The sequence below is a fragment of the Triticum aestivum genome, chromosome 5A (genome assembly GCF_018294505.1).
Source record: "Triticum aestivum cultivar Chinese Spring chromosome 5A, IWGSC CS RefSeq v2.1, whole genome shotgun sequence".
Taxonomy (NCBI): Eukaryota; Viridiplantae; Streptophyta; class Magnoliopsida; order Poales; family Poaceae; genus Triticum; species Triticum aestivum.
Window position 1 is genome coordinate 636858946 of NC_057806.1, and position 72089 is coordinate 636931034.

The following is a 72089-nucleotide window of genomic DNA, read 5'->3' on the forward strand; positions in this document are numbered from 1 at the left end:
GATATCTACGAGTCACGGTTCCGAAGGTGTCTCGTTGTGGTATCATGGCAACTCAACTCCTCGCTACGTTGACAACCGATTACCACCTTCTTAAGTGTGGAATTGTTGTCCACCTAGTGAACCTTCGTCATCCGTTTCTTTCCACCCCTCTTGATGTGTATCTCGTGTCTCAACCCGAGAGATGGTCCTATGTCTCATTCCGTGAGTTGTTCGATCTTCAAGAAGATCGACCCTTCTAGAGTCTCCTTCTTCCCTCCATGTCATGTTGGCAGGATTCTCAGAGCAAGACATCAAGACAAGATGGTGATCGAATCAACGTTCATATGAAGTGCAACCTGGATCGTGAAGATTATACTAGTTGCGTTTCCCTTCACCTTACCCTACGCTTGAATCTCGAGACGAGATTCTTGTTTAGTGGGGGTGAGTTGTCACATCCCTAGCTTCTGGCATTGCACTAGTACTAGCCTTTGGTGATGCATCATGTTTACTTTTACAGAAAGTTGAAATGGGGATTGTCCAAACCCTAGCATTTTAAGAATTCACCAGGTTCACCTAAAATATTTTCAGTCAATCCAAGTGGCTTTCAAAAATGTTCTTCATCTTTGGAAAAATGCTGGAAACAGTAACCAGAGATGATGCACATTTTTCCATGTCATTTTGGATCTTTGAACTAATATATATTGTATTTGAGTTGGAGCAAATATATGTTATATATATTTTTAATGCTTCAATAATTCTGATATTTTGTGAGGGGCTCTAGAATATTACTTTCAGTCCCTGCAAAAATTATTGGAAGAAATAAAAATGATTTAGTGTTTGAACTAAATCAAAACAGATTGAAACAAATAGAAAACAATGATTAAAAAATAAAACAGAGCAAAAATAAAAAGGGAGACGGCCACCTGGGCCACTTACCTGCTTACCTGCCCGGCCCAGCTCCTCCCGCTGGCCCAGCCCACCACCACAGCCTCCCTGTCGTCTTCCTCCCTGGACAGGAGGACGAGGGCGTGTGCCCGACGCTCGCCGGCACGCGCGCGCGCCACCTCCCCCCCTGCTGGCCACCTCCTGCTTCCCCCGGACTCCCTCGATGCCCCGGACGAAGCCACGCAGCTGCCCCGCACCGCTCTCACTCTCCCTCGCCCTCCCCTTCTTCCCCTGCTCTCTCTCCCTCTCACCCGAGAACCACCGCCGCCACCGACGCCGATTGCCGCAGCCACCGTGCTCCTCTCGCCTCCCCGACGCCTCCCAGAGCTCCGCAAGTCCTCCCTCGTCCTCCTCGTCGTCTCACGCGACCAGAAGAGCCCCGGAACGCCGCCCCCGACGTTTTCCCCCTCGCCGGCCGCCGAGGATCTTCTCCGTCGAATTCGGCCACTCCGGCGCGCCCCCGAGCTCGCTGACCCTCCCTGCGCGATCCCTGTGAGCTCCACTCCGTTTCCCCTCCTCCATTTTGTTCGTTTCCGTGCCGTAGCACCCCGGCCACATTCCCGAGCGCCGCCGTCCGCCATGGACGCCGGGCATGGCACTGACGTGCTGCTGCGGCCAGTCCGACGAGCCTAGCGTGCTCCTAGCTGCCCCAGGAGTCCGCATAGCCCCTCAGCCAGCCCCCTAGCGCCCCGTAACCTCGCTCCGCCCAAACCCGAGCTCCGGCAGCCGCTGCGGCCCCCACTCCGGCGAGCTCCGGCCACCCCCGCACCTCCCGATGGCCCCCCTAGATGCGCACGGGCACGGGCTACCCTCTGGTGCCCTTGGCTTGGCCCAAAACCCCTCGCAGCGCCACTCCGGCGAGCTCCCGCCGCAGTTTTGGTCGTCGCCGGCCGAACTCCGGCGAAGTCGACGTGGCTTAGTTAATTAGTCACTAACCCCCCCCCACCTACTGACGCTGACAAGTGGGCCCCAGGGCTTAGTCAAAGCTAACCAGCCCGGGTCAACGCGGGATTAGTCCCTGTGTCACTGACGTGTGGACCCCACACGTCAGGTTTGACCTGGGGCGCTCGGTTGACCCTGCTGACGTCACTATTACGTCATGCTGACGCAGTATTTGTTCTGGAATTTAAATAAATCCTAAATGATTTATAAATTTCAGAAAATGACTAAAACTTCCAAAATTCATAGAAAATTAACCGTAACTCCAAATTTAATAAATTATATATGAAAAATTATCAGAAAAATTCAAGGAATCCATCTGTACCATTTTCATGCATGTTAGAACAACTTATCACTACTGTTTAGGCAAATGAAGTGAATGGCATTTAAATAATCCACATATGGAGTTTGAATTTGAATCTTGTATTCAAACCAACTTCATTTAATCTGGTTGCTAGTTGCATTAGCCCAAAACACATTCATATTGCCATGTCATGAGCATGCATCATATTGTGCATTGCATTGATTGTGTCTTTTCTGTTGTTGCCGGTATTTGTCCCCTCTCGATAGACGTGTACCGATGATGTGATCGTTGACACTGATGAAGACTCAATGTTATCTTCAGAAGTGCCAGGCAAGCAAAACCCCCTTGTTCATTCCGATACAATCCCACTCTCTCGCTCCTGCTCTCTTTTACTGCATTAGGACAACACGATTCATCTGTTACCTGCTGCGGTAGCTGAACCCCTTTATCCTTTGCATGACCTGTCATTCCACAGTAAATAGATGAAACCCACTAGCATGAGTAGGAGTTGTTTGAGCCCTGATGTGCCTACTCATTCATGTTTGTTTGTCATGCCTGCTACTGCTTAGAGTTGAGTCAGGTCTGATTCATCGGGGATGAATCAGAGGCGTGTGAACATGTCCTACTGTGTGTGAGCTAAGTGTGTGAACACGATTTGGTAAAGGTAGCGGTGAGAGGCCATGTAGGAGTACATGGTGGGTTGTCTCATTGCAGCCGTCCTCAGGAACTGAGTTCTGTGTTTGTGATCCATGATTCAGCTACTACCACGCATTGGGCCCGAAACCAATGGACCCTCTCGGCTTCTTGATCACCCTTGTCCTCTGTCCAGGAGTTGCAAGTAGTTTCTGGTGTTTGTAGTATGCTGGAGGCCGTGCGCAGCGCTGACCGTAGGGGTGGGCTGTGATGCGGTAGGCACGTGGCACGGTGTAACCGGGCGCCCGTTTGGTGTCTCGGGAACCCTGTTCACATCGTTTGGGGCTGTGAGCGAAACTCCGGCCGGATCTCCTCATGGATGGAACCCGAATAGGCGATAAACCTGGACTAGAGACTTGAGTGTTTAGGTAGGACGTGGCCGACACCCACGTTGGGCTTCCGCTTGAAGGTTGCCGAGTACATGTCGTGTAAACGGCGGTAAGTGGTGAGAGCGTGTGTGAAGAAGTACACCCCTGCAGGGTTAACCTAATCTATTCGAATAGCCGTGTCCACGGAAAAGGACCTCTGGGTTGCTTATATCAGTTCATAGACAAGTGAAAGTGGATACTCTAAAATACGCAAGATAAGCGTGAGTGCTATGGATGGCGTTCTCGTAGGGAGACGGGAGCGGATCCATAGTGGTGTATTGCACATATCGAGCATATTGTGTGTATGTTATTGAAATGCTTGGTATGTGTGGGATCTGACCATCTAGTTGTTTATCTTTAGTAGCCTCTCTTACCGGGAAATGTCTCCTAGTGTTTCCACTGAGCCATGGTAGCTTGCTACTGCTCCGGAACACTTAGGCTGGCCGGCATGTGTCCTTCTTCGTTCTGTGTCTGTCCCTTCGGGGAAATGTCACGCGATGAATACCGGAGTCCTGTTAGCCGCTACAGCCCGGTTCACCGGAGTCCTGCTAGCCCAGTGCTACAGCCTGGATTCACTCGCTGATGACCGACACGTTCGATGCTGGGTCATGGATGCCTGTCCCTGTAAGTTTGTGCCACTTTGGGTTTACGACTAGCCATGTCAGCCCGGGCTCCTTATCATATGGATGCTAGCGACACTGTCATATACGTGTGCCAAAAGGCGCAAATGGTCCCGGGCAAAGGTAAGGCGACACCCGTGGGAATACCGTGCGTGAGGCCGCAAAGTGATATGAGGTGTTACATGCTAGATCGATGTGGCATTGAGTCGGGGTCCTGACAGCGTTGGTATCAGAGATTGACTGCCTGTAGGATTACCAAGCCAAACTGGTCGAAGTTGAGTTTAGAAATTCTTTAGTTATATAAGGGAATTGATTGTGGGATGGAACGTAAGGCTCTTTTTACTCCTTATACCTCATGCCCTTCTGATCTGAGTCATCTTATCTTTCCTGCGGGGATTAAGAACTAGGCTATCTCTTCTTTCTATTAGGATCATGTGTTACTAATCAGTAGACTTATAAGATTGTTGGATTTAAGTCTCAGTTCAGTTCCTACTACTTCCGTATGTTAATTGTTGATCTCGGAACCTTGATATTGTGCTTCTGAGTGGTTATGCCACCATTTTTGTGATTGTCTCAAATCTTTTGAGCAATTATAGCCGTTATGCTGTCCGAGTCATCCCAGGTTTCTAAATAGTCCGATGCATTTGCAAATCCCTTCCTTCTGTTTCCGATGTTCCCATGGGCCAGATTAACCACACTAATCGGTGTGTTGAGGTAATTATTGCCTCGACATATATGTTGGAATTATTATTATGACCCTAAGTGCTTAGGGGATCATCTAGTGGTCTAGCCATGATTTGTGTCCTAGTGTGAAGATTCTGGCCTTTATTCTCGGAAGCATCCCGTGATGCTACTTAGTTGTAGGTATTCTACTCCTGGGTTCTGAACCCGAGATTCACTCTACCTACTTCATGTTGATAGTAATTGCTAGTGCCTTTAGGATATTAGTAACCTTTGCGATAGTCCTTGAAGTCCGTGGTATCTTCTTCTTCCAAATACCATGAACTACTTATGGCAGATGTTTATTGGATCAAAAAAAAATCACAATTAGAGTACTCTTGAGGAGTTCTCCATTCATAAATCGTGACTCTGCCAGTTCTACCTTTCTGCATGGGTTATCCGGAAGAAATATGTTGAACTTGGTTCGACATACTAATCTATGCATCCACAACTCAGAAAGTTATATGTTCCTTTGAGTTGTTCTCTTTAGTTGCATTCTGACCCTCGTCTATCAATTGATAGTCAAGAGTATGCGTGCGTTCGTTCATCGATGCCTATGACTCTTGTGGTCTGTCAAGCCATTTTATTCCGGAATGACTAGGAGAAACAAACTCCAGTACCTCTTCCATATCTAGGATTGGGTCAAAGTAGTTGTATTCCGCAGATCAAATGCCAATCCAGCTTTTGGTTCTGCTCTACCTTGGAGTATTACATATTTTATATCGAGATTGTTATAGGAATTGCACACCATCCCATGAACTCTTGGTACAGTGATACTTCTTGCCATCACTGTTCATTCCTCGGCCCTCGTGTTGATGCAACCGGAATACCGACAAATGAATTGTGATGTGTGAAATCAATACTGCTAGCAACTCTGTTGCTTGGTAGTTAAAGGATAATAATTTCATTCTTAGTATGTTGGTTTTCGAATCATCCTTCTAAGACTGATCGTGCTACCTAGTCCTTATTTCGGTGCACCCTTCGATTGATGAGTTAGGATCTTGTCAAGTCCTCACTCATTTGATCATATCGTCTTGCCCTCAAAAGCAAGATTGTTCTAGAGCTTAGTAACATACCGGTGGTTCGTGACTTTCCAAATATCTTCTTGGAGGTGTTACTGGGTTGTCACCTGACCGCTATGTTGAGTTCGTGATCAAGTTGGTTTCTTGTGAACCACCTTCTCTCCAAGAATCGGTGTTAGATATCCCTGAGCTAGTTGGTTAAGCTAGACAACAACTTGGAGAGTTGGAAGATAAAAGCTTGTCTGACTTAGTTCGTTCCAAAGGGATATTCTTGTGTAGTGTGTGTTGAAGAAAGATGATATCTTCATCGATTGGTCCTTGTGATCAGTTGCTGGACCTATTGTCTTATCAATCCTTTGATTTGAGTGTGGGCTATCGTCAAATCAAATCAGTACCAACGATGCTCGTAATGTTGTCTTATTCGTGGTTGATCCCTCGAGCATACACCATTATATCTTTTAGGTCTGACCAATGCTATCACTTGTTCACTTAACTATGGAATTCCTTTTAAAAGGAAACCCAGATGAATTGTTGTTGTGCCCATTGACAACATCCTTGTCTTCTCCATAATTTTGCTGAACATTAAGCTAGTGTTGGAAACTTTTGAAAGCATTTGTTCATGCTAGCTCATGAAGCATATGTTTGGATGAAGGTAGTGACTTCCTTTAATTCATGTGCATCTGATGCAAGTTGCCGCCGTGGATTCGAGAAAGTCAATGTTGCTTTCTTTGGAATCATTCCAAATCAGTCATGCACACGTGCGAAGAATGCTGTGGTTTGAAGACTTGCAACCTTCAATCTATATGTATCCCTAGCACACCAAGCCACTGATTGATTTGTTCAAGGAGAAGGAGTTCCTTCATAAGAGCTAATCCGGACTTATGAAAGAACTTCGATACCCTCGTTGATGGTTCCCCCTCCTGAACTCGGTAGTGTTTTATTATAAGACTACCACGTGGTCATGCTTGTCTGGGACAACGTGTTCACATGTTTGTAGCAGAACCAGCTCATGTTTTGGAGCTTGCTATCGTAGTTCATCTCCCGAGAATCCCGCAACGTCATCTCGTCGATTTGTGTTGCAAACTTTCATTTTTCTTCCTAGACTCGATGAGTCTGGAATATCCTGACACCAACCAGATCTGAATCTCAGGCAGATGTGATGGTTGGAACATTTCCCAAGAACTATAATATTGGTCTCTCGATAACCGGTAAGGTGGGTGTCGTGGCCAACACACCCATCCGGTAGACCTATTATTATAGTATCTTATTTGATGGAATTGGCCACCTCCCCATAGGGATTTCGTAGGATTTACTCCCTAGTTGCCCCTATGGATCTTTGTGTTCCCGAAGTCCGACCTTTACTTGATGTTCTAGATACCAAACCATTTCAATGAATGGGATACACTAGCACATCAAGGAGAACATTAGAAGCGGAGTGCTAAATGTCTCTCGGTCGATCATCCAGATTCTATCTCCTTGGCCCCGTCAAGGGTGAAATCTGAGATGATGTCATCTTCCTTTGCATCTGCATCATCCATCATCATTCATCATGGTAGCAAGTTGTGTTGCCAGGATCCTTGACACGGATGTTGGTAAAACCTTGATGATTGTGGAAATGCTCAAGTTCTTGAAAGCACGTACAAGCGCTACGTGTTACCATCGGCTCTAACTAGGATTCCTCTCAGTTTCCTCGGCAATGTTATGACCTTTTCAACCAGTGAATTCACTCTTTATTGTTGGGTTCTTCCCCAGTTACCAGAATCATTCCCAGCATTTGCATTTTGTTCCCAGCTTGCACCGCCAATGTGCCATTCTACCATGGGTCTCTTCCATTTCCGGTGATAAGCAAAATTCATCCATTACGTTGTCTTCAACAAGGTAATCCACATCATCCAAGTTTGAGTATGCCATTCTACCGAACCCCTCTAAATGATCGATTATGATTTGCCTTAAGCTGGTATAAAGAGTTTCAATGATCTCTGAATCAAAGGTAATTCTTTTGCCACTTAAGGGGAGATATCTACGAGTCACGGTTCCGAAGGTGTCTCGTTGTGGTATCATGGCAACTCAACTCCTCGCTACGTTGACAACCGATTACCACCTTCTTAAGTGTGGAATTGTTGTCCACCTAGTGAACCTTCGTCATCCGTTTCTTTCCACCCCTCTTGATGTGTATCTCGTGTCTCAACCCGAGAGATGGTCCTATGTCTCATTCCGTGAGTTGTTCGATCTTCAAGAAGATCGACCCTTCTAGAGTCTCCTTCTTCCCTCCATGTCATGTTGGCAGGATTTCTCAGAACAAGACATCAAGACAATGATGGTGAATGAATCAACGTTCAAATGAAGTGCAACCTGGATCATGAAGATTATACTAGTTGCGTTTCCCCTTCATCCTACCCTGCGCTTGAATCTCGAGACGAGATTCTTGTTTAGTGGGGGTGAGTTGTCACATCCCTAGCTTCTGGCATTGCACTAGTACTAGCCTTTGGTGATGCATCATGTTTACTTTTACAGAAAGTTGAAATGGGGATTGTCCAAACCCTAGCATTTTAAGAATTCACCAGGTTCACCTAAAATATTTTCAGTCAATCCAAGTGGCTTTCAAAAATGTTCTTCATCTTTGGAAAAATGCTGGAAACAGTAACCAGAGATGATGCACATTTTTCCATGTCATTTTGGATCTTTGAACTAATATATATTGTATTTGAGTTGGAGCAAATATATGTTATATATATTTTTAATGCTTCAATAATTCTGATATTTTGTGAGGGGCTCTAGAATATTACTTTCAGTCCCTGCAAAAATTATTGGAAGAAATAAAAATGATTTAGTGTTTGAACTAAATCAAAACAGATTGAAACAAATAGAAAACAATGATTAAAAAAATAAAACAGAGCAAAAATAAAAAGGGAGACGGCCACCTGGGCCACTTACCTGCTTACCTGCCCGGCCCAGCTCCTCCCCTTGGACCAGCCCACCACCACAGCCTCCCTGTCGTCTTCCTCCTTGGACAGGAGGACAAGGGCGTGTGCCCGACGCTCGCCGGCACGCGCGCGCGCCACCTCCCCCCCTGCTGGCCACCTCCTGCTTCCCCGGACTCCCTCGATGCCCCGGACGAAGCCACGCAGCTGCCCCGCACCGCTCTCACTCTCCCTCGCCCTCCCCTTCTTCCCCTGCTCTCTCTCCCTCTCACCCGAGAACCACCGCCGCCACCGACGCCGATTGTCGCAGCCACCGTGCTCCTCTCGCCTCCCCGACGCCTCCCAGAGCTCCGCAAGTCCTCCCTCGTCCTCCTCGTCGTCTCACGCGACCAGAAGAGCCCCGGAACGCCGCCCCCGACGTTTTCCCCCTCGCCGGCCGCCGAGGATCTTCTCCGTCGAATTCGGCCACTCCGGCGCGCCCCCGAGCTCGCTGACCCTCCCTGCGCGATCCCTGTGAGCTCCACTCCGTTTCCCCTCCTCCATTTTGTTCGTTTCCGTGCCGTAGCACCCCGGCCACATTCCCGAGCGCCGCCGTCCGCCATGGACGCCGGGCATGGCACTGACGTGCTGCTGCGGCCAGTCCGACGAACCTAGCGTGCTCCTAGCTGCCCTAGGAGTCCGCATAGCCCCTCAGCCAGCCCCCTAGCGCCCCGTAACCTCGCTCCGCCCAAACCCGAGCTCCGGCAGCCGCTGCGGCCCCCACTCCGGCGAGCTCCGGCCACCCCCGCACCTCCCGATGCCCCCCTAGATGCGCACGGGCACGGGCTACCCTCTGGTGCCCTTGGCTTGGCCCAAAACCCCTCGCAGCGCCACTCCGGCGAGCTCCCGCCGCAGTTTTGGTCGTCGCCGGCCGAACTCCGGCGAAGTCGACGTGGCTTAGTTAATTAGTCACTAACCCCCCCCCACCTACTGACGCTGACAAGTGGGCCCCAGGGCTTAGTCAAAGCTAACCAGCCCGGGTCAACGCGGGATTAGTCCCTGTGTCACTGACGTGTGGACCCCACACGTCAGGTTTGACCTGGGGCGCTCGGTTGACCCTGCTGACGTCACTATTACGTCATGCTGATGCAGTATTTGTTCTGGAATTTAAATAAATCCTAAATGATTTATAAATTTCAGAAAATGACTAAAACTTCCAAAATTCATAGAAAATTAACCGTAACTCCAAATTTAATAAATTATATATGAAAAATTATCAGAAAAATTCAAGGAATCCATCTGTACCATTTTCATGCATGTTAGAACAACTTATCACTACTGTTTAGGGCAAATGAAGTGAATGACATTTAAATAACCACATACGGAGTTTGAATTTGAATCTTGTATTCAAACCAACTTCATTTAATCTGGTTTTAGGTGCATTAGCCCAAAACACATTCATATTGCCATGTCATAGCATGCATCATATTGTGCATTGCATTGATCGTGTCTTTTCTGTATTTGCCGGTATTTGTCCCCTCTCGATAGACGTGTACCGATGATGTGATCGTTGACACTGATGAAGACTCAATGTTATCTTCAGAAGTGCCAGGCAAGCAAAACCCCCTTGTTCATTCCGATACAATCCCACTCTCTCGCTCCTGCTCTCTTTTACTGCATTAGGACAACAACGATTCATCTGTTACCTGCTGCGGTAGCTGAACCCCTTTATCCTTTGCATGACCTGTCATTCCACAGTAAATAGATGAAACCCACTAGTATGAGTAGGAGTTGTTTGAGCCCTGATGTGCCTACTCATTCATGTTTGTTTGTCATGCCTGCTACTGCTTAGAGTTGAGTCAGGTCTGATTCATCGGGGATGAATCAGAGGCGTGTGAACATGTCCTACTGTGTGTGAGCTAAGTGTGTGAACACGATTTGGTAAAGGTAGCGGTGAGAGGCCATGTAGGAGTACATGGTGGGTTGTCTCATTGCAGCCATCCTCAGGAACTGAGTTCTGTGTTTGTGATCCATGATTCAGCTACTACCACGCATTGGGCCCGAAACCAATGGACCCTCTCGGCTTCTTGATCACCCTTGTCCTCTGTCCAGGAGTTGCAAGTAGTTTCTGGTGTTTGTAGTATGCTGGAGGCCGTGCGCAGCGCTGACCGTAGGGGTGGGCTGTGATGCGGTAGGCACGTGGCACGGTGTACCGGGCGCCCGTTTGGTGTCTCGGGAACCCTGTTCACATCGTTTGGGGCTGTGAGCGAAACTCCGGCCGGATCTCCTCATGGATGGAACCCGAATAGGCGATAAACCTGGACTAGAGACTTGAGTGTTTAGGTAGGACGTGGCCGACACCCACGTTGGGCTTCCGCTTGAAGGTTGCCGAGTACATGTCGTGTAAACGGCGGTAAGTGGTGAGAGCGTGTGTGAAGAAGTACACCCCTGCAGGGTTAACCTAATCTATTCGAATAGCCGTGTCCACGGAAAAGGACCTCTGGGTTGCTTATATCAGTTCATAGACAAGTGAAAGTGGATACTCTAAAATACGCAAGATAAGCGTGAGTGCTATGGATGGCGTTCTCGTAGGGAGACGGGAGCGGATCCATAGTGGTGTATTGATATGGTGAATATGTGGACTCGTGTGCGCCACCTCAAAAAAGTTACTCGCAGTCGTAGTTCAGGATAGCCACCGAGTCAAAGCTGGCTTGCTGCAGTTAAACCCCACCATCCCTTTGTTGATAATGATGCATATGTAGATAGTTCTGATGTAAGTCTTGCTGGGTACATTTGTACTCACGTTTGCCTATTTTATGTTTTTGCAGAGAGACTTCAGTCTCATTAGTAGTTCCGCTTGGACTTCGACGTTTAGCTTGTTACCTCAGCTACGATCTTGTGCCCTCGACAGGATCTGATAGATAGTCAGGCTTCTCAGCCTTTTTCATTTATAGATGTCTGTACTCAGACATGATAGCTTCCGCTTGTGCTTTGACTTGTATGCTCTGAGTGTTGGGTCATGAGACCCATGTTTGTAATATCTCGCTCCTCGGAGCCTATTGAATAAACTACTTGAGTCGTAGAGTCATTTTGTGATGCCATGTTGTATTGCACATATCGAGCATATTGTGTGTATGTTATTGAAATGCTTGGTATGTGTGGGATCTGACCATCTAGTTGTTTATCTTTAGTAGCCTCTCTTACCGGGAAATGTCTCCTAGTGTTTCCACTGAGCCATGGTAGCTTGCTACTGCTCCGGAACACTTAGGCTGGCCGGCATGTGTCCTTCTTCATTCCTGTGTCTGTCCCTTCGGGGAAATGTCACGCGATGAATACCGGAGTCCTGTTAGCCGCTACAGCCCGGTTCACCGGAGTCCTGCTAGCCCAGTGCTACAGCCTGGATTCACTCGCTGATGACCGACACGTTCGATGCTGGGTCATGGATGCCTGTCCCTGTAAGTTTGTGCCACTTTGGGTTTACGACTAGCCATGTCAGCCCGGGCTCCTTATCATATGGATGCTAGCGACACTGTCATATACGTGTGCCAAAAGGCGCAAACGGTCCCGGGCAAAGGTAAGGCGACACCCGTGGGAATACCGTGCGTGAGGCCGCAAAGTGATATGAGGTGTTACATGCTAGATCGATGTGGCATTGAGTCGGGGTCCTGACACACACCTGGAAACTTAATATCTGCAGAAAGGTATTTAGTAGCAAAGGAATATGATAGTAGTGGTAACGGTGGCAAAAAAGTAATAGTGGCAAAAAGTAACGGTAGCAAAAGTAATACTTTTGGGTTTTATAGTGATGGTAAAAGTAGCAACGGAAAAGTAAATAAGCAAAGAACAATATATGCAAAGCTCGTAGGCAATGGATCGGTGATGGAGAATTATGTCGGATGCTATCGTACATGCAATAGTCATAACCTAGGGTGACACAGAACTAGCTCCAGTTCATCAATGTAATGTAGGCATGTATTCCGAATATAGTCATACATGCTTATGGAAAAGAACTTGCATGACATATTTTGTCCAACCCTCCCGTGGCAGCGGGGTCCTATTGGAAACTAAGGGATATTAAGGCCTCCTTTTAATAGAGTACCAAACCAAAGCATTAACATATAGTGAATACATCAACTCCTCAGACTACGGTCATCACCGGGAGTGGTCCTGATTATTGTCACTTCGGGGTTGCCGGATCATAACACATAGTAGGTGACTATAGACTTGCAGTATAGGATCAAGAACTCATATATATTCATGAAAACATAATAGGTTCAGATCTGAAATCATGGCACTCGGGCCCTAGTGACAAGCATTAAGCATAGCAAAATCATAGCAACATCAATCTCAAAACATAGTGGATACTAGGGATCAAACCCTAACAAAACTAACTCGATTACATGATAAATCTCATCCAACCCATCACCGTCCAGGAAGCCTACGATGGAATTACTCACGCACGACGGTGAACATCATGAAATTGGTGATGAAGGAAGGTTGATGATGATGATGGCGATGGTTTCCTCTCTCGGGAGCCCCGGACGGACTCCAGATCAGCCCTCCCGAGAGAGTGAATATATGGAGTCAGGGTTGAGGTCGGTGGAGCATCAAGGGGCCCACGAGGCAGGGGGCGCGCCCCCCACCCTCGTGGACAGGTGGAGGCCCCCCTGACATGGATTCTTCTTCCCGTATTTTTTATATATTCCAAAATAATTCTCCGTTGATTTTCAAGTCATTCTGAGAACTTTTATTTCTGCACAAAAATAACACCATGGCAATTCTGCTGAAAACAACGTCAGTACGGGTTATTTCCATTCAAATCATGCAAGTTAGAGTCCAAAACAAGGGCAAAAGTGTTTGGAAAAGTAGATACGACGGAGACGTATCAAACATATATTGTGAAATAGTATGGCTCCTTCATGGATGTTCTTCCAGGTCGGCTCCAACTCCGATGACCATTTAGAAACTCCATCTTGTTTGTCATGCCAGGCCGCCAAGCCGCCAACCTAATCTCTATTATCCAACTACTACAACTAGTAATGAATTTTACATAGAGTCATAAGTCGACACGCATGTCGTTATACAATATAATGATAGCACTTTGGCTCCTGCCGGCTAACAAACATGACACACAGGCTATGTATAATTTACACACATGCATACACATGAGCCATACTATTCACATCAAACCCTGCAAAATAAAGTTATGCATAGAATCGTATTCTACCAGTTTGAGTGATCATGAACTCCGATCACGCCGAATTCGCTAATCTGACCAATTTTATCGATCATCGCGAGCCTGATTCGGATTTACATTCCACTGTAAACCCCGATGGCGGATACCGACCGGTAGGGGTAGGTTGTGTCACGACCTCATCGACTTCAATCATCAGAAAACATAGCCTCAACTATCCCCATGTGCAGTTGATCACATCAACCGTGCACATAGCCGATCTCATCAACGACAACAGATCTCATCTATCGCCTGCACATATCTAATATGCATACGATCTGAATCCAAATCCTATAGCGGAGGCTCTGATACCACTATTGGGTTCTATGGTAGGGTGCGTCGGAGCGGCGCAAGTGCACCGCCTCTAATGGTATCAGCGCATGCAGCAGGAATGTCGTGCGGCGGACTGCTAGGTCCGATCACACAACCGGCGGCGAGTGGAGGTGTCTATTAGCAACACATGCAAACCCTAGTAACAGCGCCGAAGCAATCATCTGCATGAGTTTGCTGCACCCCACATTATATAGCTGTCCGTCACGGGCCCAATACTTGGGCCTTGCATGGACTCTAAAGCCCATAACTCTACTCGGCCACAATCCGAATACAACTCGAATCACATCCGACTAGTGTTCTCGGATCCGACCTTGTAGGTTCCTTCCGATAAGCGCGTGACCCCTTAGGTTCAAGCTGGCTTGGTCACAGTTTGGATCACATCCGGACTACATGGCTGGTAGCGGCCTCTAGCAAGACGTGCCGACCACCAAGCTGACAATGAAGCTGGTTAGGCGAACCTGTACATCACACTTCCATTCCTTTTGCCACACGATATATGTTGTCGGGCTGAAGGCGAGTCTGTCATCCTTGTGCTAGCCCTACCTCTTTCTCATTCCAGTGATGCCGACCACAAACCAGATTATCTCATAATCCTTGTCACATGGCCATGCTTATCCTGGTCGGACCACACGAGGGGCCCAGAGTATATCTCTCCTTATCGGAGGGGCAAATCCCATCTTGCTCGACCATGTCTCGCAGCATGGGTCTGGACAAGCCCGAAACCTACCTTTGTAACTACCCAGTCACGGAGTAGTGTTTGGTTGGCCCAAAGCAAGTCTGTTACCATCCCGAGTACATACGCCAGCTCAGGTATTAGGACATAAAACGTATGTTGCACTAGAAACTCACAGATGACATATCGCTGTGTCTCATAGTTGAGTCTGTCCGACTCGGACCTTATCTCAACTCGGATCCGACTATGTTGAATCTGACTAGATCCTTCCAACTACATATTATCCGGTTAGCATCTAATGCCCCATGGCTAGTGAGACCAAGCCATCGACAGTGTCATATGCCAATCTAGTTGGTTGCACGTCCACATAGCCCTTTCGACTAGGGACCTTTTAGGACGTTCATCATACAATGCATAGTCCCACAAACAAGTCACGTACTTGCTGATACACATCATTGATAATGTCCAAGGACTATCTTTATTCATAAACACATAGGAAATATCATCATACATGATTGCCTCTAGGGCATATCTCCAACAAGGCCATCGTCAACAGCAAGGGGGGAGACCCACTGCCGGCCACACCGTTATCTCTGGCCAAGCACCGTCGTGGGAGGTCCTCCGATCCATTCATCGTTGCCCTAGTGTGGGTGAATCAGGCCTCTTGCCGCCCACCTATCCACATCCCGACCACCTTCAGGTATATCTTCCTTCAAAACCACCCTAGCTCTACTTCCCCAGCTCGCTATGTAGCTGCATGTGCATCATTTTCTACCTCTCAGCCCCTCTCGATCGTATGGTCCAACGGCACATATTTTTCTTCTTCTATTTTTAGAGGTAAAGCTACTTCATGGAGTCGAATCTTGTACTTGGTTCAAACAAGAAATAAAGTGGGGGTGGGGGGATTTAGTATGTACATCAGACTTGGTACAAACAAGAAGGAAAGAGGGTGAAAGTAGTACAGACTAGTCATCCAACCGGTCTCTTGGTCGAAAATGGAAATGTAGGGGAAACGATGTACAGAGTGGTATGACCAGGACTAGATTTGATATCCACACATAGGAGTAGGTGGCTAGAGTGAACAAAAATGGGACCAACCCAGATATGTTTCTTGAATGTTTGTTTCTCGGGGCAACGAACTCCAAATCGCCACTTTATGCCCTAGTTTAGGTACATGGTGCTGGACTGCTGGTGCACCCACTGTTCCATGCCCTTATACCAAATATTTAACTATTATTAATCTAATGCCCCTGGTAAAATGAAGCCATGCCACTGTTATAAGCCATGACAAGTTTAGCCAATTTTTTTTGCATGTAATTGTTTGAGACTCTGACTGTTTCCTCTGTAGCTTTCTGTGCAAACAGGGATATCCATTTCACCTGGTTGCTGTTGTGACCTTTTGGTGCACTGCACAAAACACTTCTTAAAAGAAGTGACTTTTGTGCTATTTAACTGGAATGTCAGAATGGAATGGTTGGTTCATTTCGGTGGAACTACACAAAGGGAGATCTGTGTTCCAATCATCATCATCCATATTGGCACCATAACCTTCCTTTAGGTAAGAATGTTATTTAATGCATGTGTTCATCTCTATTTTGCGACTGCCATGAGAAAATAATGCTCTTGTTTACTAGTACATTTGTACTCCCTCACTAACAAAACCAATTCTGAAATAGAAGGCCAATCATGTACTTGGTTTCACCAACTAGTGAGGAGGAAGAGAAATAGAGCATGAAGAGGAAGAAGAAGAAGAAGAAGAAGAAGAAGAAGAAGAAGAAGAAGAAGAATAAACAGTGCCAAGGTGATCTTGCTGAAGCCGAGGCCTCTGTCGAGGCCATTCAAGGGATCCAACAGCATCTACCTTACATGTGAGACGATCCTCTAGGGAGCCCTTCCACTTCTGTGTATTGTCCATCATGAATTTGATGCTACTATTAGAGTAATATGCTAATGTCTTTCTATCATTTCTCACTAAGTTAATGAAGGTTTTGCCTTGTTCCTACTTGTGCAAACAGGGATCATGTTGTGCCAATCATACATTAGTGGAACTACACAAGACAATACGATGAACTGTATCGCGGCCAGTGCTTTAACTCTGCTGGAAGTTCTTAATCTTTCGATATAATCTCAGCACTAGTAAACAAGAGTGATTTCAACCATACATTTGAAGAGCACAAAAATATATACTATTGAGTGATTCCAGTGAGTGCTTAATCATCTCTTCTGGGACTACATGAATCAGATTTTTTTTCTCAGGTTGGTACTGGCCTAAGGCCTTCATCCATATTATTGTTATCGTGCTACTGTCATGAGAAACTCCTTTATCTTTGCACGTTAAAGTTTTGCAACCTATGACACATGACAATGCTTTGAGCGTTGAGCTAATTGGCACAGATTAAATAAACTAATACCTCTCTTTAAGCAAGACTATTATGTTGCTAACTTTACCCATTTAGATAATGAGGGTGCTTCTATTTGTTAGTGTATGTTTCATCAACTAGTCCCACTATTACAGTAATCTCACTCTCTCAATATTTGTGCCAATAGGGATGCTCGATTTTGGTGCAATTGCAAAAAAACTTTAGGTGCTTCATTGCCTCGACAGCTTCCTGCCTTTCCTGTCAGTCGCTAATCTCGGCTTGCTTCCTTCCTTTGTTGTCAGTCGCTTTGCTTATCTCGGCTTCCAGTCAAAGGAAATAGTAATTGATATGCTACCTCACACAGGTTGGTACTTGTCTTTATCCTGATTATTGTGCTGGTCATATGTATTGGTAATTTGGTATTGTACTACTGTTTACCGATTTCATAAAGGAGAAACTTGGAGCCTGAACTCGCAGACAAATCATTACATTGGGTGATTTCAGTAGAACTTCACAAAAAGATCAGATGGGCAGATACTTATGATGCCTCTATGTACTCCAAAGTTCACTCAGAAAAGAATCAATGTTGACAAGAAGAAGAGCCTATATTCTTTCGAGTATCAACCAGCGTCAACCAGTTCTCAAACTCCAAGTATTAGGAGAGTGAATGCCAAAAATATTGCTTGGCACATAGCCCAGAAGAATGCAGTCAGTCTTTGGTCCCAACTTGTGCCTTTTGGGTATCGGCACATATGGTAGCGAAATGTATGGCATGGAGTCTAAATATTCCAGACAAGTTGGTTGACGCATATATTCATCTTGCACTTAATCAGTATGCACGCCAGGGATGCTCCATTTCAGTTGAACTACACAAAAAATTTGGGTGGTTCATTTTCTCAGCCGCCTCCTTTCTTGTCTGCAATGTAGAATTTTGGCGAGCTACAAGACCAAGATAAGCTAGTAAACTAGTTGGATGAAAGTAGTGGCCAAGTTGCTCGAACCTCCCTCGGCACGAGGCCACTATTTGAGGATAAACCTCCAAGCAAAGTTCAGATTGTCTGTGCTGCCTCTTATGTACTCGAAAGTTTACTCGTACAAGAATTACTTTTAGCAAGAAGTACCTCCGACTGAACACCACCATTTACCAGTCTGTACCCTAGGTAATTAAAGTTCGTCCATGGATGATATTGGATGGGATATCAATCATTGGGTTGCATAAACATGCTGGACATGTGTATATCTAAATCTTTTTGTGAATTATCTATGAAAATTGTCGTGTGATCTATCAATATTTTGGATGCATAGACATGCTGAACTTGTGTATATATGAATCTTTTGAGTTGTTGATTGTGAATGTTGGCAATGAATATGAACGTCTCATGTGAACCTGAGTTTGATACGAATGTTTACTTGTTCTGTTGTACTTGTGTGTGAACTTGTTAGTATGTCTACTGTGGGATTTGTGACGTGTGGGTGTCACCGACACACCTTCCCGAGAAGAATTGCACCTGCTTTGTTAGGGTAGCAACAGCGCATCAACTCTTTTTAATATTTTTGCTCTGTCTCCCCCCTTCCCCGCTCAACCCCTACTGTAATGTTTTTGGCCTCAAGACAAGCATAGTACTGCATTGTTTTTGGGGCTTGATGAATAATCGAGTGCTAGTTTCTGTAGGTTGGCCCACCCAGCAAATGGGTTGCTGGTCCACCACGGACTGGGAGGCTAAAAATACAAGTTGTATGGTGCAGAGGCAAGTCAAAAAACACCATCGAGAGCCATCCACTGAAGAAAATATCACACATATTATTGCCTCTAGGGCATATTTCCTTCAAAGCGGGCGCGGTCCAGGACAATTTCCTCTTTCATGCTAAGGAGGCAAGGACGTACGCGGGTTCCCAAGGGATCCTGTAAAGGTTTCCATTCTCGTGCAACATGACAAATACCATGAGCTCGGCAGGATGGATGTCATCGCCGATCCCACCTCTGCGTCATGGCCAGAAGCTTTGCAGGAGAAGACCACCTTTCGTCAGGATAAGATGTACTACTATCCCCCTTCAAAATTGGCCGTTGTGGAATCCTTTCCCGCATAAGTTATGAGGGAAGAGTCCCAAGGCCACTATAATTATAAGCTAGTCTCCACCGTAGAGAGGGATCGAACCCTTCGGCAATTGAGCTTTCCTGAGGCAGCTCATCCGCTTGTACTAGTTCATCCCCATCATCCTCGCGAGGCAATCAACCACAAAGCAGTAGTAGGGTCTTACACCTTAAGGTGGCCCAAATCTAGGTAAATATGTGTTCTTCCTTTCCCCCGCTTGCACGAACCCGGTGAGGCCAAGCCATGAGGCGATGAGCCTGAGGTTGTAGCTAGGCAGGGTCTTCGTACACGCCCGAGAGTTCGAACCTTGTTTCAGTCCGCGGAGCCTCGACTATGACAGGTCTCAAGTATATAACCAGAGATGTCCGTTTGATGCACATTCTAAAGCCAAAACATGAAGGATAGGCTGACTAAGGCATGCAATATCATAAGTCCAAAATAAAAAATAGAGACCTACTTGTAAACCTTTATTTTCTAGGAACTCCTTGAAATCGGCCAATTTGAGATCACCCACAATAATTGACATGTGGGCCACTGGAGTTGATGAGGGGGTAGTAAAGTGAGCTTCTCATCCACCTTTCCAACCCCTGAATCTACCCATGCAATTTCATGCTCGCCCAACTATAGAAAATGTTGGTGCCAGAGTTAGTGCTTTCTTTGAACAAACTCAAAGGAAGTAAATGTGGCTGAAGACTGAGACCAGGTGCTTTCCGGTGGTTACTGGCCAAAATTTTGCATGGATAACTCAGGGTTGATGAGAAAATTCAACTTGTTTAACATTATTCTTTTGGCTAGTGACTAGTTAGGAAATGGAATGCATGGGCGCTGGTTGGAAGGAACAACATTTTTCTTTATCCATTTTTTGTTTTTCATTTTGGACAGCAAAAGAAATCCTACCATTTTCATTTTGTTTGTTAATTATTGAGATCTGAATGGGCTATGAGTACTTTAGGAGGTAAAAACATGGATGCCTCCATGTTCCCCTGACTTTATACACTCCTTAAACTTGTACATATAGAGAGGCATAAACATGGACGCCCACAAAAAACGTACTATATAGATCAAAATGAACTACTTCCACTCTATACACAAATACCACCACCTCTTATAAACTCATGTTTGTAAAACATGGATACAAAAACTACTACAACATGGATGATAAAACAAGGTATAAAAACAAAAGATGAAATAAGGATGTGTAGGCTGGAGCAAGATCTTATAATGGAGCTAAAGGAGTAGAATGGATCTCTTTCCTCCTTTGCCGCTTCACTATTTTGGTGGTAGTGTGCCTTGTACCCTGAGTATGCCATGGTACTTATACAGGGGCAACGGGGAGGCATATCCCATGGCCAACGAATCTGCACCTCCTTGACCATGCAAAAATCCTCCACTCTCTGCCCACGTAAATATGGCAAATGAATATGGGGAGATTTTATACACACACATTAATGATGCACATCTTTGGAAATGCAATATTTATGGCGTATGCGACGACAAAGGGATGTGTTGGGTAGCACGAGATAATGGATGTGAGATTAGGAAAGGCTGATGGGACGAAGAGCAACGACGGTGTAGAGGATCATGCGAGAGAGGCACTCAAGGAAGGAGGGAGGGATAAGTAGGTTTATAAATATTTAGAAATGAAAATATATTACAAAATTATTTGTGGAGGTTTATGAACGCAAGGACGTACTTTAGAGTATCATGTTAAAAATCAATGTCTCACGAAATGTTAAAACAATGTCAATTAGCTTTGAGCCTCTCTCCTACAAATTACGCAAAACATACCCTCGATTAAAGTTGGCAAATAAATTATGTAACTATTTCTTTCGAGTATTTGTTTATCAAAGTGATAATGGACAAAACATTGCGCCCTATTTATATTGGTGCCGAACAATAAATATGTCAATGCCTCGGAATCAGGGGTAGCGTCTCATGTTCTTCTTGCTTAGAACGAACGAACTTTAACATTAATCTTTCAAAATGATACAACACAATGAAACTAAACAACACGACAATGCATACATAAGAAAACATAGTTCCAGGAGCAGAAAAACATTTCCTCCATCGCTCAAGGAAGTTGGATTGTGCTAGACCATGGTGTTCTTCTTCTTGTTCATGACTTCCTTAATTATAGACTCGAGATCCTGAACCTTGATTGGTTTGGGCACAAAAACATCAGCACCAGCACTTATGAACACCTCCATGGCATCGTCATCAGCTGACATCCCAACAATCTTCACATCAGTTTCCCCCATAGCACGAATCATTACAACTGCCTGTTAAGCAACACAACAAAAGAATTTTTAGTTTATTTTCAAACTTAAAACAAGGACTCATGTTCAGATCAATACATTTCTAAAAATTGTAAAACATTGAAAATCCAAAGGGGAAGCTAAGCACCTCAGGACTAGTCATGATGGGCATGTCCTTATCATAAAAAATAATGTCAAACTTCTTCCCCTCAAGGAATAGGTCAACTGCTTCTTTTCCATTCACGGCAAGAGTAATCTCACATTGAAAATTACGTAACTTTGCCGAGAGGACCATCCTTTGAACTGTGGTGTCCTCAACAACTAGGGCCTTCATAAAGGAGGATCCTTGGGCCTTGGATGCCATGATCAGCTAAACAAATTTGAAAATATAACAAAGAATTAGTTATTCCCAATAGGATAAGGAAATTAGTTATTCCCTTACACACTCATGCCAAATACACAAAGGAGATTGTTATTCTTGAAAAGAGTCAACACAAAAATATAATATTACTCAGTGACATCATAGTTTCACTAATATAGAAGTCCCAAAACATGATGAAAAGTAACAGAAGAAATCTGGTACCTTCCGTCATATAGATTGATCGATTGTTATATGCATGATTAATTTTGCATGTTCTTTCTATTTATGAAATCATGTTGCTCCAAAAATAGATGCAGCCAAATAAGATCAACATAGAAAATAAACCATCAAATGGCAGCACGTATATATAGAGAGGCATAAACATGGATGTCAACACAAGTGTACTATATAGATCAAATGAACTACTTACACCATACACATATATAACCTCACCTCTTGTAAACTCGTGTATATAATACATGGATACAAAAACTATAAAGGGTGGATAATGGAAAAAGATCGAGAAACAAAGTATGGAATAGGGATATGAAGGCTAAGGCTAGAACATACAGTGGAGGAGATGGAGGACGAGGCATTCGAGGAGGAAGAGAATGGAGATCTTTCCGCTCTTGCTGCTTGACTGCTTGCTGCCAGTGTGCCTTGTACCCCGATTATGTTGTGTTATATATAGCGGGCCGAAGGGGAGAATTAGCTCATGGCTAGCCAATCTCTATTACCTTCATGATGCAAAAATCCGCACCGCTCTCCACTCAAATAAATATGGCAAACCAATATTGGAAGATTTTATTAAATAATGATCCATATTTCTAGATACGCAATATTGCCAGCTTCTATATTTATAGAGGGGTGTGTTGAGTAGCATGAGAGAGGTGATGGAGGGTGAATGGGAAGAAGCAACGGCGAAGTAGAATATCGGGGGAGAGTGATGATCATCGGTGGGTGGGATAAGAAGGATTATAAATGTTCATATATTGAAATATATTGCATAAATGCAAGGAAATGCTTTATAGTAACATGTTAAAAACAATATATCACAAAATATTAGGAAATCTAAAGAGATCCTCACCTTTCTCCTATGAATTATGCAAAAACAATATTAAACTCATTAAATAAATATATCTAACTATTTACTTTTTTGATATTTGTTTATATATGTGTCAATGGGAAATATGCATGCTACTTATTACATTGCATAGTGTCATTTTATATGTCTCCAATGTATCTATAGCACCTTGTTTGGGTGCAGTGAAGTACCACTCTATCCAGATAGACAGCCGCACACGCCACCACAAGAAATCAACTTGGTGTATCCAAGAGTAAAAGGATAGAAAACATTGAACGAAAGAGTGCTTTATTGATCCACAAAACTTTACAACGTCGACTTACAAGGCTCCAAGTATCAACAATGTACTGAGGTCAGAGCAGTCACTACAAAAAAGACACATATGCGACATTATCACCCAAATGAAAACTTGTTCTGTCATGGAAGTGACACTTGCATAATGATAATTGTGACAAAAACACATATCATCGTAAATGTGCTGGGCTCATACTTCTATGGCAAAAAGTTATGACAAAAATGGGTTTTTCGTCCTGGGCGCATTGGAGTCGCACATGCATGACATTCTTTGGGTCGTCCATGATGTAAAAGATCATGGTAGAAGTGAGGCCGAGAATTTTTTGGGTATTTCCTAGTACATAGTGGGAAATCGGTTGGTGGTCAGGCCCGGGGGATGCGGTACCAACACTTCGAGGCCCACATATATGACTTTCTATCGCTCGACCCATTGTTTAGCCCCATGTTTTTTGTGTCCCAGTTTCTCCTTGGGTTAAAGGATGAGTTGCGACTAGTGTCCGCCTCCTGGCCCTAAGTTACATCACACGAGTGATAACCCACAAGTATAGGGGATTGTTTTTAGTATTTTTTTATAAATAAGAGTGTCAAACCCAATGAGGATCTAAAGGTAGAACAAATATTCCCTCAAGTTCTATCGACCACTGATACAATTCTACGCACACTTTAACGTTTGCTTTACCTAGAACAAGTATGAAACTATTTTGTAGGTGTGATTCTAGAACTACTTTGCAAGAATAAAACTACGAGTACTTTGCGAGATAGTAAAAGTTGGTTGTTTAGTAGAAAGTTTTTGTCACACAAGAAAGTTATTTGTCCCTAGGCAATTGATAACTAGACTGGTAATCATTATTGCAATTTTCTATGAGGGAGAGGCATGAGCTAATATACTTTCCATACTTGGATCATTTGCACTTCTGATTGGAACTCTAGTGAACATCTGCAACTACTAAAGATCATTAAGGTAAAACCCAACCATAGCATTATGTATCAATTTCTCTTTACTCCCATACGTAACAACCCACTTACTCGGGTATAAATTTCTGACACTCTCGTTACCCACTATAAGAGAATCATGAATGTATTGCAACACCCTATAGTAGCGATCCCTCATGTTTGCGCGACATGGAGGGCACCATAGGACAACAAAAATAATAATAATATACAACTCAAACCAATCATGATCATCAATCAACCCATAGGACAAAACAGACCTACTCAAACATCATTGGATAACCACATATCATTGGATAATAATATATACTGTTGAGAACCATGTTTAAGTAGAAAATTGCTGCGGGAATACAGAGGTGACACCACTGCATAGAGGGGGAGAAAGTTGGTGTTGACGGTAGCAAGGTTGTTGGTGTAGATCACCGTTACGATCCTTGTCTCGGCGATGCTCCGACGCCACCGGGAGATAGTGGGAGAGATCCTCCCTCCTTCTTCTTCTTCCTTGTCCTCCCCCTAGATGGAAGGAGGGTGTCCCCTCTGGAACATGGCCTCCATGGCGGCGGAGGGGCGAGAGCCCCTCCAAGATTGGATCTCTCTCTCTGTTCTCTTCTGTTTCGCCTTCCTTTTTTATCTCTTCACCGTTTCTTCAATTCACGGAGATACATAACTCCGATTGGGCTAAAGAAGGGCAACAACCGCCTTACGAGGTGCCCACTACCCATCAAGGAGCGCCACCCCCTAGCGCGCCCTGGTGCCCAGTGGGCCCCTCGAGCTATTGAAAATATGCCCTAGAGGCAATAATATTGTATTATTATATTTCCGCTATTCATAATTAAGAGTTTATATTTCATTATATAACTGCTATGATCCTGGAATATGTGATTAAGTGGAAAACTCATATGCATGTCTGAAATGATAAATGGTAAACAATAGATTCCCGGTCTCGCCTCTAAGACCGGCTCAAGTGTTTTCTAGTGATCATGTTTTTCGAATATTAGGATATTGTTAAGTGTAATGATAGTCCTAAAACAACATTGAGGGTATGACATTAGAAGAATGATCATATTGAATCGATCCAAATACTTGTCTATTATACTATGTGACCATATCATTTGAAATCATCTTATATAACACAGAGTGTTAGCATGTGTTTTAGTTCCTCATACCATGAGAGTGTTTCGGTCACCTTCCTACCGGATGGTGGGCTTTGGGGTTTCTCAAACGTCATCTGTAACAAGGTGATCATAACGACAACTTTCAGGCTCATCGAAATGTTTGACAAGTGACCAGATAGCTCGAGAGTGGGATTTGCTCCTCCGGCGATGGAGAGATATTCTTAGGAGCCTCTTGCTGTGATGGCATACATCATCGTCTGGCCGGACGCAGGTGACTACGTCATGGGGATACCAGAATAAGTCAACGAGAAAGAAGAACAAAACCGATAACGGACGCAACAATATAGTGAGCATGGTGATGACTCAAGAGGATACCGATGCACACCGGGTTTTTTAAAGTATTACAAAGCAAAGGGAACATCACATGATAATCAAAGGTTCACTCGAATATCATTCGTATAATCATAGGGACCAATATGGATGTCCACGGTTCCGCTATCGGTCATTGAACGAAAGGGTTTTCGTTCGTGTGTATGGTTACCAAACCTACGGGGTCACAAGCTTAAGGAAATCATGATCTATTGAGTGTTAGCAGGACGGGATTAATAAGAATATATTTGCGAAAATTTTTCATTAATATCCAAAATAGTTCCGAGAGGTTCCGGAAGCGTTCCGGGGTCACCGGAAGGGTTTCGGTAAATACCGGGTATTACCGATTAATATATATATATATGTGGAAAATGTTTCCAGGGATGTTAAATTATATATATTATGCTCTAAAATGGTTAGAACAAAAAAATTAATTTAATATGAATGGGCCAAATAAGGCCAAGAGGTGGAGAAGAAGTTGGGCCACAAGGGCCCAACAAGACAGGCGCCCCCCTTTCCAAAGGGGGGGAGTCCTACTCCCCCTCCCTTGGACGGCACCCCAAGGGGCCTCTTTACCCCTTGGTGGCAGCCCCCTCTTCCCCCCAATCCTATATATACTAGAGGATTTCCACCCTATGTAAACACAAGTTTTGGAGCCTCCTTTAGTTGACCTAGTGCACGTTCTAGTTGGTCCTATTTGACTAATTAAAGAGATCCCTACCACCTATAATCCTCATAATTAGAAGGCCCATGTGGTTCTCATATCCTCCCTCTAATTCTCCAGCAACGATTAGCTCTAGACAACGAAGCATTGCTGGATCATGGAGACCGTACGCTTGCAACCAAGTAGAGAGGCCGTGCTTTCGGTCTTCTGTTTGAGCGATCTTTCGTGGGCGGTTCGTGGGGTCCTCATCATTGTTTGAGGGACTTCAAGTACGATCTACACCGACTCGTCTACTTCCACTTCACTCCTGGAGTCGGTAACGATCATTGATCACAACCCGTTATGCATCTTCATATTGTTCTTGGGTGTTCGTAGGGCGATTTTTTTGTTTTGTACTACATTTCCCAACACGAGCATCATCTTGTGTTGATTCTTCTTCCAAGAATTCACATATATTCCAAAAAAATCTCCGTAAAGTTTTATCATGTTTGGACTTTGTTTGATATGCATATACGGCGAAACAAAAAATGCAACAAACAGGAACTGTCACTGGGCACTGGATCAATATGCTAGTCCAATAAATCATATAAATTGTTGCCAAAACTATGTGAAAGTTGTATAATATTAGCATGGAATTTTCAAAATTTATAGATACGACGGAGACGTATCAGCATCCCCAACCTTAATTCCTGCTCGTCCGCAAGTAGGTAAATGATAAAAAAGATAATTTCTGATGTGGAATGCTACCTAGCATAATCTTAAACATATATCTAATCATGGCATGAATATTAAGACATGGGTGATTCAAAGCAATAGTCTATAATTTGACATAAAGACATCAATACTCAGGCATCCCAACAAACAATCATGTCTTTCAAAATATCAATGTTAAAGAATGTTATCCCTACAAAATCATATAGTCTTGTCATGCTCCATCTTCTTAACACAAAGTATTTATCATGCAAAACCCTGATGAGAAGCCGAGCAATTGGTTCACACTTTGTAATGCGCTTCAGCTTTTTCAACCCCCACGCAATACATCAGTGCAAGCCATGGATATAGCACTATCAGTGGAATAGAGTATGATGATAGGGGTAAACATAGAGATGCCAGAAAAGTAAGAAAGTCTCACATCGATGCGACAAATCAACGGGCTATGGAGATGCCCATCAATTGATATCAATGCTAGGAGTAGGGATTTCCATGCAACAGATGCACTGAGAGCTATATGTATGAAGGCTCAAACTGAAAACTAACTGGGTGTGCATCTAACTCTATAATGAAAACTTCCCACTAGTATTTGAAAGTGACAACATAGGAGACTCTCTATATGAAAAACATGGTGCTACTTTGAAGCACAACTGTAGAATTAGCATGCCCCTTCTCTCTTTTTCTCTCATTTTTTTTCTTTTTTCCTTTTTTTCTTGGGCTCTTTTTGGCCTCACTTTTTTCTCCATTTTCTTTTTCTCCGGATTCTCATCCCGACTTGTGGGGGAATCATAGCCGCCGTCATCCTTTCCTCACTCGGACATGCTCTAATAATGATGATCATTGTCAGTGTCAAAACCGGCGGATCTCGGGTAGGGGGTCCCAAACTGTGCGTCTAGGCCGGATGGTAACAGGAGGCAGGGGAGACGAAGTTTTACCCAGGTTCGGGCCCTCTCGATGGAGTTAAAACTCTACGTCTTGCTTGATTAATATTGATGATATGGGTATTACAAGAGTTGATCTACCACGAGATCAGAGAGGCTAAATCCTAGAAGCTAGCCTATGGTATGATTGTTGATGTGTATGTTGTCCTATGGACTAAAACCCTCCGGTTTATATAGACACCAGAGAGGGTTAGGGTTACATAAAGTCGGTTACAATGGTAGGAGATCTGATCATCCGCATCGCCAAGCTTGCCTTCCACGCCAAGGAAAGTCCCTTCCGGACACGGGACGGAGTCTTCAATCTTATATCTTCATAGTCCAGGAGTCCGGCTGAAGGTATAGTTCGGCTATCCGAACACCCCCTAATCCAGGACTCCCTCAGTAGCCCCCGAACCAGACTTCAATGATGATGAGTCCGGCGCGCAGATTGTCTTCGGCATTGCAAGGCGGGTTCTCCTCCAAATTCCGTGTACCTGTTTGAATAAAGTCCGGTTTCTCGTAGATGTTGCGCTCCTTGGCTTCTACGCCCAATAATGGCCATTTTCCACGTGTTAAACGAATATGAAAAGTCTGAGTGTTTTTATGTTCACACCCCTAGTCGCGTAAATGAGTTGCCCTTTTTAAGGGGACGAGGATTTAGATCCAATCCACACCTTCTCCCCTCCACGAGTGTCCATCAAAGTGCATCCGACAAAGGTCCATTCCACCATGGCCAGCCGCCACAACTCCTCCGCTCGCCCTTCTAGCCCTAAGCCTGGATATTGGGAGAGATGTGTCGGGGAAACTGATCCACGAACACCTATGGGGCCGGCGGACCGGGCCCCTTTCGGTTCGGCGGGGGGCGGAGATCGCACGAAGAGCAGATCGAGGCGAAGCACATGAGCAGTTTACCCAGCTTCGGAGCTCTCCGGAGAGATAACACTCCTACTGCTGCTTGTCTGGTTCTATTATGTTCTTGCTTGCGAGAGCTAAGTGTTTTCTGGCTTACGAATGAGTCGAACGCCCTCTACGTTGTGCATGGGCCTCCTTTTATACGCTAAAGGGGTCACCGACAGGTGGCAACGCAGAGAAGGGTACAAATGTAAAAAAAGCGAGGTGGTTGGTACAGTTACTTGTACAGTGCACCCTACCTAACCCTAACGGCAGGGGACAAGGGCATTAAATGCCCGTCTGAGTCGCCCAAATAGTGCAGAAAAGGACCATTAGGGGCACCACCGTTCGCCACGATGGCGATCTTGTCAGCTTTGGATGCCACTGCGCACTGCTGTCTGCACAGCCTCCCGCCACGCGCGCCTGGAGAGGCCCCCAGAGCGACACGTTGGTGGATGTGCTGGAGCGTGGGCACAGAGTGGCCGCCTGCCGCGGCAAGCGCCTTGCCGCTGCTGTTATCTTGTCGGGTCCGGAAGCTTGTCGCTCACCGGGCCTCGGGGTACCTTGGTTGGTCTTCCCGGCAAGCTCCTCTTGCTGGAGCCTTGTTGCCTTGCCGGAGCGCGCGGCGCGTCGCAACAAGTTCCTTGGAGTGCCTTGGTTGGCCTTCCCGGCAAGCTCCTCTTGCCGGGGCCTTGTCTCCTAAGCTTAGATACTTTGTTCTTGAATGGCTCCAAGGGAACCACGGAGGATTTTGGCGTTCATCCGGCAAGCCTTGCCGCGGGGTGCTGCAACTGCCCGTGCACAAGTTTGGGGTACTAGAGTACCCCTATTCTAGTACACTGACAAGATGTTCTACTCCGCATAGCGAGCTAGTGACGCTTCAGACCAAGGGATTTCTCCCCCCGGCCTATATGGTCCCGGTCCGAGCCGGTCTTGCCGTCTACAATGGCGGAGAGCAAGCAGAGAATGCCCCTAATCCATCCAAAGGAGAGCGGGTGTGCCTTGTCCCTTACTTAATAAGGGGGCTCGGATTTCCCATCCACCTGTTTCTCCGGGGGCTGCTGGAGTTCTACGGCCTCCAGCTACATCATCTCACGTCTGCCTCAGTATTGCATATCGCGGGCTTTGTAGCCCTCTGCGAGCTGTTCTTGGGTATTAAAGCTCATTTCGGACTGTGGAAGGAGCTATTTTGCCTCGTGCCCCATTCCAAGAAAGGGTCAATGTATCAAGTGGGCGGAGCCTAAGTATGGCGTATCACCGGGACCGGATATCTGTCCGGAACCCCAAAGAAGGCGTCCGAAGACTGGCCCTCGGAATGTTTCTATATAGAAGACGTCTCGCTGCCGGATCCTGTCCGGATCGGCCTCCCAGAGTTCAATAGTGTTCCTTTAAAGAAGCGCCTAAGCTGGCATCCACGGAGCCCTCAAAGGGAAAGTGACAGGGACATCGTTTATCTCATGGGCCGAATAAGATTGCTGGCCCATTCCGGACTAACCATGATCGGAGTTATGGCCGAATGCATCATGCGGGGGGTGCAGCCGCTTCAGTACAGAAGCCACCCCGTGTGGGATTTCAACAGGGAGGACGACGCCACCCTCTACGGCCACAAAGGGCCAGATTCAGTTGCCGCTCTATTAAAGATCTTGTCCACTTTGTACAAGGGAGAAGAGGAGGAATTTCTCCGCGTCAACCCACAGGGTGGATTCTCTATGCACAATCCCCCAAGCTGGGTAAGTGGTCGCATTTACTTGCTCATCCGTTTAGTGTTCCCATTGTTAAATACTTAGTCTGATGACTTCAACACAGGAACTGCGCCGGGCCGTTAAGGACATAAGCAGCCCGCCTCCACAACCCGAGGACCCAGGACGGTCTCTCGACCTGGCCTCTCAAGAGGATCCGGACATATCTGTGGAGCTGATTGATGGAGTGTTCCATCAGTTGAGCGAGGACAACGCCTTGGTGGCCATTACGGCCGATTACCCAGGGCTAATCTGAACACCCCAGGTACCTGAGACCGAAGTCCATGTACCCCAGACAGGGATCCGTCCACGCGTGTTTAATTTCCTGATTGCAACCAAACTTTGCAGGGGAGGTTTTTGAGGCAGAAGGCCGAACCTGCGGCGACAAACCAACCAGGGGCCGCAGGGCCCCATGGGCAGAAAAGAGGTGCAGTCTAGACCGAGGCATCAACGCGAAGGTATGGTGCGCCCCTTTATCCCAGTTGTTATACCTTCGAGGCACATTTGACACTCGTGCCCTTTTCAGGACAAAGAGACCTGGCCGGACTATATCCGGAGAGGCTGCTAATCACACCTCCACCAGCCAGGCTCGAAAGCCTGGTCCGGGGGCGGAAGCGAATGCCAGGCGTGTGCCAGACATTCCTCCGATGGAGGATTCGGACGGGTTATCTGCCACCAACTCAGAGGTGGAAAGTGCCATGAACCACAGGCGTCGTCGGACAATTCTTCGCGACGCTTGGTTCTCCCAAGAGGCATTAGATGCCATCAATTCGGGAGATGCGCACCTCCGTGCCGCTCAAAATGGTCTAGCTAGAGCCACGGAGCAATATGTAAAAGATATAGAGGTAAGAAAATTTTGGTAAATATATATGTAGCAGTAGCCCCCGAGACTGAAAACAGTTAGAATAACTGGTTTAAGGATCATTTGAAATGCAGGTTCTTACAGAAAAGAATTCCCTACTGTCCCAGGAGCTGGAAGAGTGCAAGGCCCAACTGGAGGCCGCACTAGCCGCGGCAGGGGAGCCTAAGGAGACCCCCTCTGGTAATATACATTTCGAAAGATAAGTATGTGGCGAAGCACGGCTGTGGTGTGGATCTGACAAATAAAATTGCAGATGGCGCCGGATTGAATCCGGAAAGGCAACACCTCGAACACAAACTAAAGGCTGGTGAGAGGGTGCTATTAAAGGTGATGGGGGAGAAGAACATTCTCCAAGATGCCAACACCTGGCTGGGCGTAGAGCTAAAAGATGTTCGTGCCCAGCTGTCAGACTCCGTGAAGGAGAATCAGCGGCTTCGGCGTGGCATATTTAGTAAGTGCTTGAACGAAACTTTTAAAAGAAAGTTCGGCAGTGCCGTCGATTAACAGAGCAATATCCGTAGGTATGTTAACAGGTCGTCTTGCAGAGGAGATGCCCGGTTCTACGGGTGACCTTCTTCCCGAGCTCTTGCAATTGCTCGATCGAGTTCGGCAGGCGATGCGAGGCATTGCCCAGGTCCTGTGGCCATCCGTCTCCACGCCCAAAGGTCTTGGAGAGCTTGCGGAGAAGCTGAGGGGAGCACGGAGGCACTTCCAGTTGTGGAAGATATCAGCCTGCCGTCAAGGCGCTAGGGAGGCCTGGGCCATGGTGAAGACGCGGTATTCACAGGCCGACCGCAACCATATGGCCGAGGTTGGTCCTGTAGGGCCCGATGGGAAGGAGATCCCTGTGAGCTTAGTATACGGCCAAGTAGAGTTGGCCGCAAAGTATTCCCAGCAGGACTGTAAATTAGACAGCCTGTTAGATGGTATTGAAGAGGAGTACACTCAGTCAAAATGACTATGTAATTTAATTGACATTTATAATGCCTTCTAGCCGGATTGTAGATCGTTTGTCATGGCCGACCTTTTCGCTTCAGCCTCGGGACCTGATGGTCCAGAGTGTGTCTGAATTCCCATGCGGTTATATAGGAACCGGGGAATGCGTGGAGACCAGGCGTAGGGGTCATTATGGCGTGAACAGACAAGTGCCCGACTAGTTATGTTATATTACATGGTTAGTAAGAAACATCTTCCAGGGAGAATAGTTCCGTTAGGGGTTCCTTTCCCTGGTAGGCATGCCCTAAAGTGCATGTCCATGCTGCGAAGAGAAACGTAGGAAAAATATCTGGGGGCACGTGGAAAAAATAAAAAAGATCATCTTTAGTTCACCGACCGAATATTCCCTTAAGAAAGCTAGCTTTCGGCTTCACCCAGTCTGAGGTACACGTCTGGCTGGCCCGGCAGTAACAATCGCAGAGGTGCTCCCTTTACCGCCTAGCCGAACAATCGGGAACGTAGGGGTAAGCACAGGAGCCAGGCAACCCAGCTTGGCCAAAACTTAAGTCATATCGATACATATAGTGGTGAATAAAAGGTACATGCGGAAGTTTCACACATGTGTTGCGTGTGAAGCCCGTAGAAATAAGCTTCTGTCGAAGGAAGCCCCCAGGTTTGCTGAGCACGGATAGCGCGTCACTTTGTGAGCCTCTAAAGGAAATAAGAGGGAAAGAGAGAGAGAAGGAGAGTAATGTAAGACAGAAGGTATATATAAAAAATGGATAGAGTAAGGAGACGAACACAGGATCCGGCGCTAGGCATAGAATCTTCAGAGGCGGGCTGCGTTCCATGGGTTCGGCTCGAGTCGATTATCCGATGCACTTCGCAGGCGGTATGCACCACCAGTCAGGACTTGGTCGATGATGAAGGGACCTTCCCACTTGGGCTTGAGTTTGTCCTTTTTCTTGTCCGGCAGGCGTAGAACTAATTCGCCAACGTTGTAATTTTTGGCCCGTACTTCTCTGCTTTGGTATCTTCGAGCCTGCTGTTGATAAAATGCGGAACGGGCTTTTGCCACGTCACGCTCCTCCTCTAATGCGTCCAAACTGTCTTGCCAATCGAGCTCGGCTTCTCTTTCTTCATACATGCGCACTCGAGGTGAGTCATGAATTATGTCGCAAGGCAAAACTGCCTCAGCGCCGTACACCATGAAGAATGGTGTATATCCGGTGGTGCGATTCGGTGTGGTCTGCAGCCCCCAGAGTACGGAGTCGAGCTCCTCTACCCAATGTGTGTTAGATTCTTTGAGGGACCGTACTAATCTGGGTTTAATGCCGCTCATGATAAGACCGTTTGCACGTTCGACCTGGCCGTTAGTCTGTGGGTGATAGACAGAAGCGTAATCGAGCTTGATGCCCAAGTTTTTGCACCAGAGTTTTACCTCGTCGGCCGTAAAGTTCGTGCCATTATCAGTGATGATGCTGTGGGGGACGCCGTAACGGTGTACAACCCCGGATATGAAGTCTATCACAGGCCCGGATTCAGCCGTCTTAACAGGCTTGGCTTCTATCCATTTGGTGAACTTATCCACCATGACGAGTAGGTATTTGTGCTTGTGGGTTCCGCCTTTAAGGGGTCCAACCATGTCAAGCCCCCAGACCGCAAAGGGCCAAGTGATGGGGATAGTTTGGAGGGCGGTGGGTGGCATATGGCTTTGGTTTGCAAAGAGCTGGCAACCAGTGCATCGCTGGACTAAGTCCTGAGCGTCTGCCCGGGCCGTCGGCCAATAAAAGCATGTACGGAAGGCCTTGCTTACCAGAGATCGGGCTGCAGCGTGATGACCGCTGAGTCCGTCATGGATTTAAGCCAGGAGATTCCGCCCCTCCTCTTCAGAGATGCACCTTTGAAGGACTCTGGTAGTGCTTTTCTAATAAAGCTCCCCCTCGTGGACTCTCTAGGCTTTAGATCGCCGCACTATGCATCGTGCCTCATTCTGGTCCTCGAGGAGCACCTTCCTAGTAAGGTAGGCGAGGAATGGTTCCATCCATGAGGCAATGACGGCCATTATTACGTGGGCTGAAGGTGTTACTTCAATGGCAGAGCCACCGATTGTGTCAGATTGTTCGGAGTCGGACGATGCGGTTGGGTCCGGGCTGTTATTGTTCGGCTCCCCTTACCATGCCACGGATGGCTTAAAAAGCCTTTCCAAGAAGATGTTGGGGGGGACTACATCGCGTTTTGCACCGATGCGTGCCAGGACATTTGCCGCCTGATTATTTTCCCAGGCTATATGGTGAAATTCAAGCCCCTCGAACCGAGCTGACATTTTTAGGATGGCATTGCGGTAAGCTGCCATTTTCGGATCCTTGGCATCGAAGTCTCCGTTTATTTGGGATATTGCGAGGTTCGAGTCCCCGCGCACCTCTAGGCGTTGGATGCCCATGGATACTGCCATCCGGAGACCATGTAGAAGGGCCTCATATTCGGCTGCGTTGTTGGAGTCCATGTACAGAATCTGTAGTACGTATTGAGCTGTGTCTCCTATGGGGGACGTCAAAACGACACCAGCCCCCAGTCCGGCCAACATTTTGGAGTCGTCGAAATGCATGATCCATTCTGCGACGAAATCGGCCTCCGTCCATTCTCTTTAGGGCTTATAAGTTATGTCGAATGGAAGGAGCTCGATGGCCCATTTCGCAATCCGGCCCGTTGCGTCACGGTTGTTAATAATGTTGTTAAGTGGTACTTCCGAGGCTACTATTATTGAACACTCTTGAAAGTAGTGTCGTAGCTTCCGGGATGCCATGAATACCGCATGCGCAATCTTTTGATAATGCGGGTACCGTGATTTGCAGGGAGTGAGGATAGTGGACACATAATAGATAGGCCTTTGAAGGGGGAATTTGTGTCCGTCCGCTTCTCGTTCGACGACGAGCACTGCGCTTACCACCTGATGTGTTGCTGCGATGTACAATAGCATTGGTTCGCCGGTGTTTGGCGCGGCCAGGACTGGGTTTTTTGCCAGTATGGCTTTTATTTCGTCGAGTCCGGCCGTGGTTGCGTCCGTCCATTTGAAGTGTTCGGTGCGCCGAAGGAGGCGGTAAAGGGGAAGGGCCTTTTCTCCCAGGCGGGAGATAAAGCGGCTTAGAGCCGCCACACATCCGGTTAACTTTTGTATTTGTTTTAGGTCCTTTGGGATATCCAATTGCGATAGAGCTCGGATCTTGGCTGGATCTGCTTCAATTCCTCTATTGGATACAATGAAGCCCAAGAGCTTTCTGGCTGGAACGCCGAAAACGCATTTTTCCGGGTTGAGCTTGATGTCGTATGTTTGGAGATTATCAAATGTGAGCCTCAAGTCGTCTACTAGAGATTGAACATGTCTTGTTTTGATGACCACATCATCTACGTATGCCTCCACTGTTTTACAGATCTGGCTTGCCAGACATGTCTGAATCATGCGCTGATATGTTGCGCCGGTGTTTTTGAGCCCGAAGGGCATCGTGTTAAAGCAGAATGGCCCGTATGGTGTGATAAATGCCGTTGCGACTTGGTCTGATTCTGCCATCTTGATTTGATGGTAGCCAGAATATGCGTCAAGGAAACACAATGAATCGTGTCCTGCGGTGGCATCGATAATTTGATCGATGCGGGGGAGAGGGAAGGTATACTTTGGGCAAGCCTTGTTGAGGTCTTTAAAATCGACACACAGGCGCCAGGATTTGTCCTTCTTTGGTACCATCACCAGGTTTGCTAGCCAGTCCGGATGTTTTATATCTCTGATGAATCCGGCCTCCAATAGCTTTGCTAGCTCCTCTCCCATAGCCTGTCTCTTAGGTTCGAAAAAACGCCGAAGAGCCTGTTTGACAGGTTTGAATCCTGTTTGGATATTTAAGCTGTGCTCGGCCAACCTGCGTGGGATTCCTGGCATGTCTGAAGGATGGCAGGCGAAAATGTCCCAGTTCTCTCGTAGGAACTCTCGTAATGCGGCGTCAACATCAGGGTTTAACTGTGCCCCGATGGAAGCTGTTTTGTTGGGGTCCGTTGGATGGACTTGGAATTTGACTATTTCGTCCGCTGGTTTAAAGGAGGTGGACTTGGATCTTTTGTCGAGTACCACGTCATCCCTATTCACGGTAGAGCGCAGCGCAGTCAGTTCCTCGGCCGCTAGGGCTTCGGATAGTGCCTCGAGGGCCAGTGCGGCTGTCTTGTTTTCGGCGTGGAGTGCTACATCCGGATCACTAGCGAGAGTGATGATCCTGTTAGGCCCGGGCATCTTGAGCTTCATGTACCTGTAATGGGGTATTGCTTGGAAGATTGTGAATGCTTCCCGCCCTAGCAAAGCGTGATAACCACTGCTGAACGGGGCCACGTGGAACATGACTTCTTCGGACCTGTAATTGTCCGGCGTGCCGAACACCGCATCTAGTGTGATTTTTCCTATACAGCGCGCTTCCCGACTGGGGATTATTCCTCTAAAGGTTGTGCTGCTTCACGTGATGCGGTTCCCGTCTATATCCATTTTTTGGAGAGTTTCCTCATAGATGAGGTTCAATCCGCTGCCGCCGTCCATGAGTACCTTGGTGAGACGAAAGTCATCCGCTATTGGACTGCGGACCAATGCGGCTGGTGCTTGGGCTGTTCGGAATTTAGGTTCATCACTGGCGTTGAAGGTAATGGCCGTGTAACTCCATGGGTTTATTGTTGCTACTTGGTAGACTTCGGCAAGGCTGCGGAGTGTCCTTTTTCGCATATTATTTGATGTGAAGGTCTCGAAGACTGTTAATACCGTATTGGTGTCTCTGGGGTGGCTTTCTGTGGCCTCCGGGATTAGGAGGTTTTCGCCAATTTTGGCCACCTGCCGGAGTATCCAACATGCTCTAAGGCTGTGAGTTGGTGTGGTGTCCTCTGTACTATGAATTTTACAGGGTCCATTAAGCCATCCTTCTAGTACGGTTCCATGCCCTGTAGAGGGTTTTTGCCTTTTGGTGTTTGACCCAGGTGTCTGGCGATGATGCACCCTTTTATTTCGGACTGGGCTTGCATTAAGGGCCGGATTGTCCCAGAATTTTGTTTCAGTTTTCCGGGCTCTTTCCATCGCACAGTACTTTCGTACTATGGACGCTATGTCAACGAAGCATGTAATATCACGACGACTTATGGCGTTGAGTATTCCCTTGTCCGTGCAATTATTGCAGAAGGATGAAATTGCATCTTCCTCGCGGCAGCCCTTTATCCTGTGCATAACCAGGAGGAATCTGGCCCAGTAATGATGTACTGTTTCTTTAGGCTCTTGCCTGATTTGGGATAGATCGCTAATGTTCGGGTGGTGGGTAGAATTGAATCTGAAGCCTTACCCCTTCTGAGGCTCAGAGGCCGAGGAATTTCCGAACTCGAAAGTTTGGATTCCTGGATGTCGTCCAATGAATCCAGTCCATCGCCTGATTCTAGGTTCAGGTCTTGAGTGATATCCTCCCCTCCGCGGACATCCGGCTTGGAGGGATCGGGAATCCGGATGTAGCGAGTCCTTAGGATAGATGAAGGGTCGCCGCACAGTCACTCTACCACGGCAACGTGATGGGTGGCTTGGGGAGAGTTAATCTCTCTCAGATCGGTTTTAGGCCCAATCCGGTCATAATCCGTAGCGACTCCCAGGGCGGCGAAGCGATCCAAGAGCTCGTTTATGGAGGAAAGCTCTATTGGATTTAACTGCTCGGTAAGTTCTGAGTTGACATAAAGATTGTTTTCGATGGCTCGAGAGGTCATCGTCGGCGTAGAAGCCAAACAGGTGGTCATAAGAAAACCACCTGGCCAGAGGGTTTGGCCGACAGGCAAAGCTCCCTTAGCAACGGTGCCATCTTTAAAGACGGGGTAAGGCATCCTTCCTGATGGCGACGACACAGAGGAACTCTCAATGAAAGCACCAATGTCGGTGTCAAAACAGGTGGATCTCGGGTAGGAGGTCCCGAACTGTGCGTCTAGGCCGGATGGTAACAGGAGGCAGGGGACACGAAGTTTTACCCAGGTTCGGGCCCTCTCGATGGAGGTAAAACCCTACGTCCTGCTTGATTAATATTGATGATATGGGTATTACAAGCGTTAATCTACCACGAGATCAGAGAGGCTAAACCCTAGAAGCTAGCCTATGGTATGATTGTTGATGTGTATGTTGTCCTACGGACTAAAACCCTCCGGTTTATATAGACACCGGAGATGGTTAGGGTTATATAAAGTCGGTTACAATGGTAGGAGATCTAATCATCCGCATTGCCAAGCTTGCCTTCCACGCCAAGGAAAGTCCCTTCCGGACATGGGACGGAGTCTTCAATCTTATATCTTCATAGTCCAGGAGTCCGGCTGAAGGTATAGTTCGGCTATCCGAACACCCCCTAATCCAGGACTCCCTCAATCATCACACTTCTATTTACTTACAACTCAATATTACAAATCGATACTTTGAACAATATGACTCCATATGAATGCCTCGGATAGTGTACCAGGATGTGCAATGATCTAGCGTAGCAAGGATATCTGTAACATCCCAAATTTTCAATTTGGAATGTTATACACTAGATCATCATGCATATCATATTTTCTTGCAGTTTAGTTGATCCTAGAAATTTCACGCAACTCAAGGACCCTCGGAGAGAGTTGGAGATTTCGTTATTTTCATATTTGAGTTTTCTCAAATTTTGAAAAGAGGATCATTTGGTTTATTTATTTCATCTTCAATTATTTTCTGATATCAAAAATATAAGAGAGGGAATAATATGACTTTCCCAAAATTGAGGAAAATGAGGATTTAATAAATAGATCAAATTTTGTTTGCCAGAGTTTGTTTGCTTTTATTTGGATAGGGAAAAATGCGCGTTTTCAAAAATTGCATTTTAGGCCCGGAGTAAAGTTCATTTTATTCGACTCAATTTTAGGAGTCGAGGAAAATTTACCTTGGGTTTTTCGGAGTTCGTTTAGTTAGTTCTCTTTTTGTTTTTCTGCGCGTAACCGTTTAAAAAAAAAGGAACTCCCGCAGGCCAGCCGGGCCAAGGCCCAGGCCAGCCACCGCCTCCCCAGCGCAGGCAGCCGGCCGCGCCAGGCCATCACGCGCGCCAGGCGCCAGAGGCAGGAGCCGCCGCCGCCCCTTTTTGATTCCTAGTAGGACTTTAGTCCTACTCGGTTTCCTCTTTTTCTTTCCTATTCCTACTCTATTTCTTGTCCCCTACCCCAAGTAAACCCCCCCTCACCTATATAAATACCCCCACACCCCCCTCCAAATCATCAAACCAAACTCCAAGCCCTCCACCACGCCCCTCACCCACGCCGCCGCCGCCCGTCGCCCATGCCGCCGGAGCCCCGTTCGCCGAGACCTCGCCGAGCTAGCCGCGCCTCTCTTTTTCTTCCTCGGTTCGGTTTTTCTCAAAAAAAAATCGTTCCGTTTTCTTCCGATTCTTTTCTTCCCTACCGATTCGTTTTCTTTCCGGTTCTTTTCTAAACCATTCCGGTTTTCTAGATCGGTTTTTTGTTCCGGTTTTCTTTTCTCCGAAAACCCTAGATCGGTTTTCATCCTTCTTTCGGACCGTTCGTCTCAATGAACGTGATCACCGATTATTCCCCGGTTAACGACGCCTGTTCGTTTAACCCTTCGTCTCTTTTCTTTTCGTCGGATTTATTCCGCGATCGCGATCTCAAATCCGATCTTCGTTCTAGTCTTTCTTCTCGCTCGTTTATCGGAATCCGGTGATTCAAGCGCCTGGAGATTCATTTCGAAACCGCCGTTCCGTCTAATCAAGTTAAACAAGTTTTTTCCTTGGTAAAATTTGACCTAGATTTAACTTGCTAGAACCGAGTTGTTTTCTTCCGCCATTTGTTTTTCGTTTCTTTGTTCGGTTCGTTCTTTCTTTGCAACCGGAGTTCTTAAGTTGAACTTTCTAGTTCGTTCTCTTGTTCGAGTTTTACCTGTGCATTAGATGAGTACTTATTGTATGCTTGTTGTTTGTCTGTGATAGATCACCCGGATTGCGCCGCCTGTTACTTCGAATCCCTAGGTCTCGCGAATCATCAGCAAGGCAAGTAACACTTTGATCATACCTTTTCTACAACCCATGTTTTATTGCATTAGATCAATCCTCTCACATTGCATGATTAGGATCTAATTAAATTGTGGGATGGCAAGTAGATGAGGTAGTACCTATCACCTGTATTATTAAAAAACCTTTGGGAGTTACTTCTACGTTTGCTTATTATGCCATGCTATGCTAGTAGACGTGGATTGGGTGAGTGATATCCATGACAGATGTGAGTTGATAATTTTAATGGTTTATCTAAGGTGGCAACTTAAACACACATCTGGGTGGATTGAGGCACCTGATGTCTATCAGGACTTGCCTGTTTTATTTTGGACCGCCACCCACGCTCAAAGGGATCATAAGATCTTTCATGCTAGAAACTTCCGTGTGCAGCCACAAGCCATAATGGGCTCTGGCATAGTTGACTAAGTTGTGCGAACTCTTACAGTGGTAGACTAGCAGATGTAGGGGATGTAGGTGTACCGGTCTACCCGATCGTAAGGTGCTAGCGCTTCTGAAAGGCTATGTCTCGGTCATCCGTTTCTCAAACACCGTGTAGTGCGAGAAATCCAACGGAGGTGATCGAGTCTTGTGGGGAAAAGTGCGCAAACCTCTACAGAGTGTACAAACTAATCATGATTAGCCGTGTCCCCGATTATGGACAACTTGAGTATCTAGTACTTGAATATCATGTGAATCTCAACATGTTACTTCTAATTAATGTTGTTGGGTTTTAATTGTTCACTTAATTGGGATTGAGAATGCTGTCAACCATTCTCAATGTTTCACAACCACCTTGATAGTTAAATAAATTTATTCCTTTGCAGTAGGGAAAAACTGGCTTTACGCAAAAACAGTAACCATAGAGCTTTCCACCAGCCATATATGCATATAGTATAGCTGTTTCATTCCATTACTCTCTATGTGTTACTTTGCTAGCATATTCCATGTGCTGACCCGTTTTCGGGATGCAACTTCTCATGTTGCAGACTTTTCAGACGATGAGTAAGGTGCTTTTAGGTCGTGGTTCTATACTCAGTGATGCCGTTGGAGTTGATGGACCCATTTATCTTCCAAGTCTTTCGCTGTTATCAACAATAGATGGCCTTAAGCCATATTTATTGTAATAAGTTCTCTTTGAGACAAGAATGTAATAAGTGTGTGATTGCCACTCTTCTATAAATCCTTCGATGTACTATGTGGTGTCAGCATTACTGATCCAGGGATGACACCCGAGCACAGTAGACTTGATCCATTCGGGTCGGGTCGCCACAATATCAAAAAATGGACAAGCCATAAAAATATCATGCTAGCTATCTTACGATCATGCAAAGCAATATGACAATGAATGCTCAAGTCATGTATATGATGATGATGGAAGTTGCATGACAATATATCTCAGAATGGTTGTGGAAATGCCATAATAGGTAGGTATGGTGTCTATTTTGAGGAAGATATAATGAGGTTTATGTGTAATAGAGCATATCATATCACGGGGTTTGGATGCACCCGCGAAGTTTGTACCACATCTTGAGGTGATAAAGGGCAATGCACTGTACCAAAGAGGCCAGGAAATTGCGGGAAGGTAAGAATGCGTATAATTCCTGGACTCACATTAGTCATATAGAACTCACATACTTATTGCGAAAATTTATTAGCCCTCGAAGCTAAGTACTACTAAGCATGTGTAGCGCCTAAGATGCGATTATATTCCAATCGCATGATGAATTCATGATTAGGCCACAACCGCATTTCGAGTGCATAGCAAGGTGGATATCATTACAACATACCATGTATTGAATAGATGAGAATACAAGATAAAGGCTTACACTCGCCATAAGCTACAACACGAATACAACAATACATCAATACATAGCAATCATGATACAGAAGAGCAGGATCCGACTACGGATGAAAACAAACGAAAAAGAACAACTTCATCCACCCTGCTAATCCCAGGCTCCCGACTAGGAACCTATCCCCTGATCGACTAAGAAGAAGAAGCAAAAGAGCTCCAAAACAAGCAAGCATCGCTCTCACATTGGATCATCGCTTTACATGTACCTGCAACTGTTGTTGTAGTAATCTGTGAGTCATGAGGACTCAGCAATCCCATTACCACGGGTATCAAGGCTAGAAAAGCTTAATGGGTATGGAATGGATAGGTGGTGAGGTTGCAGCAGCACTAAGCATTGTATGCTGGCTAACTTACAAGTACATGAGTAAGAAGAGTAACTACGCATAACGGTCGCAAACTAGTAATGATCAATGAGTGATCCTGAACTACTTACGAGTCAAACATAACCACACCGTGTTCTCTTCTCAAACTCACTCGAAAAGAGACGGTCACGGTTAAGCACACGGTTGGTGTCTTTTATTTCGGATCTGGTGTCAAGCTCTCTACAACCGAAGGTTATAAATTTGCAATCTACCACATAACTGCAGGCTCGGCTTCGCGTAAGATTTAACCCTGCAGGGGTGTTCCAACCTGGCCCATCACAAGCCTACACAAGCTGCGGTGGAAATACCTCAACCTCAAGAAAAACCCGATTAACCTTGAGTCAGCTCGAAGTATCCTTGGAATCCCGGTGCACAAGACATTTCGACAATGGTAAAACAAAACTAGCAAGACCTCCCGACGTGCCGACACCCTAATAGGAGCCGCACGTATCTCGTCTCAGGCCACGATTAGATGGGAAAGCCTACGAGTAAAACCAATCCTCGAGTTGCCCCGTGGTGGACCCGTAGTCTGCCCATTTTGGACCAACACTCATGGGGAGCACTGGCCCGGGTTGTTGATTAATTATCCTCGGTTGCTAGCCGGTCCCTATGCAAGTTTTAATTATTATTAGGCAAATGGTAAAACCAAAGTTGGGCCTTGCTGGAAGAGTTTTATTCAAAGCAAACTGTCAAGGGGGGCCCATAAACCCTGACCATGATAGGAACGCAAAATCAAGGAACATAACACCGGTATGATGGAAACTAAGGCAGCAAGAGTGTAACAAGACACCAAGCAGAAGGCCAAGCCTTCCACCCTTTACCAAGTATATAGATGCATTAATTAAATAAGAGATATTTGCATATCCCATGATATCCATGTCCCAACATGGAACAACCTGCACTGCACCTGCAACTAGCAACGCTATAAGAGGGGCTGGGCAAACTAATAGCCAAACAATGGTTTGCTGGGATGATGGAAAAGGTTAGAGTCTTATCATGACAATTGGGAGGCTTGATAAACAAGGAGAGAATTCCTTATTTAACACTATGTCTAAATTTTATGCCCTATTTGACATCGACAAATAGTTTCTTTCCTATATAGCAACGAGTCTAAATTTTATGCCTTTTATAACACTTATGTCCATTTTTAGCCTAAATGACACTTGAAAAGACCATTTTGCCCCTCAAGTGGTATGTTTGGGCGCACATGCTGTTCAATGATTTCTTTATCATTTTTATTAATAATTATTATACTATTAATTGTTGGATTTTCTTATGGAGCTCACATAATCTATTTTAAATATCTGAGTTTTCTTTTAGTGCAGGATCTCCAAAGGAGAATATATGTATGTCTAGATACATTATATAGTGGATGCATATATTAGATGGTCTATCATTGCCTTTGTACAATTGCATGCATGCATCGAAGGCCATACACGGCAGTAGCATGTACTCCGTACGTGGCTTATGGCTCTAGCAGATGTATGTTGTATGCATACAATTCTGAATACCCACACGTCTATGCTGCATGTACAGAATACACATAGCCATGTATGTGTGTGCGTGTTTGTGCTGCGTGCGTGTGCGCTGTTGTGTGCGCGCATGCGTATGTGCAGTGTGTTGCTGTGTGCGTGCTCCTGCCGATGCGTGCGTGTGCGCTACTGCCCCATTGATGTTGTGTGTATACTACTACACCTCACACACACATATATCACATGAGGGGCAAATGAGTCTTTTTAGGTGTCATTTAGGCTCAAATGGATGAAAGTGTCATAAAGGGCATAAAATTTTAACTCGTTGTTAGATAAGGAAGAAAAAGTTTTTGAGTGTTAAATAAGGAAACAAAATTTAAAATAGTGTTAAATAAGGAATTCTCTCATAAACAAGTGGTAGGTAGCGCGACATTGCGATACCATCGTGACAACTAGCAAATCAAACATAGTAGTGATATCCAAGGTAATGGCCATCTTTCCCAAAATCCCGCTAGGAAGAAGACCGAATCCATGAAGAAGACGAACGGGCATAGTCGAACGAATCCTCACACTCGCAATGTAACCGGAACTATTGAGAAGAAGCACAACCGGAAAGAAGAAAACAAGATGGTAAACCAACAAGCATAAACATGGCACGATGCGCAACCAAGTATGATGCATGTCCGGTTTAATGAGGCATGGCATGACAAAGTGCAACAAACTATACTTCAATATTAAGTGGAGCTCAATATGGAACGAGTTGCATATCGACGAAACCCCACATTCAAATATTTAGTTCACTCTCGTGTATGCTACCATCAATATTAAATGTTGATTAACATAGCAAGAGATGAACCATAAGCAAACTAACTATTTAGGTAAGTTTAAATGAGGTCGGAAACACCAAACAACAATTCCGGAAAATCCCCATATGCATATTTCGAATTTTCTATTGTTCTTCCTAGAACACAATTTTAATGTTGTTAAACAGAAAATAAAGTGCACCATGTTAACCTACACATTTTTCTAGAACATGTACATATAAAGTTTATTCGATTTGAAGCTATGGTTAATTAGTTATGAAATAAATCATTTTAACATGTCATTTATGCAAATAAATGCAAACATCAATTTTAAACATTTTCCATAGATGAAAGTTGTAAATTATGAAACTACATGAAATTCTAAGCATTTTACATATATAAATTATTTTAATCCGATGCATGGTTATGAAGTTATTAGATGCATGATGTTTGAGGGTTTTCCTGGAAAACTGGTAATCTCCTGGAAATTCCTAAATTCGTTGATAGCAGAAAAGTTAGTAACGGGCCAAATCTATTGGAACTAGGCCGGACTAGTGAGCGCTAGATCTGGGTTTCGCTCACCAAGAGGCCTTGGGTCGTTCGGTGCTGGGCTGCGGGTGAGAGTCCGGCAGCGGGTCGCGTGCTGGGAGGCCGGTCGCAGTGGCAATCCCTATTTGGCGGTGCAGGCGCCGGTTATTATTGTTTCTGCAAACCGGCGCCTACAGCAGCGTTAAGTGGTCTCGGCCCATGTTCTTTCTTTTCCTGTTTTCTCTTTAAATCACAAAAAAGTTATATCCGTGGACACGATTTGAACCGATACCTCCAAGCTATTATTCAGCTATGCTAACCAACTCATCCACCTCACTTTTGTGTTTATTACTTTACTTTTTTCATTTTCTTTTCCTAGAAAGGTTTCATTGGATTGTTTTTCTTTCTCTTTTTCTTGGAACGCTTTTGTTCGTTATATACTGTTTATTTGCTCTAAATGAGTGAAATTCTTTCTGAAATTCGTGAGTTTTTGTAAATGATGATCTTATTTTCCAAATCGATGAACTTTTTTCAAAACCGATGAATTTTTTTCAAAACCGATGATTTTTTTTCCAAATCGATGAACTTTTTTTCAAAATGAATGAAATTTTTTCAGGACTGATGAACTTTTTTCAGAATCAATGATTTTTTTCAAATTTGATGAACTATTTTCAAAATAGATGAACTATTTTCAAAATAGATGAACTTTTTCGTAATTTTGATGAACTTTTTCGTCATTTTGATGAACCTTTTCCAAATTTGATGAAATTTTTTAAAAATTCATTAAAAAATTCATTTTTGCGTTTTTTCAATTGGTACGAACCTTTTGAAATTCTTTGATTTCTTTCAATTCATGATTTTTGCGAATGCTTTTTCAAAGTTATGTATTCTTTTAAATTCTTTTATTCTTTTAATTTTTGTACTGAATGAATGGTCAAATGAGGTATGTTTCCTTTAGTAATTGGCATGGTGAGCGTGTCCTAGTGGTTATCGCGTGTCGGGATGTACGTAGGAGTTCGTAGTTCGAATCCCTTTTCCCTCGATTAAACTAAATGTAAATGTTTTTTTCCTTGGGGTTTTGCTTTTTCTGCAGGTTTGCTGGGCCGACCCATGTGGTGGGGCGCGTAGGCGCCAGCTACCTGTTCGGGCGCTTAAGGCGCCGAACAGGAGCTCCAGATCACGGCGCGAGGAGGCTCTAGAGGTGACGGTTGACACGGGAAGTGTCGAGGAGGCCTCGGGCGTGGTTGATCGATCTCGTGGACGAGTGGATCGAGTGGGAACTCGGCTGCGGGAGGCTCCTGGAGGCAACGAAGGCAGTAGAACTCGGGAGGTCGAGGAGCCAGGAGTTGGTCCGGGCCCCTCAAGGAAGAAACAGAGGAGGAGCCCAGCTTGCTCCGGCGAGACAAAGCGGGGGTTGGAGGAGACCGGAACGAGCGGGATGACGCTGGGGGTGAAGCGGCTTGGGGGTGGCGCACTGGATCGAGGAAGGCAGGGGGTGAGTTGGTTGTTTTCCTGGTGATCCTGAGAGGAATCAGAGATGGCGGCCCGGAGGAGGATCCCTAGAAATTAGGGATTCGTCTCATGATTGCACTGCTTAAATAGGTAGGTGAGTTAGGGAATGTACAATGGTGTTATCTTAGAAGTGTCACATAGGATAAATGTTGAGGTGGAGGATAGACAACTCATAAGTAAAGGCTTGTCTTTTCTTATTTAAGAGAAGACAAGAGATGATCTCTTAGCACAATATGTCTCACCATGTTTTTAGTGTTAGCATGTGTTTTAGTTCCTCGGACCATGAGAGTGTTTCGGTCACCTTCCTACCGGACGGTGGGCTTTGGGGTTTCTCAAACGTCATTTGTAACAAGGTGATCATAACGACAACTTTCAGGCTCATCGGAAAGTTTGACAAGTGACCAGATAGCTCGAGAGCGGGATTTGGTCCTCCGACGATGGAGAGATATTCTTAGGGGCCTCTCGGTGTGAAGGCATACATCATCGTCTGGCTAGACGCAGGTGACTACGTCATGGGGATACCAGAACACGTCAAAGAGAAAGAAGAACAAACAATGTAACGGGAGCAACATTATAGAGAGCATGGTGATGACTCAAGAGTATAGCGATGCACACCATTTTTTCTAAAGTATTACAAAGCAAAGGGAACATCACATGATAACCAAAGGTTCACTCAAATATCATTCGTGTAATCATAGGGACCAATATGGATGACCATGGTTCCGCTATCGGTCATTGAACGAAAGGGTTTTCGTTCATGTCTATGGTTACCAAACCTACGGGGTCACAAGCTAAAGGAAATCATGATCTTCTGAGTGTTAGTAGGACGGGAGTGATGAGAATATATTTGTGAAACTATTTCATTAATATCTGGAATAGTTTCGAGAGGTTCCAGAAGCTTTTCAGGGTCACCGGAAGGGTTTCGATAAATATCGGGTAATACCGGGTATTACCGATTAATATATATAGGTGGAAAATGTTTCCGGGGGTGTTAAATTATATATATTTTGCTCTAAAAATGGTTAGAACAAAAAAAATTAATTTAATATGAACGGGCCCTATAAGGCCAAGAGGTGGAGAAGAAGTTGGGCCACAAGGGCCCAACAAGTGAGGCGCCCCTTTCCTAAGGGGGGGGGGTCGAATCCGACTTGGAGGGGGAGTCCTACTCCCCCTCCCTTGGCCGGAACTACAAGGGGGCTCTTTACCCCTTGGTGGCAGCCCCCTCTTGCCCCCAATCATATATATACTAGAGGATTTCCACCCTATGTCAACACAAGTTTTGGAGCCTCCTCTAGTTGATCTAGTGCACGTTCTAGGTGGTCGTATTTGACTAATTAAAGACAGCCCTAGCCACCTATAATCCTCATAATTAGAAGCCCCGTGTGGTTCTAATCTCCTCCCTCTAATTCTCCGGCGAGGATTAGCTCTGGACAGCAAAGTGCTGCCGGACCGTGAAGACCGCACGCTTGCAACCAAGTAGAGAGGTCATGCTTTCAGTCTTCTGTTTGAGGGATCTTTCATGGGAGGTTCACGGGGTCGCCATCAATGTTTGAGGGACTTCAAGTACGATCTACACCGACTCATCTACTTCTGCTGCACTCTCGGAGTTGGTAACAATCATTGATCACAACCCATTATGCATCTTCATATTGTTCTTGGGTGTTCGTAGGGCGAATTTTTTTGTTTTCTACTACATTTCCCAACACGAGCATCGTCTTGCATTGATTCTTCTTCCAAAAATTCACATTTATTCCAAAAAAATCTCCATCAAGTTTTATCTGGTTTGCACTTCGTTTGATATGGATATTCTGCAAAAAAATGCAACAACAGGAACTGTCACTCGGCACTGGATCAATATGCTAGTCCAATAAATCATATAAATTGTTGCCAAAAGTATGTGAAAGTTGTATAAGATTGGCATGGAATTTTCAAAAATTATAGATACGACAGAGACGTATCAGCATCCCCAAGCTTAATTCCCGCTCGTCCTCGAGTAGGTAAATGATAAAAAAGATAATTTTTGATGTGGAATGCTACCTAGCATAATATTGAACATATATCTAATCATGGCATGAATATTAAGACACGGGTGATTCAAAGCAATAGTCTATAATTTGACATAAAGACATCAATACTCAGGCATACCAACAAACAATCATGTCTTTCAAAATATCAATGCTAAAGAATGCTATCCCTACAAAATCATATAGTCTTGTCATGCTCCATCTTCTTAACACAAAGTATTTATCATGTAAAACCCCGATGACTAGCTGAGCAATTGGTTCACACTTTTTAACGCGCTTCAGCTTTTTCAACCCCCACACAATACATGAGCGCAAGCCATGGACATAGCACTGTGGGTGGAATAGAGTATCATGATAGGGGTAAACATAGAGATGATAGAAAAGTAAGGAAGTCTCACATCGATGCGACAAATCAACGGGCTATGGAGATGCCCATCAATTGATATCAATGCGAGGAGTAGGGATTGCCATGCAACGGATGCGCTAAGAGCTATATGTATGAAGGCTCAAACTGAAAACTAAGTGGGTGTGCATCTAACTCTATAATGAAAAATTTCCACTAGTATTTGCAAGTGACAACATAGGAGACTCTCTATTTCAAAAACATGGTGCTAGTTTGAAGCACAAGTGTGGAATTAGCATGCCCCTTCTCTCTTTTTCTCTCATTTTTTATTTTTTCCTTTTTTTCTTGGGCTCTTTTTGGCCTCACTTTTTTCCTTCGTTTTCTTTTTTCCCAGAGTCTCATCCCGAGTTGTGGGGGAATCATAGCCTCCATCATCCTTTCCTCACTCGAACATGCTCTAATAATGATGATCATCACACTTCTATGTACTTACAAATCAATATTAGAAATTGATACTTTGAACAATATGACTCCATATGAATGCCTCGGACAGTGTACCAGGATGTGCAATAATCTAGCATAGCAAGGATATCAAAAAATGGACAAGCCATGAAATTATCATGCTAGCTATCTTACGATCATGCAAAGCAATACGACAATGAATGCTCAAGTCATGTATATGATGATGATGGGAGTTGCATGGAAATATATCTCAGAATGGCTATGGAAATGCCATAATAGGTAGGTATGGTGTCTATTTTGAGGAAGATATAATATGAGGCTTATGTGTGATAGAGCATATCATATCACGGGGTTTGGATGCACCCGCGAAGTTTGTACCACATCTTGAGGTGATAAAGGGCAATGCATGGTACCGAAGAGGCTAGGAAATTGCGGAAAGGTAAGAGTGCGTATAATGCATGGACTCACATTAATCATAAAGAACTCACATACTTATTGCAAAAGTTTATTAGCCCTCGAAGCAAAGTACTACTAAGCATGTGTAGCGCCTAAAATGCAATTCTATCCCAATCACGTGATGAAGTCATGATTAGGGCACAACCACATTTCGAGTGCAGATCAAGGTGGATATCATTACAACATACCATGTACTAAATAGATGAGAATACAAGATAAAGGGTTACACTCGCCATAAGCTACAACATGAATACAACATGACATCAATACATAGCAATCATCATACAAAAGAGCAGGATCTGACTACGGATGAAAACAAACAAAAAAGAAGAACTTCATCCACCCTGCTAATCCCAGGCTCCCGACAAGGAACCTATCCCCTGATCGATGAACAAGAAGAAGCTTAAGAACTCCAAAACAAGCAAGCATCACTCTCAGTCGGATCATCGCATTACCTGTACCTACAACTATTGGTGTAGTAATCTGTGAGCCACGAGGACTCAGCAATCCCATTACCATGGGTATTGATGTCTACTACACAACCTTCTTCTTGTAGACGTTGTTGGGCCTCCAAGTGCAGAGGTTTGTAGGACGTAGGAAATTTCCCTCAAGTGGATGACCTAAGGTTTATCAATCCGTGGGAGGCGTAGGATGAAGATGGTCTCTATCCCTGCAACCAAATATCAAAGATTCTCTTGTGTCCCCGACACACGCAATACAATGGTAAATTGTATAGGTGCACTTGTTCGGCGAAGAGATGGTGATACAAGTGCAATATGGATGGTAGATAGAGGTTTTTGTAATCCAAAAATATAAAAACAGCAAGGTAACTAATGATAAAAGTGAGCACAAACGGTATTGCAATGCTTTGAAACAAGGCCTAGGGTTCATACTTCCACTAGTGCAAGTTCTCTCAACAAGGATAACATAATTAGATCATATAACAATCCCTCAACATGCAACAAAGAGTCACTCCAAAGTCACTAATAGCAGAGAACAAACGAAGAGATTATTGTAGGGTACAAAACCACCTCAAAGTTATTCTTTCCGATCAATCCATTGGGCTACTCCTATAAGAGTCACAAACAGCACTAGAGTTTGTAGTAAAATAACACCTTAAGACACAAATCAACCAAAACCCTAATGTCACCTAGATACTCCAATGTCACCACAAGTATCCGCGGGTATGATTATACGATATGCATCACACAATCTCAGATTCATCTATTCAACCAACACAAAGAACTTCAAAGAGTGCCCCAAAGTTTCTACTGGAGAGTCAAGACGAAAACATGTGCCAACCCCTATGCATAAGTTCACAAGGTCACAGAACTCGCAAGTTGATCACCAAAACATACATAAAGTGGATCACGTGAATATCCCATTGTCACCACAGATAAGCACATGCAAGACATACATAAAGTGTTCTCAAATCCTTAAAGACTCAATCCAATAAGATAATTTCAAAGGGAAAACTCAATCCATCACAAGGAGATAGAGGGGGAGAAACATCATAAGATCCAACTATAGTAGCAAAGCTCGCTGTAAGTGCATCTAGTGCCACCCCTAGTTGGTTTGGAGTATTGACGGCAAACCTAGTTGAGGGACTAATGTGTTTGTGAGAATTGCAGGATAACATAGGTAGAAGTCCCTCATTGATTCGGTTTTCCTACCAGAGATGACCCCTAAAAATGTATGAAGACATTGAAGTCAGAGGTGGTATGTGAAGACATTCACATTGAAGACTATGATAAGAGAAGACATCGCGTGAAGACTATGGAGCGCGAAGACTTAGCAGTTTCGTCGTTCTGTGTTTTTCTTTGTTGAGTCATAGGAACCACCGTACTGTTAAGTGGGGTCCAAGAGAACCAGTCAGAATGACTGAAGTGATGCTTAACCAAAATCCTATGTCTTCGAGTGAAGATTATGAGAGAAAATCTTGTCCAAAGTTGGATAAGTCAGCTTTGCTTGTAGCCCAAGTAAAGTTGCCGTGTGTGTTTGAAATCTGACCGTTGGAACACGTTTCAGTTCCTTAGTGACCAAGGGTCATTTCGGACAAATCAGGTCAGGTTGCCAAGTGGCTATAAATATCCCACCCCCTACAACCATAAACGGCTGGCTGCTTAGAGTTAGAGTACGGCTTTTGTCGTTTGAGAGCAACCCACCTCGAAGCCTTTGAGAGAGAATTCCTTGCGAGGATAAAGCCCTAAACACCCAGAGCCAAAGAGTGTTAGGCATCACTTAAGTCTTCCTGTCTGTGTGATCTGAAGACTTATTACACGTCAGGACTGTGAATCCTCCAGCCGGTTAGGCGTCGCATTCTGATCATCCAAGAGTCATTGTGGATCGCCGGTGAACGAAGTCTGTGAAGGTTTGGAAGTCTACCTTGAAGACTTACCAGAGTGATTGGGCGAGGACTGGGTGTCCTTAGCTCAAGGGGAATAAGGTGAAGACAAGGTCTTCTAAGTTGAATCTCAGCCTCCCTAACCAGACGTACAGTTGTCACAGCAACTGGAACTGGTCCAACAAATCATTGTCTTCAACGAGTCACTAGTTTCATCCTTCCCTTCCTTTACTTACTATTGGTCCTTGTGAAGTCATTGTATGATTGCATTATCTTTTGTCTTCACTGAGTGACTGCTTGTTCTGATTGGCTTTACAATATCTTCCTACCTAATCTTTACTGCCTAGCTGCTATTAGTCATTGTGCTTTCACTTCATTGAATACTTGACTATGGTTTTCCTAGTGTAGTCTACCTTCCGCTGCATGGTAATAGGTTTATTTCTATCGTTTGTCTTTGAAACTTCCATGTTTTGAAGACTTTCATAAAAATCGCCTATTCACCCCCCCTCTAGTCGATCACTAGCACTTTCAATTGGTATCAGAGCAAGGTACTCCCTTATTCTGTGTGATTCGGTTTAACCACCTGGAGTTTTAGCTATGTCGACTGCAGGGATAATTAAAGTCTCCGCTGCATGCCCCGTCTTCGATGGAACTGAATATCCCTACTGGAAGAATAAGATGTGCATGCATCTTGAAGCCATTGATGTCGACCTATGGTATGTCGTCAAGAATGGCGTTCCCAAGGCTGGTGAAGGTGTCACCGCTGCTGATGTCAAGAAGTTCGTTCAACTGGACTCCACTGCCAAGAACATCATATGTGGTCATCTGACCAAAGGACAGTATGGCCGCTTGAGTGCTTTGGAAACATCTAAGCTAGTCTGGGACTGGCTCTCCAAGGTCAATGAAGGCGTCTCAACCCAGAGAGATCAGAGAATCAGTGTCCTTCGCAACCTCTTCAACCGCTTCAAGAGAAATGACAATGAGAATGTCCAGCTCACGTTTGATCGACTCACTGACATCACAAATGAGCTTCAAGCTCTCGGCGCCACTGAGATCACCAAGCATGAAGTCGTCAAGACACTCCTGAGATCACTTGACAGCTCATTTGACACCCTAGCCCTGATGATTCAAGAACATCCTGACTTCAAGACACTCGATCCGTCTGACATACTTGAGAGGCTCAACACACACGAGTTTCAGCTTTCTGAGAAAAGAGACATCTACGGTCCCAACTATGGGCGAACTCATGCCTTGAAGGCAAAAGCTATCTCCTCATCTGAAGAAGAATCTGACAGCAGTTCTGATGATCCTGAAGACATTGGAAAGGAGCTTGCTATGCTTGTGAAGAAGTTCCAAAAATTCACCAAGAAGAAAGGCTTCAGAAAGTCTTCACGATCAAGCTCAAGGAATGATGAAGCTTCTGCTCATGACTACAAGAAGAGAACATGCCACAAGTGCAAGAAACCTGGCCACTACATCTCCGAGTGTCCCTAGTGGGACAATGAGAACAAGAAGAAGAAGAAGAGCAAGGAGTATGACTCTGACGACAAGAAGAAGAAGAAATACTCAAAGTCTTCTTCCAAGTCTTCCTCAAAGTCTTCATCACACAAGAAGAGCTCATCTGGCAAGGTACGTGCGTTTGTTGGCAAGGAAATGGATTCAGAGGAGGAGTCCGCTTCTGAGGAGGCGGAGGTGGAGTCTGAGGAGGAGTCTGATTCTGGCGTTGCAAGTCTGGCTACAGCATACGTTGCCAAGTCCATCTTCAACACTGAAGAATATGACTTCATCACCGACACTGATTCAAATGACAAGGACTACTCCGCTCCTACCTACTGCTTCATGGCACGCGGTGCCAAGGTAAACACATGCACTACTCACTATCAAACATCTAGTGAAGATGACTCTGATTGTGGTTCCAAACCCAGGTACAAAACACTTGCTAAAATTGCAACTGAACAACAGAAAGCTATGGAACATATTCAAAAACTGTTAGACAAAAGCAATGATCTGTTAGACGCTGAAATGACTCGATCACAGTCCTTAATTGAAGACATAAAAAATCTTCACGTTAAGTATGAGGAACTTGAAAGTCGTCATGAAACGCTCTCAACAACTCATGAAAAGTTTTCATATGATTATCTTCAAAGGAAGCAAGATCTTGAGAAATTGAGAGCGGCTCATGAAGATCTTCAAAAGGAAAATGAGTCACTTCGCGCCAAACAGATCAGTTCAGCTCAGGAAGGATTTGAACCACCATGTCTTAAATGCATCGAGCGTGACAACGCTACTTCTGTTGCTGGGTGTCCTACTGCTGCTACTATTGCAATATATTCAACTGTTGATGTGGTAACTAACCCCTCTGCTGAGGATACCACTGCTATTGCTGATGAGAATGCTAGGTTGAAGACATTGCTTGAAATAGGGATGTAAAAAAGTCTCAAAGGGCATCATACACTATGTGATGTCCTCAAAAGGTAGATCCTGAACTGAAACCCTAGGAAAGAGGGTGTTGGCTTCGAAAGGAAAATGAATGCTGATGGATTGTCGGGTGGTAGGTGCGACATATGCCAACGGGTGGCTTATCATTGTGGGAGCCAGTAAGACGTCGCCGGTGCCTGGAAACGGGATGAGGCGAAGACATGCACGCCAGTGAATCTTACCCAGCTTCGGGGCTCTCCGTGGAGATAACACCCCTACTGCTGCTCTGCGGGGTCTCCGCATGATCACTAGATGAACAAGTAGCTACACGATGCTCCGTCAGCTGTTCGGCGAGAGGAGGCAGAAGGGCACAGCTCGCTCTCTTCTCCTCCCTATGTTGTGTCTAAAACTAGCAGGGATCAACCCTTTGCATGGGTGCCCCAGGGGGTTTATATAGGCCTACCCCCCGGGGGTACAATGGTAATCCGGCTGGCCGCGGGGCCCAGCCGTCTGTGTCTACACTCGCCGGCTTCTGCGCCGGCTGCTGGGGCCCGCCGGCTGGTGGGTCCCGCCGGCTGCCGGCTCCTTGGTCGACAGGCAGGCCCCACTGTCCAGGGCCCGATCGGGGGCTGGTTACTGTTGCTCAATCCTGGTGATGAGGGCTTCGCTGAGGTGGGTGTGGCTACAGTGCCACCGTCCAGCGGGTGATCGCTGTAGCCTCACCGCGTCTTGTCTCCTTAAAGGGGCGTCTCCTTCGAGGGAGGTGGCAAGCCGGCTATGGAGAGCCGGCTTTGTCTTGGGCCGACTGGGGGAGGCCTGGCCGCCTTCAGGTGTCTCTCTGCCCGAAGGGGCCCACCGCCCGTGGGCCGTACTGGCGGCCCGTCGTGGATGACATCAGGGTCACCGTGGCAACAGTGCCGCGCCGGACAGGCCATGGCCACCCGTACGGCGCACTGTGTCGGGCGTGCCCCGGGATTCGGGGGTGGCAGGCTTTATTGTAGCCACGCCCCGTCACATCGCCGTTATGTGGATGCAGACTTCGAGGGTACGATCTTGACCGCTTTGTGGGAGCCGGCCACTAGGAATCGGCCTTCTCGCGGCCGGCTTCTCGGAGCCGGCCCTCCCGCGGCTTTCTTCATGAGGGCTAAAGTCGGGACGCCTTCCGATAGTCGGCCTGGGAGACAGCCGGCAAGGGGAAGGCGGCCCCGTGTCTTGGATTCTTGAGGGCCGGATCGGCTCGTAATTTTTTCAGGAGGGCCAGGGGAGCCGGCTAGGCTACCCGTGGTCATTTACTCCGATAGTAGTCCCCGAAGCTGATCGAGCTTCGAGGCTGACAAAAGGATGAGAAGCTTGGTCAGCTTCCTATCCCGAGGGGCCAGCTCTGCTTGTGCGCGCCATCTTCGGAAAGCTCCGTTTCTCGTAGGCGGGAACGCGGGTCGCCCTGCGAGCTGACCGCGTGCCATTCCGCGGGCCACGTGGCAAGGAAATCCTGCCAATGCACGTGCGCGACGGGACGCCACCGCAGGCCCGGGCCCGCCACTCGTAGGCCTCGGCCCGAGCGCGGATCTTCTGCGGCCCACACGGACCGCTCGCCTTCCCGCGGCGGTTTTATTATGCCATCAGGGCACAATAATCGCGGGACGTGGGGGAGTGGGTGCAGTTGATCCCCACGTTCCCCCACGCCACGCCTCCTCGGCTCCGCCGCGCGGGTCTATAAGTAGGAGGAGGAGGAGGAGCGGCAGAGGCTCGCACGCTCTCCCTCACTCCGCCCCTTCTCGCCTTCCTTCTTCTTCCCTTCGCCGCCGCAGCAACCTATTGCCGCTCCGTTCCGCCGTCGAGCCTCTCGGTTCCTTTGGTCCTACCGTAGCGGGGTTGCGCGTGTCACCGCCGTTGCTTCGTCTTGCTCCCCGCCGCATCGCTCCCATGGCGCTGTCAAGCTCGTGGGATGGCTCCAACGTCCATGAGGACCACGTCGAGTTCCTCCGCCGAACGCGGCGCCTGCCGGGCGAGAACTTCGTGCGGGTTCGTCGGGCGCCAGAGAGGGAGATCTCGCCGACGCCGGAGGAGGGCGAGCGGGTGATCTTCCGCTCGCACTGCCTGCGCGGCTTCGGCCTCCCGGCGAGCGGATTCCTTCGAGCCTTCCTTGAATTCTACCACCTCCAGCCGCATCACCTCACGCCCAACGCGGTGATGCTGCTGTCGGCTTTCGTCACCTTGTGCGAGGGCTTTCTTGGGGTTCTCCCCACTCTCGAGCTCTGGGGGGAATTCTTCCAGAGCAAGCTCGACACCGTCGTCGTGGGCGTGCCCGCCCCCTGCGGATCCTTCATTGCCATGAGGCGGACGGGTGAGAACAATCCGTTCCCGCCCATCCCGCTGATCCAGTCGGTGAAGCTCTGGCAGAAGTCCTACTTTTACATGAAGAACGTCGCCCAGAAAGGCGACTACGTCAACCTGCCGGCTTACATAGCCGGCCCGCCGGTTGGGAGGCAACCTTCGTGGAGCTACCGGGCCAGGTCGCTGTCTTAGGCCGGGAACGCAGCCGTCTCCCGGCTTCGGGTGATGATCCAGTCGGAGGGCCTGACCGGAGCCGACTTGGTGGCCGCCTTCGTGGAGCGCCGAGTACTTCCGCTCCAAGGCTAGCCTCACATGATTTGCCAGATGAGCGGCCTCTTCGACCCGTGCCGGCTGAGCGCCAGGGAGATGCCTCATGCAGAGGTGTCTTACATGGTGAACTACATCTCCAACTGCAAGCTCGCCGAGGATTGGCGATACGGCAAGGGGCCGTATTCCCGCGCCAACCCTCTGCCTGTCGTAAGTTTTCTTCTTTTTCTTCCTTTTTGTAGCCGGCCTCATGATAGCCGACCTCTGATCAGTTGGTTTGCCCTTAGCAGAACCCTCTTCTTCCGCCGACGGCCGGGGCCGCAGGGGTAGAGTGCCGGCTCCTCCCCGACCGCATGGTGGACGACGCCGACGATCCGGACCTGGGAGCGGCCGCCATGGAAGACGCCATGGAAGACGCCATCGTGGGGGAAGGCGCGGGGCCCGGAGCCGGCTTCGAGGACTGGCCGGACGACGACGAGGTCGAAGTCGCCCCGCACCGCCAGCCGGCGCATGATCATCAAGGCGCGGGCTCATCTGCCGCGTCGGCTGCCCGTGGCGGCGCGTAGAAGCGTCGGGCCGCGTCGACCTTCTTCGGCAGCTGGCCGAAGAAATCCAAGGCTTCCACGGCGGCGACCAAGCGGGATGAGGCGGCCACAAAGGCGGCTCGCTTCCGCAAGGCGGTGAAACAACCGCAGGCGATCTCGGCGTAAGTCGTCGAATGTCTTGCATATATTTTTTTTGTTGTCTTTTTTGACCGAAGCTCTTCTAAACCTTTCTTTGCTCGCCGGACAGGGCACCGCTTTCCCTTGAGCGGGGTCCTGGCGGCTCCGTAGTCGGGCCAACTGGAGGGTCTTCAGGCTCCCGTCGTGTGGATCCCCGCGCCGACCTTAGGGAGGCCACGGAGCGGAACGCACGGGAGGCGCGGGAGGAGCGGGAGGCGGCGGAGCGAAGGACCACCCAGGCAACGAAGGAGCAGGCCGACGCGGCGGCCAAGGCCCGGGCGGAGGCGGCAGCCGCGGAAATGGAGGCGGAGGCCTCGCACAACCAGCCTCCGCTGCTCGTCGTTCCCCTCCGCGCCGTGGCCCCCGACATCCCGTGCCCCCGTCGGAGGAGGTCAACCAAGACCCGCCGGTGATGGAGAGGAGGGAGGACCACGTGATCTTCGTGGAGGGGGCGCCGCAGACGGCGCCGACTGGAGCGGGCCAAAGCGGCCAATCAGCTGCGGCGCCAGAGCAGCCGTCCGGGGGCGAGCCGGAGGCAGTGGCCGGCCTCGAGGTGCAGCCGGCATTGCGCCGGCGCGTAGGGGGTGGCGCCTCCGCGCCGGAACCGCACCGAGCTGCGGGCGCTAGCCAGACGGCGGAGGCCCTGGAGGCGGCCAGCGCCAGCACGTCCGAGTGGACTTCCTGCAGGGGGACGGGCGAGCTGAACATGGCGGCCCAGGAGGTCCGGAACCGGCTTCAAGCTCAGGCCGCCTCGCTGCAGCGATACACCCAAGAGTTCCTCGCGACGCGGGCCGTCATCCGGGTGAGTCTTCTGGCCTTGGTTATTTTGCTCTTTTGATTTCTTCCATGGGTGCGCGTCAGCGCACCCACTAGGTGTAGTCCCCGAGTTCCGAGTCGGCTGCTGTGCAGGCGGCTTGGAACTTACAAGGTCCTGACAACTTAATTTATCCTTGCCTCCTGTATAATCTTCCAGGAGTATCATAACCTCCGTGCTGCCGCCTTCAACTCCCAGGCTCAGGAGCTGGGCCAAAGAACCGAGGACCTGACCAGCAGCCGAAGTGTGTGCTTTGTTTCGTTCATCTCCTGTGGGGGCGCGTCAGCGCACCCACTGGGTGTAGTCCCCGAGATTCGGGCCGACTGCTGAGCAGCCGGGTCGGATCTTCCTTGACGACTTCTTCCTTATTAATTTTTCCTTTGTCTTCGTGCTTGCAGGAGCCAATGCTGACTTGAGGGGGTAGCTCAGCAGGGCCCAGGCCACCCTTTGCGCCAAGGAAGCCGAGTACAACGCCTTGGTCCTGGAGCATGACCGTCTGGCCAAGAAGTTGGCCGACCAGGAGAAGAGCCACAAGGTGGCCCTGAAGAAGGCGCGGGACAGCAAGGACGCCCTGAAGGCCGAGTTCGAGACCGAAGCGGCGGGCTGGGCTGAGGCGAAGCAGGCACTGAGCGAGGCCTTCAGTCGTATCGAGGATCTGATCGATGGTAAGACGCCTTCTTCACTCCCTGCTTGCCACTTGATCCCTGATTTGTGTTCTGACTTGTGCTGCTTTTTGTTCTCTGTGCAGACTACTTTCCCGGCTACTCCATCTTCGCCACCCAAACCATCGAGGCCCATCGCGAGGCGCGCCAGCAGGCGGGAGCTGAAATCGCGCCGGACGCGAGCCGGGCGCTTGAGGAGCAACTCTTGGCGGTCCAAGCCCGGCTGCAGCCGGCTCACCGTATGCTCCGCCGCCTCCAGCGCGCCGGGGTGCAGGTGTTGGCCGCACTCTGGCCAAGCGAGACGATTCCCCGCACCCCGAGTCATACTGCCGACTGGCTGGAGGTTGCGGTTGGCCGCTTCGAGGCCTAGAAGGCATCGGCGGCCCGGCTTGGAGCTGGGCGGGCGCTGGAGTTCGTCCGAGCCTGGTATCCAGGGCTGAACCTGGACCAGCTGCGCACCTGGCGGCTGGAAGCTGACGAAGAGATGGAGGAGGTGCGGCCAGCTATCACTCAGCGCGCTTCGACGATCACCGAGTGCACTGACATCAGCGTCTTCGCTCCTGAAATAAATGACGACGGTGTTGCCCAGCCGGAGGAGTGGTTCGGGATGGACCCGGCAGCGGGTGAGGACTCGGCAGAGGAGATCGCCTCCAGCGATGAAGGCGAAGACGACGAAGGAGAGGAAGGCGAAGACATTGAGCCGACCAGTGAAGCGGCCAGCCAGCCTCAGCCTGATCATGCCTCCAGCAACGAGGCGCATGCTAGCGCGCCCTCTGCGGGAGGCGGTGATCATGCCGAGGTTCGCCAGCCGGCCACTCCTCCAGCCGGCACTGCCGTCTCCACCGACCTGCCCGACTCGCCAGTCGCTCCCTTGGCTTAATCTGATGTCCTTGTTTTTTCCTGCTTGTTGCCTTTTGAACAATTTTATTAAACTTGCGCAGTTCCACCCACTGGGGGTGTATTCGAACTATGTTGAATGCTGGCCTTTTGAAGGTCTTTTATGTAAATATTATTGTGCGCTTGTTTGGTTTCCATTCGTGTATGCTTTTTATCCTTAGGATGTTTCCTTTGCCGCCTTCCCCTTTTGGGAAGGCAAGTGCTTGAGCTTTCTTAGATTGAAGCGAGGTGAATGGAAGCCGGCCGGCCGGCTACTCTGGTAGTCGGTCGGTGGTGGGAGAAAAACCGGCTTTTGTTATATTAGTCCGTTAGTCCCTAGCCGTTTTTTGTGTGGGCGTCCTTTCCTGCCTTTAACTCTTGCCAGCCAGACAGCCGGTTCTTCGATCTGCGACTTTTGGCAAGAGAAGGCTTGGGAGCCGGCACACTACTTGTCTCACTGCGGGTAGGACTTCTAATATAACTCCAGGCGGCCAGTCCCCGGGCCGACTAGTCGAACCCGGTGCCGGACGGAAAAAGTGAATGTAATGCCAAGGTCATAAGCATGATACTCTTCATTCATAGCTAAAAGATGGCAGTCCCCGAGCTCTCCTCGGGGGGCCTATTGTCTCGTACTTAGTACAAAAGTTAGCATGATACATACTGCATTTCAACTGTAAAACCTTCGGAGGAGGTTGGCGTTCCATGGTCGTTTCGACTCCTTGCCGGAGTCGTCTCTCTTTCGTGCCTTCTGCTTCTGCGCGTCGATCAGGTAGTAGGAGTCATTGCCTAAAGCTCTGCTGATGACGAAGGGGCCCTCCCAAGGGGCCGAGAGCTTGTGCTGGCCGGCTGTTCGCTGGATCAGCCGGAGCACAAGATCGCCCTCTTGGAAGGATCTTGGCTTGACCTTCCGGCTGTGGTAGCGGCGCAGGCCCTGCTGAGGGCTAACAGTCGGCCTTCTTCCAGCAGGTCGACGCCGTCTTCTCGTGCTTCCTTGGCCTCCGCTTATGTGTGCATGGTTACCCGAGGTGAGTCAAACTTGATGTCAGTTGGGATGACCGCCTCGGCACCATACACGAGGAAGAAAGGAGTGAAGCCGGTTGACTTGTTTGGGGTAGTGCGCAGACTCCAGAGGACGGCGGCAGCTCATCAAGCCAACAGCCGGCTGATTGCTCTAGTGGTACGACCAGTTGGGGTTTGATGCCGGAAAGGATGAGGCCGTTGGCTCGCTTGACGTGGCCGTTTGACTGAGGGTGGGCAACGGACGCTAAGTCCAACCGGATGCCCTGCGTTGCGCAGAAACGTGCCAAGGCTCCCTTGGCGAAATTCATGCCATTATCGGTGATGATGCTTTGTGGCATGCCGTACCGAGTTGTTATATCTGCGATAAATGTCACGGCAGTCAGCCCATTCAGCTTCTTGATCGGCTTTGCCTCAATCCATTTGGTGAATTTGTCCACAGCGACAAGCAGGTGTGTCATGCCGCCGCGCGCCATCTTGAATGGTCCCACCATGTCCAGTCCCCAAACGGCGAAGGGCCAAGTGAGGGGAATGGTCTTGAGTGCTGAAGCCGGCATGTGTTGCTTGGAGCTAAAGAGTTGGCATCCTTTGCAATGTTTAACTAACCCCTTGGCGTCATCCAAAGCAGTCAGCCAAAAGAAACCATGGCGGAAGGCTTTGGCGACGAGTGATCTTGAGGCCGCATGGTGGCCGCATTCTCCTTGGTGGATGTCTCTGAGGATTGCAATGCCCTTCTCTTGCTCGACGCATCGCTGGAGGACTCCAGTGACACCGCGCTTGACGAGCTCTCTGTTGACGATTGTGTATGCTCCGGCTCGGCGTTGGACTTGTCTTGCCTCTGTTTCGTCAGCCGGCAGATCTTGGTTTATTAGGAAGTTGAGGATGGATTGAGCCCATGATGGAGCTGCGACTTCTTCTATTGCCAACACAGCTACTGCGACCAGGGCGGGCGGGCTGGGTGGTGAAATGCTGGAGTCGGCCGCCGCCTATTGTGTTGGTGCAGTCTCCGGGCCGACTACCGTAGTCCCCGAGCCAGGTGTGGCAGTCCCCGGGTCGGGCGTAACTACGGAAATCCCCAAGCCGCCTACTGATGTCCCTGGGCCGACTATCGAAGTCCCCGGGTCACCCGCTTGGTTCTTCGAGCCGGACCCGGCTGCATCGGGGTCAGGCAGCACGAAGATGGAATCGGACTCTAGAGATGGCTTGATAGACGGCTTGTGGAGGCGTTGTAGAGAGACGCCGGTTGGTATTGCTTGCCTAGTGGAGCCTATTCGAGCCAGGGCATCAGCTGGCTCATTGTCGGCTCGCGGTACATGGAGGAACTCGCATCCTTCAAAATACCCACTGATCTGCTGAACGAGGAAGCGGTAGCTTGGCATATTTGCGTCCTTGGCGTCCCAGTCGCCGGATGATTGCTGGAGCACCAAGTCCGAGTCGCCATAACATAGGATCCGGCGAATGCCGAGTTCTTTGGCAAGCCGGAGCCCGTGTATGAGCACTTCGTACTCGGCCACGTTGTTGGAGGTGGCAAAGTGAATTTGCAGTGTGTATCTGAGCTTGTCGCCTTTGGGAGAGGTGAGGATGACGCTGGCTCCCAAGCCGGTGCGCATCTTGGACCCATCGAAGTGCATGCGCCAATGAGTGGAGTCGGGAGCTGGCTGTAGGTACTGGGTCTCGGCCCAGTCGACGAGGAAGTCGGCCAATGCTTGGGACTTGATGGCGGTGCGAGGCTGGTAGAAGATCGTGTAAGGGGCCAGCTCGATGGCCCATTTCGCCACCCGGCCAGATGCATCCCGGTTGCCTATGATCTCGGCCAGCGGGGCGGCGCATACAACCGTGATGGGATGCTCTTGGAAGTAGAGCTTCAGCTTCTTGGCGGCGAAGTACACGTCGTAGCACATCTTCTGGTAGTGCGGGTAGTTCTGCTTCGAGGTAGACAGCACCTCGCTCAAATAGTACACCGGCCTCTGGACCGGCTGGGCTCGGCCCTCTTCTAGGCGTTGGACTACGATGACGGTGCTGACCACCCGGCTGGTTGCGGCAATGTAGAGGAGCATGGGCTCTTTCTCAGTCGGTGCCGCCAGGACAGGCAGCGTGGCCAGAATCTTCTTCAGCTCGTGAAAAGCTTGGTCGGCTTGGTCATTCCACTCGAAGTGGTTGGTCTTCTTCATGAGGCGGTAGAGGGGGAGAGCTTTCTCTCCGAGCTGGCCGATGAAGCGGTTCAGGGAGGCCAAGCATCCGGTGAACTTCTGGACGTCTCGAAGTTTGGTGGGAATCGCCATTCTCTCAATGGCCTTGATCTTTACTGGGTTGCATTCGATGCCACGTTCGGAGACAAGGAAGCCTAGGAGCTGGCCGGCTGGCACTCCGAACACACATTTCTCGGGGTTGAGCTTGATTTGGAACCGGCGTAGGTTCTCAAATGTTTCCTTGAGGTCTTCTAGCAAGGTGCCGTGCTTCTCCGTCTTCACCACAATGTCGTCTACGTAGACGTGGGCATTTCTGCCGAGCTGCTTGAGGAGGCACTTCTGCATGTAGCGCTGAAAAGTGGCACTGGCATTTCACAAGCCAAATGTCATAGTCAGGTAGAAGAAGGCTCTGAATGGCGTGATGAAGGCGGTCTTCAGGAGGTCTGTCGGATCTAACTTTATCTGGTGGTATCCTGAGTAAGCATCCAAGAAACTCAACAGCTCGCATCCGGCCGTGGAGTCTATCACTTGATCAATCCTTGGCAGGGCAAAGGGATCTTTGGGGCAGGCCTTGTTGGGGCTCGTGTAGTCTATGCACATGCGCCACTTGTTATTCTTCTTTAACACGAGGACCGGATTGGCGAGCCACTCTGGAAAGAAAACTTCCATAATGAAGCCGGCCGCCAGAAGCCAGGTTATCTCTTCTCCTACAATCCTTCTCTTCTCCTCTGACAGTGGGCGGAGGGGTTGTTTGACTGGTTTTGCATCTTCTCGGACGTGTAGCTTGTGCTCGGCGAATTCCTTCGGAACACCCAGCATGTCCTTGGGGACCATGCAAAGATGTCCCGATTCTCACAGAGGAAATCGGCGAGCTCACCTTCCTATTTGTTGTTTAGGTTTGCCCCGATGATGGCAAACCTCTCTGGGTGCTCGGGGTCAAGAGGTATCTTCTTCGTCTCCTTGGCCGGCTAGAAAGATCCTTGGGCATCATACTCCTTGGGATCGGGGGACAGGGCCGACTGTTTGCCGGCCATGGCCACGACTCGGTCCAATATCTTCTTTTCTTCAGCAATCACAAGGGACTCGGCCAGCCGGCTGCTGGCTACTGCGCACTCGAAGGACTTCTTGTAATCGCCGGCTATGGTGATGACGCCCTTGGTGCTCAGCATCTTCATCTTGAGGTATGCATAGTGGGGAACTGTCATGAACCTGGCCAAGGCAGGTCGGCCAAGCAATGCATGGTAGGGGCTCTCAAGGTCCACCACTTCAAACCAGATCGCTTCCCGACGGAAATGCTCCTTGTCCCCAAAAAGTACATCAATCTTGGTCTTGCCAATGGGGGCGCAGGACAGGCCAGGTACGATGCCATGAAACACAGTCCGAGTAGGCATGAGTTGCTTCGTCTTGACATTCAGGTTCTCCAGGGTGTCATGGTACAGGATGTTGATGATGCTCCCGCCGTCTATCAGCACGCGGGAGAAACGGGCGGTGTGTCTATCCGTTGCAAGGGTGGCATCCAAAACCAACGCATAAGAGCCGAGAGATGGCATCACCTCTAGGTGGTCGGCCCGGCTCCAGCTGATAGGTTTTTCTGACCACTGCATGTGCTCGGTGGGGTTGGCAGTGACCATGCTGACTTCCTGGTGCTCTCGGCGTTTGCTACGCCGGTCTTTGGGCTGGCTTGTAAAGATGACATAGGCGGCATGCTCGTCGGGGAACTCATCGTGCACGGCTCCGACTGCGGGCCGAGCGGTCGGCGACTGCGGAGCCGGAGGCGGCGGACCGGCAGGCGGAGGCGGCGCGAGCCCTTCGCCTTTGGAGATTCGAGTGAGCCAGTGGCACTTTCGGGTCGTGTGGTTGGACGGCTTCGCGCCGCTGTGGAACTTGCACGGGGCATCGAGAATTTGCTCGTCGGAGAAGGCCGGCTGCCAAGCCGGCCTGCCGCCCTTGGGTTTCTTGGGCGCGGGCCACCCTTCGGGCCGCTCGTCTTCGACTGTGGCCACCTGCCGACTGGCGGAAGGCGGTACGGGGCCCTTGTGCTTGTGGTCGTTCTGGTGTGGGCGTCGGCCGGAGTCCCCAGCCGGTGTCTTGGGCGCCGGGTTGAGTACCTTCTCGGACGCGTCTACCCGGAGTTCGGTCTTCATTGAGGACTCGGCGGTGGCGTACTTGTCCGCTATGACCAAAAGCTCGTCGAGGGTAGTCGGCTCGCCGCGGAGGAGCTTGTGCTTGAGGAGGGTGCCTTCTCGGCACCCGGTAGTGAAGTATTCTATGGCTTGCACCTCGTGCACCCCTTCGCAAGAGTTGTGGAGCTCGGCCCAACGCGTGAGGTAGTCGCGAGTAGACTCAGCGGGGCCTTGTATGCACAAGGAGAGCTGTCTGGGCTTGGGAGCCCGCTTGTAGGTGCTGGTGAAGTTGCGGACGAAGGCTTTTGTGAAATCTAGCCAGCTGTTGATGCTGTATGGCTTGAGGCTGTTGAGCCAGGTCCGCGCCGTGCCTTGCAGCATGAGGGGCACGTACTTCACGGCAACGCGCCTGTTGTCGTTTGCTATGCTAACCGCCATGGAGTAGTCGATTAACCAATCTTCCGGCTTCACTGAGCCGTTGTACTTGGGCGTGTCTCTTGGGAGCGAGAACCCTTTGGGGAAAGGCTCGTCGCGGATGCAGGGGCCGAAGCAAGGCGGGCCGACATCGTCTTCTTCTTCCAGCACCAGGGATCGCGCCAGGCGGTCGATCCGATGGTGGGCGTCGTTCTCGCTGACTCCTTCACGGCGACCTAGCCGGCCGCTGAGAGTCGGATGCGCAACAGGCAATGGGGTGGGATATCTCTCTCCACGGGGCCGAGGCGGAGGCGGGTTGCCCCGCCACTCCACGGCCCGGGGGTGGCCTTCTGCGTCTCGCTCAATGGAGATTCGGGTTCGGCTTCGGCTGGTAGCCGGCTCTTTCTCACGCCGCGCGCGGGTTTTGCCCGCGGTCGGCGTCTGGGACGTCGTGCCGTGATATCAGCGCCGGGGAGGGCTTTCCGCGCGGGCGTCGGCTTCGTGCCGCTGCGCAGCTGCATCGATTAGCTGCTGGATGTGTCGGGTCATGTGGGGGAGTTCTTCGGCCCCCAATCCGTCTAGCTCGTCTACGGCCGCCTGGGCGGCGCGCAGGTTCTCGAGTGGAGTGGCGTAGACTGGGCGGTCGACCCCTAACGTGTCGGCGACGACAGCGCCGCGCTGTCTGACAATGCCGGCCCGGCTGGGCCCGCCTGGGGGCGGCGTGCCAAAGGCGGCGCGCTTGGCTTCGCGTCGGTGGGCCTCAGCGAGGCGTCTCATGGAAACCAACTTCTGGCCCTCCGCGAGGAGGGCGATGCGGCGAGCCTCCAGTGCTTCAGCATCGGCATCGTTAGGGAGGGGGATGGACAAGTCGTGGACCGCCGCATGCGGGGCGTCGTGGGCGCTCTCGTCAGAGGCGCCGCCGTGGCCGATGACCATCACCTCGGTGGTGACAGCGTCGCAGCCATCGGCCCGGGGAAGCGGGTCGTTGTAGATCGTGACGTCGGTGGGGAAAGTGTCGAGTGAGGCCAAGTCAGAGTCGACAGGCATCGGATCGGTGGAGCCAACCGACTCCAAGTCCACAGCAGGCTCGCCGGAGACGTGGAGCTGGCCGAGGAGGTTGACGAGGTGGTCGGTGCTCGCGTCGGAGGCGAGCTCGTCGGAGATGAGGGTCTTGTCAAGGAGATCGGCGAGGCCGCTCGCCGCACAGACGTTGGTGACGCCTTGCAGCGCGTCATTGCAAGCGCCATCGGGCATGCCGGGCTAGCTACGCTCGCTAGGGAGGAAGAGGGTTCCCGTCCAGAACAGGTCTCCGGACGACGGTGCACCTTGCCCCACGGTGGGCGCCAAATGTCGCGTGGTAGGTGCGACATATGCCAACGGGTGGCTTATCATTGTGGGAGCCAGTAAGACGTCGCCGGTGCCTGGAAACAGGATGAGGCAAAGACATGCACGCCGGCGAATCTTACCCAGCTTCGGGGCTCTCCGTGGAGATAACACCCCTACTGCTGCTCTGCGGGGTCTCCGCATGATCACTAGATGAACAAGTAGCTACACGATGCTCCGTGAGCTATTCGGCGAGAGGAGGAAGAACGGCACGACTCGCTCTCTTCTCCTCCCTATGTTGTATCTAAAACTAGCAGGGATCAACCCTTTGCATGGGTGTCCCGGGGGGTTTATATAGGCCTACCCCCCGGGGGTACAATGGTAATCCGGCTGGCCGCGGGGCCCAGTCGTCTGTGTCTACACTCGCCGGCTTCTGCGCCGGCTGCTGGGGCCCGCCGGCTGGTGGGTCCCACCGGCTGCCGGCTCCTTGGTCGACAGGCAGGCCCCACTGTCCAGGGCCCGATCGGGGGCTGGTTACTCTTGCTCAATCCTGGTGATGAGGGCTTCGCTGAGGTGGGCGTGGCTACAGTGCCGCCGTCCGGCGGGTGATCGCTGTAGCCTCACCGCGTCTTGTCTCCTTAATGGGGCGTCTCCTTCGAGGGAGGTGGCAAGCCGGCTATGGAGAGCCGGCTTTGTCTTGGGCCGACTGGAGGAGGCCTGGCCGCCTTCAGGTGTCTCTCTGCCCGAAGGGGCCCACCGCCCATGGGCCGTACTGGCAGTCCGTCATGGATGACATCAGGGTCACCGTGGCAACAGTGCTGCACCGGACGGGCCATGGCCACCCGTATGGCGCACTGTGCCGGGCGTGCCCCGGGATTCGGGGGTGGCAGGCTTTACTGTAGCCATGCCCCATCACATTGCCGTTATGTGGATGAAGACTTCGAGGGTACGATCTTGACCGCTTTGTGGGAGCCGGCCACTAGGAGTCGGCCTTCTCGCGGCCGGCTTCTCGGAGCCGGCCCTCCCATGGCTTTCTTCATGAGGGCTGAAGTCGGGCCACCTTCCGATAGTCGGCCTGGGAGACAGCCGGCAAGGGGAAGGCGGCCCCGCGTCTTGGATTCTTGAGGGCCGGATCGGCTCGTAATTTTTTCAGGAGGGCCAGGGGAGCCGACTAGGCTACCCGTGGTCATTTACTCCGACATGGATCTTACTGGAAACCTGAGCAGTACCCCAAAACCACATGGGTTGCTGCAAAGGAACCTTCACTTGTGCTAATCCCATTGTTATTGATGAATCCTTTGATGCAAACTATAAACTGTTTAAGAATCAGTATGGTGAAGTGTTTGCCAGGTATATTGGTACTAACTGCAGGAATGGGCCGCCTATGAAGAAAGTCTGGGTGCCGAAAAGATGTTTGGAGAATCTTCCTGTGAATGTCGTCATGACACCACACATGAAGAAGACAAACCCCAGACCATAGACTTCATACGGTCCAAAGGCTTCATACAGACAGAGGACTCACCTGAGTCGCACTAACGCAAATGTTTTGTAGGGAAACCTTACTCAGGCCTATGAATATGAGCGCGTTTCATCAAATTGCCATGTTCATAAGACCAAAAACTACTCTGCTTATTCTTATGAGTACTATTTTCCACCTGCAAGACTTTTTGCTAGGGCTCCAAAGCCAAAGTTCTCAGATGCTGCACTTAGACTCATTGCTTCAAAGCCACCCTTGAAGATGTGGGTGGCTAAGAAAGCTTAACTCTCTTTTGCAGGGAAAGGTCCCCAGCCGAAAACCAAAATTGTCTGAAGCTATTGCTGGGGAGCTTAAACATCTTGTAGGGTGAAAGATCAAATGCCCAAATGGTCTTATTATGTATTTTGTTCCTGAGCCGCTTGCTACTTACCCTATCAGTCCTAACCTTGATCTAAGCTTTCATAATCCACTTGCTCGTCAAATGTTTATGCTTCACAATTCTCTTCATGAAGCCTATCCCCCTAACTACAATGTAGGGTACAACATCAGCTGCTTCAGAATGGATTATTGATAGTGGGTGTACTAATCACATGACTGGCAAGCGAAGCCTTCTCATGAACTCAACCTTACGTCCATCTGACAAAAGTCACATCACATTTGCTGACACTGGTAAAAGCAAGGTATTGGATCTAGGTAGAGTTGCAATCTTAAAGGATCAACACATGGATAAAGACATGCTTGTTGAATCCCTTAGTTTCAACTTAATGTCTGTCTCAATGCTTTGCGATTTAAACATGATTGTGATGTTTGGAAAATATCGTTGCCTTGTTCTAATGGAATCTGACAAGTCTCTAGTGTTTGAACGGTATCAGAAAGATGATTTGTACGTGGTAGATTTCTCAGCAGGACCACAACTTGCCGTATGCTTCTAGCAAAAGCTTCTGAATGCTGGCTTTGGCATCGGAGGCTAGGGCATGCTGGCATGAGGAACCTCCACACCCTTGCAAGGAAGAAGCATGTCATAGGCATCGAGGGCGTCAAGTTCAAGAAGGATCACTTATGCGGTGCATGTGAAGCAGGAAAGATGACGAGGGCCAAGCATCCCTCGAAGACAATCATGACAACGACTCAACCCTTCGAACTGCTCCACATGGACCTTTTCGGTCCCACTCATTACTCAGCTCTTACTACTACTGCTTGTCTCTATGGCTTTGTCATTGTTGATGATTATTCAAGATATACTTGGGTGCATATAATCCTCTACAAGACTGAAGTGCAGGATGTCTTCAGACGCTTCGCCAATCGAGCCACGAACAACTATGGCGTCAAGATCAAGCACATCAGAAGTGACAATGGCACTGAATTGAAGAACACTGGTCTAGACACTTATCTTGATACTTTGGGCATTACACATGTCTTCTCAGCTCCGTACACACCGCAGCAGAATGGTGTCGTGGAATGCAAGAACAGAACACTCATTGAGATGGCTCTGACAATGCTTGATGAATACAAGACTCCAAGAAAGTTCTGGCCTGAAGCCATTGATACTACATGCCATATCATCAACCGTGTTTATCTTCACAAGCTTCTCAACAAGACATCCTATGAGCTCCTTACTGGCAAGAAGCCGAATGTCAGTTACTTCAGAGTATTTGGTGCCAGGTGCTGGATCAAGGATCCACATCACACTTCAAAATTTGCACCAAAAGCACATTAAGGTTTTATGCTTGGATATGGAAAGGATTCGCACTCCTACAGAGTCTTCAACCTTTTTCACTATAAAGTGGTTGAAACAGTGGATGTGTGGTTCGATGAGACTAACGGCTCACAAAGAGAGCACCTGCCTAACGTGCTAGATGAAGTTCCATCCAGTGAATCAATCAAACTTATGGGAACTGGAGAAATCATACCATCTGAATCTCAGCCTGAAGAGGAACTTATCATCTCCGCACCTGATCAAACTGAAGACAATGCTCAGCCTGAAGACAATCCTTCTAACGATGACAATGATCAGCAAGAGCAAAATCTTTGTCCTGTACATCCTCGTGTTGCAAATGAAGTACAGATTGAGAGAATAATTGATAGCATCAATGCACCAGGTCCACTCACTCATTCAAGGGCAACACAACTAGCAAATTTCTGTGGGCAGTTCGCATTCGTCTCAATATCTGAACCCAAGAAAGTTGAAGAAGCCTTCATGGAACCTGAATGGATTCAAGCTATGCAAGAAGAGCTTCAACAGTTTGAGCTGAATAATGTATGTGAACTGGTTAAGCGTCCTGATCCTCGCAAGCACAATATAATAGGCACCAAATGGATATATCGCAACAAGCAAGATGAGCATGGTCAAGTTGTCAGAAACAAAGCTTGTCTCGCTGCTCAAGGGTACACTCAAGTTGAAGGGATTGACTGTGATGAAACATTTGCTCTTGTGTCTAGACTTGAAGCCATACGCATATTGCTGGCCTATGCAAATCAGCATAACATTCTTCTGTATCAAATGGATGTGAAGAGCGCTTTTCTCAATGGCAAGATTGAAGAAGAAGTGTATGTTGCACAACCGCCTGGCTTTGAAGATCCAAAACATCCTGACATGGTGTACAAGCTCAACAAGGCACTGTATGGCCTCAAACAAGCCCCTTGGGCTTGGTATGACACACTCAAAGACTTCCTGAAGAGCAAAGGCTTCAAACCTGGTTCCCTCGACCCCACTCTCTTCACGAAGACATATGATGGTGAACTGTTTGTGTGCCAAATATATGTGGATGACATTATCTTCGGCTGCACCAATCAGAAATACAGTGAAGAGTTTGGATATATGATGCAAGAGCAATATCAGATGTCCATGATGGGTGAGCTGAAGTTCTTCCTTGGTCTTCAAATACGTCAGCA

General features: G+C 48.1%; 1 protein-coding gene across 1 annotated transcript; it reads right to left on the minus strand.

Moving 5' to 3' along the window:
- Positions 1–21272: 21272 nt before the first annotated feature.
- Positions 21273–21801, minus strand: LOC123108108 (two-component response regulator ORR42-like). Its single transcript, XM_044529961.1, has 2 exons — positions 21586–21801; positions 21273–21461 (listed from the first exon to the last, which is right to left on the minus strand). The coding sequence occupies exons 1-2, from the start codon at positions 21799–21801 to the stop codon at positions 21273–21275; spliced, it is 405 nt and encodes a 134-aa protein (XP_044385896.1).
- Positions 21802–72089: the final 50288 nt, after the last annotated feature.

Coding starts and splice junctions, on each gene's coding strand:
- LOC123108108 (XM_044529961.1), bottom strand. CDS start 21,801: ATGGCATCCAAGGCCCAAGGATCCTCCTTTATGAAGGCCCTAGTTGTT. Junction 21,462..21,585: donor CCATCATGACTAGTCCTGAG/GTGCTTAGCTTC, acceptor GTTGCTTAACAG/GCAGTTGTAATGATTCGTGC.